Source organism: Ambystoma mexicanum, chromosome 4q (assembly GCF_040938575.1).
Source record: "Ambystoma mexicanum isolate Mex_15411 chromosome 4q, UKY_AmexF1_1, whole genome shotgun sequence".
Taxonomy (NCBI): Eukaryota; Metazoa; Chordata; class Amphibia; order Caudata; family Ambystomatidae; genus Ambystoma; species Ambystoma mexicanum.
In genome coordinates this window covers 1,044,363,249-1,044,435,337 of record NC_090928.1, presented here as the reverse complement: position 1 = coordinate 1,044,435,337, position 72,089 = coordinate 1,044,363,249, and positions in this window count along the sequence as shown.

Below are 72,089 nucleotides of genomic sequence, written 5' to 3'. Positions count from 1 at the left end.
TTAAAGAATGCCTTTTTCTCAGTACCCCTGCACCAAGACTCACAGTACCTCACAGCATTCACACATGCCGGAAAGCTCTATGAACATACTTGTTTGCCCCCAGGGTACTGCGAGAGTCCCAGTATTTAATAGACTTCTGCACGAAGACTACATTCAGGTACCCAGCACAGTAATTCAGTACGTAGATGACTTATTGGTGTGCAGTGACAGTGAACAGAACTCTTGTAGAGACTCCATTAGCCTGTTGCAACTGCTAGCATGCAAAGGGTATAAGCTGGACAAGGCAAAGCTTCAATCTGCCAACATGAAGTACTCTATCTAGGGCAGCTCATTTCAGCAGATGGCAAAAGAATTATCCCTGTCAGGGCAGCAACAGTGCATGCCACACCCAGACGAGTTACAGTGAAGGACTGTTAGTAGTTGTTGCGGTTATGTAACTTTTGCAGGTCTTGGATTCTGGATTACGCAACATGCACGAGGCCACTCTTATAGGGCCTTAAGGAAGCACAAAAAGAAAACATTAAAATAGAGTGGACCGCAACCATGGTTCATAGTTGCAATGATCTAACAGATGTGATTGCAACAGCTCTGGTTCTTGCTAACCCAGATTACATGCAGGAGTCCTACATATTTTCACACAATCAAATGGCACACTCATGACAGCGGTACTAACGCAAAAAGGCCACTGGCCTATTACAGCGGTACACTAGACTCAGTGATCCAGGGACAATTTGCATGCGAACAGGCTCTTGCTGCAGCTTCCTTTGCAATTGAGAAGAGTTCCACAATTGTGATGGGGTGCTCAGTGACACTGAATGTGGAACACTCAGTATTCGCAATCTTGGAATGGCCGAAGTCCACTCTAAGCACCCAAAGGGCATCTGCATATGAAATAATATTCTCCAGTCCACATATACACGTTGTAAGATGTAAAACAGTGAACCCTGCTATGTTCTTAACAGAACCGTGCACAGCCAAAGACTCACAGAAACATGACTGTGCCATTTATGAGGGCGAGGAGGATGATACCCCTAAAGCCAGAGACAGCCCCCTGGAAGAGAGTGAGATTGTTTTCGTTGATGGGTCAGCGATAATTGATCAGGATACAGGGCAGAGGAATGCTGGGGTGGCAGAGGTGCGCCTAGAAGCAGGAGAATATGAGACACTAGTATTTAAAAGGATACCCATGCATTACTCGGCACAAGCAGCAGAACTCATAGCACTCATGGAGGCTCTTTGGGCATCAAAGGGGTGTTACGCCACAATTTATTCAGACTCTGCATACGTCACCACAGCAGTGTATGCAGGTCTGTCATGGTGGAAAAGGAGGGGCTTCAGGTAGGCCGACAGGTCACCAGTACAGCATGCAGCATTGCTGAATATCGTAATTTCTGCCTTGGCAGAGCCATCTGTGGTGGCGGTCTTCAAATGCGCAGCCCACAACAATAACACTGATGACATTTCTCTGGGAAACACAGCCGCCGATGCGGCAGCAAAAGCAGCAGCATATCTCCCGGTGCCCACACTCGCTGAGTATGTCATCACAGCAATCCATGCAAAGCCAGACACAGACCCATACACAGCCTTGCCCATAGCACTGATAATAGAGCTTTAGTGTAGGGCACCGCAGAAAGAACAAGAAATTTTGCTCAAACGTGGGTGTGTGCATTCTACCACGGACCTCTTATGGAAGCAACAATGCACAGATAATAGAGCTTTAGTGTAGGGCACCGCAGAAAGAACGAGAAATTTTGCTGAAACGTGGGTGCGTGCATTCTACCACTGACCTCTTATGGAAGCAACAATGCACAGGGAAGGTAGTGCTGCCCATGGAACTATTACACACAGCTTTTGAGCAGTTGCACTACCCCTTTCACAGCTCTGAGCAACACATTGCAGCAGACATACAGGAGGATTGGTTTATACCAAATCTACAAGACCACCTCTCAATGATGGTCGTGCAGTGCACCACCAGTCAAGTGCTCAGCACAGGGATGACACGCCGCACATTGCGAGGCACCCTGCCGGCTCCGTCAGGCCATTCCGTGAGCTCCATATTGACTATGCAGACATGGGCGAGAGATGCAACGGAGCTCGATACCTCATTGTGGTGGTGTGCCCATTCTCACGATGGGTTGAGGCTGGTCCATGTGGCCACCCAGACGCCAGGTGTGCAGCAAAATTCCCCGTACGTAAGGTATTCCCCCGATGGGGGGTATGCGAAGTTCTGAGATCAGACAACGGGACACACTTTTTCAATGAACTCTTTAAGGAAATCACAGCACTATTGGGCATAAAACACTGCATGTGTTCCATTTATCACCCCCCAAGTGAATGATGTTGTGGAATGAATAAACGGCTTCCTCAAGAGTAGGCTCTCTAAGTTGTGTAACACCCTGATAAAGAACTGGGCACACAGCCTTCCCCTGGCCATGTTCAATTTGTGCACACAGCCCAGCAAAGACCATCACATCTCACCCCATGAGATGGTGACTGGCAGACACATGCAGACACCCATCTCCCCTGTGAGGCAGGCACCAGATGCACATAGGGCTGCAACGATACTGGGGGAAGAATTCAAAACATATCTAACAAATCTGACACGTGCGATCAAATGCGGCTCACGACAAATCGCACCACCTCACCCAGATGATGCCCCAAACCTTACGGATCCACCAGCTGACGCAGCTCCCACTGAACCACTGTTGACAGGGGAGCTGGTGTATGTCAGATGTTTTGTGAGAAAATGGAACAACCCCAGGTTCCATGGGCCCTACGAAGTGGTGTTCTCCACCCCTCTCACGGTAAAGGTGAAAGGGCTCTGAAATTGGATAAACCTCTCAGACATTCGCAGGGCCCCACCGAATGCAACACCAGAACCCTAAAATCTGATACAACCAGTCTACCTCTCAGCACTGCGAACAATATAAGTGCATGTAAAAAAAAGAGTTCAACATGCATTGCTGATAAAAGCATAAACTCAGTGAACTAAACAAGACTCTATCTTTATCCCTTTTCCAATCCCTCGCCCCCACTCATTCCCCCTTTCCTTGCCCAACCTGTTCTTGTTCCTTTTACAGGTAAAAAGAAGATGCAGAGTTCAATGTCTAATTGTTCACTGAATAGTGATAGAAATGTTATTAGTTCTAGTAGGATGTATTTGTATCAGTGTGGCCTACATTTTAGAGCCATTTTGTTTTTTGTTTACCTTCCTTATGTTTTTGTTAGGAATATATTGGGGGTCATCTTTTATCTGTGCAAGCCATCTAAAAGAGGGGGATGGGAGAATCCGACCCCGAGTCTGAACCTGAATGAAAGCACATCCTTTAATCCGACCCCGAGCCTGAACGTGAATGAAAGCACATCCTTTAATTTAATTGAACCTGTAAATACGACTTTATATATGTATAGTACAAAGAACCCGTATGACAGTATGCACAAGTAGGATGTTTGAGATAGTACTTCCAACTATTAAAAACCTCTTTTGTAGCACAAATAGTAGTGGTAACACCACGATTAGCAGGAATAAAATACCAAGACGATATATAGAACGCGCCATGACAGAATGAAAAGACAAGCGCATAGACTTAAATATGACGCATACCATGGCCTAGGCCTGGATGCAGTTGAAGATATCTGTCATCCTGAGCACTCGAACAGTTGGTACTCCGACATGAGTGCAGTGGGTAGGCAAACAACTAATAGCAGTTGCTACGTGTGCTTGTTAACACCGCACGCATCAGAGGGAACCCAAGGTTCTAGTACCAGAGGAAGTACCAATTACAGAGGCACAATGCCTGATTCATCTTGCACTATGTAGGTTCAAAGGCACTTTCCACACACACAATGTACATCTACAACTTGTCGATTCAGATGCCCACAAATGCAAAACCAGCTAGACCAACACCAACTGTCTAAAACAACCCTATTTGGTGATCGAAGGAGCAAAATATTTCAACAAGTGGCAAGAAACAACCCTCACTTGCAGAGCCGAAGGACTTCTAGGGTTTCCAAAAAATACTGTGGCCCTCGTGGAACGAACATGTGCACAAATATGGACACAGCACATTACGAAACTGACATGGATTGCAGCCATGGAGAAGCCAGTGAAAGTGCACCAATAAAAGACTTATGAACTGTGCTTTTTCAGTGAAGGAACAATCTTTGTTGGCTTGAATGAGCGATGCAACAGAACAGTGTTGATTCCAGACCTAAAGAAGGGCACAGCAGCGCTGATGGACTACTAATGGGTGTGTGGCCAACAAGCGTACTTGCGCCTCCCTCCCTCCCACCTGGAAGGGCTATTGTTCACTAGCTATGCTATACTCACCCTGTTATTAGTCCCAGAAAAACACCTGCAAGGGGGGCCACTGCCTGACGAAGCACCCACAGTGCCCCCGATGATTGCAGCACAGCACACGCTTCCACCACAAGACCTTTCCATCCTCCCTGAGAAAGAACCGTATGGCCAGCTGCAGAGAAAAAAGAGAGCCTTGAACTACCTATCAAAAGATTCATCAGAACTGCTCGAACAAATACGTGAGGAATATAAATTGTTCAACTCAACAGAGATATTTTTTGCATCCTTATTGTTACCTGGTGTGCAAGCATGAGCCAACGTCGAGCTGCACGCCCTAAGGTTGATTATAATGCAAAACAGATACGTTCTGGATATGCTGCCGGCGATGGAAGGCGGTGTGTGCAAAAAGATAGGGAGTTCATGTTGCACGATTGTACCTTCCAAAGCTGCTGAGAATGGGACTTAGTCACGCGTCATTGCTGAGGTGGATGATATGATATGATATGGCATTTATAATGCGCCTATACACAGGTGTTTCAAAGCATGATAAGGCAAGGGAGGGGGAACAGAGGGAAGACAGAGACAATGATCTTACTAGGCCAAGTGTGATTGAGATCACGCAAGTGCAGGGGAAGTGGGAAGGGGAAAAGTGCGGGTGCAGGGGCACAGTGCAGTATGTGGGATCGACAGTAAAAGAATAAATAGAATAAATAAAAGCAATAAGTAAAAAGTACGGCCAGCTGGTGGCAAGTGCAAGGGTAAGTGCATACGTCAAGTGCCAGGTGCTAGTAGGGGGCTGTAGGGATATGGAAAACAGCCCCCGAGTGCAAGGGATGCCAGGGGGGCAGTGCAGGAGTGCAGCTGGTTGGGAGGGGACATGGGCCTGAGGTCAGAGGGTAGCCAGGTGACCAGTGCAGTATCGGTTTCAGCCAGGGGTTTAGCAGGGGAGAGGAAGAAAGAATGCAGAAGCAAAGAGGAAGATTTTGAGGTGTTTCCGGAACTGGAGATGGTTCTCCTCAAGTTTCAGGGAGGCAGGGAGGCTGTTCCAGCGCGAGGCCCCAGCTGAAGAAAGAGATCTACCACCAACTTGTTGCTTGGAGAAGCGACTGACCCTGAGGGAGTAGGAGGCGGATGAGCGAAGAGCTTGGGAAGGAAGATATTTAGGAAGAGAGAGTTGAAGGTATCGAGGCCCCAGAAGGACTTGTGGACAATGCCGAGGGTTTTGAACGTAATCCTCGCAGCCACTGGGAGCCAGTGCAGAAATGTCAGTCCTGGAGAGATACAATCCCTGGGCTTGAGGCCAAGGACACATCTCGCAGTCCTTTTTTGGATGAGTTGCAGAGGGCAGAGAGTAGAGGTAGGCAGATTTAGAAAGAGGCTGTCCAGCCTAGAAAGAATCAGAGCTCTGGAGACAGTGAGCCTCTGGGGGAAGGAGAGGAAAGGAAGAATACCTCTGAGGTGCAGCTAGTAGTTTGACTTCTTAGAGAAATCAGAGATGTGAGGAGAGAAGGAGAGTGTGGAGTCGAAGATGACCCCGAGGTTTTTACCCTTACAGGTGGGAGCAGGAAAAGGGCCAAGAGAGGCCGGCCAGAGAGTGACAGGAAATGAGCGAGCAGGTATGCCGATGAGGAGAATCTCAGCCTTACTCGCATTAAGGCAGAGATCATTGGCAGCACATCACTGCTGGATAGTGGACAGACAATCAGAGATGAGAGAAGGAGAAGAGGTGGCTGAGGGGAGCCTGAAAATGAGTGTAATCCACATAGCACTGAAAGTTGGGGCAGAGAGCGGCAATACAGTGTGCAAGAAGTGCCAGGTATTGGTTGAACAGCCAGGGAGAGAGGTTCGATTTGGGGAACACCACAGGCAGAGATAGAGATAGAGGAGAGGTAGGACCCAAGTTGGACCTGGGAGGGTCGATCGGACAGGAAAGAAGTCAGCCAAGCCAGGGCCTGATCGGTGATACCCAGGTTATCACGGAGACGGTTGAGCAGGATGGTATGATTGACAGTGTTGAAGGCAGAAGAGAGATCAAGTAAGACGAGGACACAGGGAGTGTTGGAATCAAGGTTGGAGAGCAGGTCTTCAGGGATGTTCAGGAGTGCAGTTTCTGTGCTTCTGATCGGTGATACCCAGGTTATCACGGAGACGGTTGAGCAGGATGGTATGATTGACAGTGTTGAAGGCAGAAGAGAGATCAAGTAAGACGGGGACACAGGGAGTGTTGGAATCAAGGTTGGAGAGCAGGTCTTCAGGGATGTTCAGGAGTGCAGTTTCTGTGCTTCTGGCAGCTCTGAAGCTAGACCGATGGTCATGGAGACAACCAACAGATTCAGCGTGAAGATTAAGCTGGGAGATGGCCAGCTTTTCCAGGAGCTTGCCCAGGAAAGGGGTGATGGAGATTGGGCGATAGTTAGCCGGGCAGGAAGGGTCGGCCGAGGATTTCTTAAGAAGAGGGTGCACAAGGGAGTGCTTCAGGAGGAAAGGGAAGACTCCAGTGGTAAAGGAGTGGTTGCAGAAGTCAGCCAAAGCAGGAGCCAGGGTGTCAATGTGGTCTTTGAAGGTTTTGGAGGAACAGTGTGAACCTGTTTTGACAAGACTTTCAAAGATTAGACTTGTCTAGAAACCTCATCTGGGGAGAACAAGGGAAAGGCAGAGAAGGAGGGAGGAGAGGTGGCCGAAGAAGGGCCGGAGAAATAGTAGGGAGTAGAGGGATAAGGGGGAGAGGAAGAGAGAGAGGACAGGATGTCCTGAGTTTTAGAGATGAAATGAGAGGCCAAGGCCATGCAGAGGGCCTGGAGGGGGGACTGGAGAGGTAGAGACTGCAGTAGGGTTGGCCGACTCCTTGCAGATTTTAAAGAGTTCGTCCGAGTAGTTAGATGCCGCAGAGACACAGGCTTGGATGTGGACACTCTTCTTGGTGCAGACAGAGAGCCGGTATTGCCTTTGGAGCAGGCGGCAGGCCAGTTTGTCAGAGGGTGTACCGGAAGTGCACCATGTCCTCTCCGCCACCCTGCAATTGCGTTTAAGGGTGATGAGGTCTGAGTCATACCAAGAGTTGCACTTGGCTTTGGGCTTCAATCTGATCCTCATGACAGGGGCAAGAACATTGAGAGTATCAGATATAGCAGAGTGGAGCATGGAAAGGGCTGCGTCAGGGTGTGAGTCAGCCAAGGAGGAAGGAGGGGTGAGAAGGTGGAGACAGTGCTGGGGAAGGTATGTGGCACTGCTGGAGTTGGCTTGGTCTCAGGGGTGGATAGGGTGAGCTGGGAGCAAAGGAGAAAGTGATCACTCCAGTATAGAGGTGTGATGAGAGGGATCGAAAGGGGATAGTCTGAAGAGATCAGAACATCCAAAGTGTGCCCTGCAGAGTGAGTCGGGCCAGAGGGGAGAATAGAGAGTGAGAGAGAGTTGCAGAGGTCGCAAAAGAGTCCAGAGGAAGGACAGGAAGCATCCAGGTGGATGTTAAAGTCTCCAAGAAGGAGGAGTTGAGTGGTTGAGGCAAGGAGGAAAGATGAGAGGTCTGCCCACTCAGAGAGGAGGCGTAGAGAGGATCTTGTAGCCATCAGGGAGGTGAGTGACAAAGCATGTGACAGAGCTGGCCGTGGACCATGTCTCGGTGAGACAGAGGACATTGAAGTCAAGATCCTCCAGGAGGCGGCAGAAGCCAGAGTTTTGAGTGGCAATATGGAGAAGGTGCCGTCCTTGAAAGACTTCCGGGGAGGGGTACAAATCAGAGGTACGCCCTGAGGTGGTGTAGAAGAAGCCCGAGGGTGGGCAGAGGAGGAATGAGGAGAGGACAAGGTAGCCAAGGTTGAGACAGCAGGGGGGGGGGGTAAGGAAGCCATGGAGGGAAGAGAGGGGACAGCAGGAGAAGGAAGGAAATTGATGCGGCGTGGGAAGCTTCTATCAAAGAGGAGAAGGTTGGCTTGAGGGCCTTGTACCAAGACGGTACCATTCAAGTAAACATTAATGATAACCTTAGAGGAGTGGAAGGAGGCCAGGAGGGGGGAAGGGGCCTCCCACTGGGTGCCACCATTATAGGGAGAAAGGAGAGAGCAATGAGTCCATAGGTTTGGCGAGGGACCGACAAAGAGGATGTCAGTGAGGGATTGCCTGGAGGAAGCACTGGTATAGGTATCAGCGATAGGGAGGCTGGGTTGAAGACCAGGATGTCGTTTTTAAACTTTTTCCTACCAGATTTTGTGAAGAGAGCAGGATAGTCGATAGAGACGCAGTAAGAAAAGATAGGAGACACAGAGAGCACCATAGAGCAGGTAGGAAGAGGAGAGAAGGGGAAAGGTGTGGGAGGGGGTGGGGGATACCTAGAGAAGGACAGAGGGAGAGGGGAAAGCATACAAGACAGAAAGAGGAGACGATAGTGGACAGTTGGACTAGACGGGAACTTGGATAATGGTAGAAAGTTATCTAGATGAATGCTTTGCTAGGAGGCAAAGACCACAGGATGGCACTACTTCACAATACAATTTAAATACCGGAGACAAACATTCCTAAGTCTGACAATCCTGTATAGTGCGGAAAAGGCCTAGGTTTCGCAATGCAATTTTATAGACTTTCACAATGCAATTTAAAACATTTAGACACCTGAGACAAACATACCTAAGTCTGACAATCCTGTATAGTGGGGAAAAGGCCTAGGTTTCACAATGCAGTTTTAGAGACTTATGCAATTTAAATCATTTTGACACCTGAGAATAAGAAAAGCACACCTAAATCTGTGAAATTGCTATGTGGCCGGGTATTCAAGGGTAGAGTGAAGGCTCTATGTCTGATCTGACCAACTCTTAACTTACATAGTCACTGCAGGTTGACGGCAGGCTACTGGCTCTCCCTGCTGACACCTGCTGACACCTGCAGACACGAAGGAGAGCCACCTCTGGGAGAGCCGCTCTTTGCCATGAACTAGGAGCCAAGATGAAAAAGAGGCTGGTGTTCAGGAAGAAGATTGCTTCGCACTTGCTTTTAGTTGGGCCCCGTCCTGGCTCGGAACATTGGTGAAGATGCTGGTGCCCATCATCGTGTTTGTCTTGGTCATCTTCTTCATGTGCCAGTTGGGTCTCTAGTGTTGTGCCAAAGAAGTACCTAATAGCACAATAATGATGGTGTTGATTGGCATTCCAAAAGTACCTCGCAGCACAAAGGAGGTATAGATACAAAATGACCACCCCATTCCCCACATGATCCCTATCCCCTACGGAGATTAAGTTGACCGACTGTACTACACATCCATTCACTCTCCCCTAGACTCCGAACATTACAAAGAAGTATGGGTAGATTTAGCATGGGATGGGGGCTGCATTTACATGACATATATGCTTGAAGAGTATGCATGAGCAGGGGAGAGCTTAAGACATGTGTGTAGGGCATGGATGCCAATAAAGGGAACACCCCCCTATGAAGCAGCGGTGAGAAGAGAAAACAAGCACAAATATGGGGAAGAATTTGTTACTGTAGAAGTAACGAAAGGGGGGAATGTTGGGATGGAAATGAGTCTGTCCCACCCCTCTAGGCACTTTAGAGTGAGGCAAATCCCCTACACAGCCGCACAATGTGCTGTGGGAAAGAGCTGTGTTAAAGAAACCCAAAACGACAACAATATCATGGTCATTATAGATGCATCGACTTAGTGCGCGCATATAAAGAGACGCCATTTTATAGTTATGGAAGACACATGCAGCCCTGCGCTGCAAATTACCACAGAAACTTCCCCTTGTCCCCTGACTGTTGCAATTATTTAGTGTCGCAAAGAAGAATGTCCCCTGCAAGGCCATATGACAGCACCAGGCTCCTTACAATGCCCATTCATCACAACCAGGCCAATAGCAGAACGCTATCCCCCACCCAGCCCACCAGGAATAATGGCACCCACCATTGACCCAGTCCAAGAACCACTGCATTCCATGATAGTGAGTGACCCCAGCTTGCCAGCAATAAAACCAATGGTCATAAAAGATCTGGGCATGCATGACCATATAACCTTTTCCCAGAACCGGCTCCAATAGGGGGAAAGGAGTCCATGTCAGTGGTGTTCTACACCACTGGTAACCGAGGAAGTGGGGTTGGATGTCACTCTAAACATTCAGCAGCAACCTCAGAGACATCATTGTGAGAGGCTGAATTGCAGGAGGCCTGGTCAGGATTTGTTTTCTTGCCCTAGACAATGATTTATGCACCACAGCCATAAAAGTACAAATGACCAGGGAGATGGAGGGCCATTCACACCTATGTGAGGTAGCACACTTATTCAAGCAGGCTGCCTACAACTATTTTCTCAAACCTAAAATCACAATTTTGGTTTCTGTAATTATTTAAAGCATGTTTGTTTTTTGTGGGAATATAGTGGTTTTTCACATCATGCTTAATATAATGGTTAACTATATCAAACAATAAATGACAGGTAAAGTTGCTTGAACACAGATTTCATTAGAAGGTGCATCAACTGACGGGGGGCCCTTACAAATTACATTCAAGAAAAGATAAGGTTGGTAGTAACAAAAATGTAATTCTGGAGGGGAGAGTGGTACAATCAAAAAGTGATAAATGCAATGCTTTGAATTAAACATTACCACTACTGTTGCTCTGCGCAACATTCCATGCCATAATTCTGTAATATGTCTGTGTGATTAGAGAAGGGGACAAGTTATTAGCAAGTGACTTTTGGTGCTGCCATCAAAAGGTGCAGTTAAATCTTAGTTGCTAGACCATGTTCCATCTGAACTGGAACACAAGCATCCAGATGCATTTTTTGGCCCTGTGGTCTGGCAGTTTTGGAAGGGTTTCGGACATTAGTGTCAGTGCCAAGACAGATATGCAAACAATGGTATAGTAGGCTGGACACAGCAATGACGGTGGTTCTAATTGATTCAGACACTTGTTTACCCATTAGGTACAACTAGAACGCATGCTGTGGAACACAGATAGGATGGCAATACAATGTGAGGAGAAATACAAATCCTATGGGTGTGTCTGGTCATTTACCCACCTAATGACTAGCCATGGCTATGTTAATGCCTCACCACTAAAACCTAACCTTTCTAGAATTCTTTGAGCAAGCTCTATCACAAAGTAACACTAAACGTGTTGCTGTATAGGGCCTGCCAGTGTTATATCTAAGCATTCTTTAGAGTCTTTAATTACTTAATTGACTCTGTAAATGAGCTCCTGGTTCAGTAAAATTCTCTTAATGTGCGTCTTCAGCCAGTTGATTTCATAAGCAATATATTTGTCAATGCCTCTGTGACTTACACTGAGGTCCTGTCTTAAACAAGCAATCACAACGCCAGCAGTTTTGGCATGCGTATAGGTATAAGCAGACATTTGCCATGCCATCATATGCCTAGTTACTGACACCATTTCCCAGCTTTTCCCAATTTATGGCCAGGTGGTACTCTTACGGCAGTGCCTGGAAAATGCCTATCCATGCCTAATGAAAATTCTAAGCTGTTGGCTAGGCCAATGCATGTTGCCTTGAGTTTGTCTCCCTAAGTGAGCGTGTATATGCCCAGATGTGGGCATCTTGCTTGCTATGCCTAGAGAATCAAGCTGCACCTCACTGAGCTAGTCCAACAAGGCCCTATCTGAAAATGATAAGGCTAGGTTGGCAAGTATTGACCAGTTTCAGATCTTCTCATGCATACTTACCTGTGGGGCTCCGACCAAAATAGAATGGGCCTCATTACACAAGTTTGCCAGTCCGGGAACTACAGTATCGGTAAGCTTGCCGGTACCGTAGTTCCCGGCCCGGAAAACTACGAGTTGTGCTCGCAGGTGCCTTTCTGCCCGCCAGGTGGCAATTACCGCGTCTGTCCGGGTCGTAATGACCCGGTAATTGCCCATTCGCGGGTGCCGTAAAATATTGCATGTTTGGGGGCAGCCTGCCGGTTTTACCGGCATGGCTACCGCCAAACTTGTAATGAGGCCCAATGTATCTTTGTTTGGAGCCTAGCCTACTCTGCCAGAACGTTTCATGATTCAGACTGATAAGTACTGACTTGATAACCTCATTCTGTTTGAGTAACTTTAGAGGGTTTGCATGCAAACAGAATATGTCATATGTGTTGTGGGATTTGTTTGGAAAGTGGGATTTAAATACTGGGTGCTGGGTGTTTAGGCAGTGCCAGAAATGAAACATGAACAAACTTAAAATAACAAAAAAGAAGAGCGTTTTCTATAATGTTACAGGCAAAGAATTAAATGTGTACATCTTTTATAACTAAAAAGCAGTATTGAAATATTTTCTAAAGAATGCAATCAGAGGTGGATTTAACATTTGGACAAGGGACAAATCCCGTTGCCCCCTGCCCTACTCTCTCCCCTCAAATACAAATAGCAGGGCTGAACAGGCCCTACCAGTGGGATCTTATCTTTTTATTGTGTCTCAGAGGCAGATTATTTACAACAGGAAGTGATTAGAGATGAGAAAAGGTGAAAAGGTGAAAAGGTAAAAAGGCAGTGGCCATTTCTGTGGCACTTATAGGGTTTTAAGAAGCTATTTAAGTGTGATTGTTGGGTGATTAGTAATTAAGGGGATACAGAACAAGCTGGGTGAAACAACCTTCTCATGCATTTAATTTCACTTTGTGTCAGTATGAGATTTTTTCTAAGTTCTCATTAATTGCTATGCTGGAGCTTGTAGACTTCCATTCAGGATGGGGAAAATAAAGCTACATTCATAGGGGATCATTTTCCAGGTCAAACAGAGTGGAAGAAGTGGTGCTAAATGCATTTAGCTCCACTTTTTATGAGCTGCAGGATTTTGTATGATTTGACAGGCAAAGTTGGAGAGCAGATTGGATTTAACAGGGTCCCCTGCCAAATCCAATTGGTATTCCACCAGCATGTATTTTTACGTTGGCGGAAGACCAATGGAATCCTATGGGATCTGCCTGACTGTTACACCTGCAGAGTCCAAAGGAATGCATTATGGATAGCTCCCACAGTCGTTAATTGTGGAAGTGATTTACACTTTTTCAGACACGTAGTGGTAAAGTAAAGAGCAAAGGCAATTTTCATTTGTGTTTTACTCTTCTCTGTGCAATTTAAGATTCAAAATAAAAATGCCCCCCTTAATCGTTTCATCAGCATGTTTCTACAATGATGATTACCTTGTAAGGTTGGTTTATCGTGTGACCTGTGCATTTTTAAAGTTATCCGTATAACATTTAGTATTATTTTAGGTATTCAAAGCCAAACTTCGACACATATTTGTACCAACTTGAGCTTGGAAGATGTGTGATCAAGAATCTAAATTTCAGGCTAGGCTCAAATTATGGCTTTACCAAAGTGTGTGATCCTTGGCATATTTTTTTATTTCACTATACCTTACCTGTTAGAAGTGATTCAGTTTGCATTATAAGCTATTCCAAAAAGCCCCACTCATGGTTTAATAGATGGGCAGCCCAGGCATTAGGACACACACACACATCTAAAATTTGAAAATATCCAGGCCACATTTCTTGAACAAAATTGTGTCATTCAATAGTAAACACATCAAACAAAGAGTCATCATGGATAATTGCATATTATAACCAGTATGTAAACCGTATGTTCAGTATGTACCAGACAATGATATACAGGGGCACGCCCCACCCGGAGCGATACCAGGAGGCAGCAAACCCCTCAACCAGCACCGTTTGCCTCCTGATGCAGCCCTTACAGCCCTAGAACTCTCAACTTTATTAAAATATGCTGGAAAATGCAACAGAAATACGTTTTCTGTTTAATATATAATTTTGAACATGAGTCATTGATGGGAGACATTCATAATGGGACTACTGTAGGTGTTCAGTTGGAAATGAGGTGGGAAGGGGTTGTGGAATGGGTGGGTGAAGGGAGGATTGTAAACATGTGTATGTTATTGGGGGATATGTTGTGCTCGAAATATTGTTATGATCAACAAGTCTACCTGTATTGATTGGACATGGTATGTTCTGTTCTTGAAATTAAAAGAAGTTTGAAAAAACTTAATTTTGTAGGAAACAAAATCTCCTATTCCTTGCTTCAGTATTCTGGGGGGTGTTATATCTTTCACAACAAGATGGAGGGAGCACAAGCATCTCCTCCGGGTCCTGCTGGGAGTAGCCACAGTGCTCAGGAAAGTATTGTTGGGCAGACAGAATCTGAGGTGGTAGAAAGGCTGGGGGTGTCACTGCTCAGCCCTCTCAGAGGAGGAAGAGGAGGCATCATCCCCAATTCTCCCAAGCCAGGCCAGGAAAGGCAAGCTGGGTGCTGGTGTGAATAGGTGGGAGGGGAGGTAAATGGGAACTGTGGTTAGGGCAGCTAAAGGAAGGTGACTGGACGGTGAAAGGTAAAGGAGGATCAGATATAACAGAAAGGGGAGAGCAAATGGAAAGATAGGTAGATTGATGTTGCAACACTATTTTCCTTCCTTCTCTTTTGCTATGTACTGTTTTTTATAGAGGGGTGAAAATGTATTTTTAGAGATCCGGGATGATATTTTTTGCTGGTTCAGGATCTGGGAAATATGGGTCAATGTCAGCACTTTGTTTAGGGTACTCATAGACCCACATCCAATGGAATGTGTTCCCCCCCTGATCACAACCCTGGCCCACCCAGATGAAAATTCCTGGAGCTGGGCCTGCCTTTTTCCATGAATACACCCCTTTGTAGTGCGAGGTAGAGGGAGGGAAACATTATAGATCAAAGCAAGGGTGGATGCCTTGGGTGCGAGGAGTGTGATAGAGACAGAGCATAGAATATGTTGGTCAGCCTGATTGTATTTCTTCCCTTCCCCCCTGGTGCCAGTCCTCCTAGGTGCATGCCACAATGATGTAGTAGTATCATTTGCTCATAATCGCAGCCTTAGTACAGCAGCGTATGAATCTCCTGACCTTCAGACCATGGAGCGATGAGCCCAGCTGACCCACGTGGAGACAGACAGATGGTGGAGACGAGAACCAATCATAGCCTGGCATCCTCTATGGAGCAGGATCTTGTATATGTTCTTACCAATCAGTTATGCAGGTTTAGCCCCTATGTATGACGTCCTTAGTGACGCTGTGGCCTCTTATAATGTACGAATGATCATTTTTGGAGTTAGAACGTTCTTGAGCAGTAGAGTCCTCTGCTGAACCTTTTGCCTTTTATACAATTAAACCTTATTATCCTTGCAAGCAATCTCTTGGCCTTTTTCCCTAGAGGGTTGTATTCTTTCTGGCGTGAGTGTAACAGGGACTTGCCTTCAAATACATACGCATGAAATAACTAAATAAACAATATCTGTCCAACCAGAAGTGTGTGTCAGGTCTGTGGGCGCAGTGCACTATCAACATGCAACAGGCACCCAGAAATAAAGCTCTTTTGGGCAACACACAGATGGGCACGAATAAACAACACACTTCAAAATAGCACATGGACTATGTTAGTGAGGGCTTGGGGGCTAGAAAGACCCATAAGGGACCCTGGGGCAAGAAACACAAGATCAGTCGTGGAAGACTTAAAAACTACAGGTCCCAGCATCTGCAGTAGGGATTTGTAGTCCTTGTGCCTATTAAAAGCCTGCCCGTACTCAGAGCCAAACTTAGTGTTGCTTCCTGCAAATCACTCCTATTTACCTATGCTTCAGCTCCTGATCTGCTCCGGTCCACGACTCTCCGCACCTGGAAGACACAAGGAAACAAGAAGAAGAACGTTGGTACACTCACTGTTTATCTATGATCCTTACCAACCCGTGCTCGGACTCACGGCATGCCAAAACTGCTATCGTGCTATGAGGATAACAAGCAGTGACCACCCTGCATTCACATCATGGTCACCTACTTCCAATCCACACGCGATGCCAGCGCGGCCTAACAACAGTCCCAGGAAGCATAGCATGGGCACGTACCTTCCTTTCATGACGGTTGTCACCTCCACAGTCCAGGCAATCGAAAAGGAAAAACAGAAAAGAGACTATAAGGACCAAAAACCCCACCATTAACTTGGCAACATAGACATACTCTGCGCACCCATCACGTTCACACCAACGAGGGTACAGGTTCCATGTTAAGGAATAAGTAGAGTATAATGAAGTTGAAGACTGACCCATCAAAAATGGTGCAAAAAAGAAAGGTTTATTCTTCAGTCAGCACCAAGTTAAGGCTGCAGCCACTCCTTCCAGTTCTCCCTGTCAACTGACTCTCTAAACATCTCAATACGGAAGAGCAACTGAAGTCCAGATGACAAGGGTATAAAGTTCAGTTAAGTTCTTAGGTAAGTTACAAAGAAGACATAGGAGACATCCAACAATACCCTCTCTCACAAGCACTCAGCTCTCCAACTGACACTCAGGGGCACTCACACGTAAACATTCCACTCATGAACATTCCACAGGCATTCCATCAGCTAGCATCCACACAGGGCCAGGTCAGGGAAGAGTCAAGACACAACACACATCCAAACCACCCCTTTGAATATGTTGACAAGAGGCTTGTGGTCAGTCCTCACCTGATAATTGCAGTTAACTGTTGTTTGGAGTATAGCAAACATTCCTGGCCCAGCCTTGTTCTTATCCCAACCTGGTGATCCACTGATAAAGTGGAAGGATGGGAAGGAGTACTTTCTCAAGTTTGTTTTGGCAGTATAAGGTACAGATTATGCGGTTGAGAGGAAGGTTGCCTTGCTTTATGACTGTCTTGGTAATGCAGGTCAGGAGGTATTCATGAAGATTCCGACCCACTCAGCCCTCAGATGCCATGACGTGGAACAGTTAGGGAGAACAAGATATTGGCAAGATACCATTTTTAAACTCGGGAGCAGAAGAGCGGTGAAACTATAGAAGATTTTGTCACCGCTCTTCGAGGCCTAGCCATCAAATGTTGATTTGGTCATTGTCATGATGAACATATTCAAGACCAGCTAATGATTCAGTGCTCTGACCACAGGATAAGGGAGGAACTGTAGAAGGAGAGGGATCTTAATTTCGAAGGACGATTGAGATCGTCAAACAAGTCAAGCACACTGCACAGTGCATTAAGCAACTCAGGCTTGAGATGGAAAAAAACACTGCAGAGAAGCTTGCTGCAGGGGTTAGCATTTTCTCCAGAGTGAGGAGTCACCGTCAGGGGGGGCAAGAAAACTAGTGAGATAAAGAGCAGTAATGGCAGGAGGGGTCAGGAACATTGGGAGCAGAAAAGAGAATTTGGATTCTCCCAGACAAAGGGGGAGATAGTGCAATTACCCTTGTGATTCGTAGCCGAAGAGATGTTTTAGATGTGGAAGTCTCCAGCATTTTGCTAATTCAAGAGAAGAATGTACTGCATTGTATGTTGAATGCCGGCTGTGTGGTATGATGGGTATCTGGCCAAATGTTGCAGGATGTCTGTCAAGTCTGGGAGTATGCAGGAGAATGATTGCGGAGAGGAGGATTCAGATTTGGAAATCTTAGGGGGTGTGAGAATTATCCAAGTGGTGAATGCAGTATCAGGGATGAAACTGAAGAAACACAAATCGTTGGTCACGATCAACGGAGTTGAGGCGTTAATGTTGATTGGCAGCGGCGCTGATTACAACTTAATTGCCAAAGAGAAGTGAAATCTGTTTGCTGTCTTCTGAAAGAGGCTAATGTCAAGGCCAATGCCTATGGAGAAAATCCCATCCTCGTCACCAGCAGAATGAATTTGAAGACTGACACATCAAAGGTAGTGCCTTAAAGGTAAGGTTTATCCTTCAGTCAGCACCAAGTGACAGTCTGCAGCCACTCCTTCTAGTTCACCCTATCAACTGACTCTCTAAAACATTCTCAATAGTCACACCATATTCACACCTAAGGAAGGGCAGTCAGCCAATCAGGTGGCTGGAACAGCGAGTGAGAATACACCATCCCTGCTCCCTGTTCCAGTCACCTGAAGCCCTTACCAGGTTGGTGCTTTTTTTCCTTTTCCTTTTTTCTACTGTGGGGAGGCAACATGGAATTAGTTTATGTCTGCACAGTAATGTATATTGACGACCTCCTCATATTTCATGAGTAATGCCGGAACACATCAATCATGTATGGGCATGATTGATGTGTTCCGGCATATGTGTTTCAATCATGTATTGCGAAATAACCACCTTTTTGCTAAGCTAGAAAAATACTATTTTCATGTGCAATTCATGTACGACGTGTCGAGTTTCTGGGCTTCATTATAACACCTGAAGGAATCATTATGGATAATCGCACGGCTGAAGCCATAATGCAGTGGCCCTTTCCAATCACGGTTAAGGGTTTCTGTGTTTTTTTTATGGATTCACACATTTTTTAAAGGCCATTTACCCCAGAATTCTCCAAAGTGGTACACCCCATTACCAATATCTTGGAAAAAAATAAGAAATTCAACTGGACTGCAGATGCAGAGATCGCTTTTCAAAGGTTAAAGGCCTTGTACACAACAGTCCCTATCCTAGCACACCCAAACCCAAACCTGTCATTGGTCTTGGAAACTGACACATCCCACATAGCTATGGGTGCCATGCTATCACAGACAGGATCAGATGGACAACTGCATCCAGTCGCATTCTGGGCACAGCAGTTTACATCACCTGAAAGAAATGATGACATAATAGACAATAAACTATTGGCCAACCGAGTAGCCTTCAAGGAATGGTGTTACTACTTGCAGGGACTGCCCACACCACGACTGTGTATACAGATCACTGGAACCTGCAGTTCCTGACATCTGCTTGAGTGTTGTCAGCTCGACAACTTCAGTGGGCATTATTGTTTGCTGACTTCGACTCTCAAATCACTTATCGACCTGGGGCAAAGAATGGCAAAGCAGATGCCCTATCATGAACCACCATGAGTCCAGCGGAAGAGGAACTAAAACCACCAGAACCACCTCCGATTATTCCACCAAACCGTTTCATAGGAACTCTTGGTACCTTGGTAAGCATCAACTCGTTTCACAACCAGATTAGAGAGTCACTCTCTCCCAATACGAAACAGGCATTGGCAGCTCAGGAAGAAAAACCCTAGATAGTGCAAGGCCTACCATATCACAGCACAACTATATACTTACTTACATAAACATTAAGGAATCATATCCTATAGACCCATCACAACTTGCTACTGACTGGCTACCCTGGAAAAAAGACTCTACAAAAGATCCAGGAAGTGTACTGAAGGCCAGCGTTATGCAAAGACATAGAAGAATATGTAAAAACCTGCAGAATATGTGGGCAGCACAAGGCGACATGACAAAAGCCCCAAGGGTTGTTGCAACCCCTACCAATGCCAACTGCTCCCTGGCACACCTGGTTTATAGATTTCATGGTTGACGTACCTAAAAGCAAGAGCTTCGACACAATAATTGTGGTGGTAGACCATTTTACCAAGATGGCACACTTTCTCCCACACAAAGAGGTCCCTTCTGAACAGGCATTAGCATATGCACTAACAGAACAAGTGGTAAAACTCATAGTCTGCCTACAGTGATCATCTCTGATAGAGGGAGCCAATTCTGCCTAGGTCTAGGTTCTGGAAGACGTTCTGTGAGGTAGCCATATAGAAGCACAGCTATTCTCCAGTTACCATCCACAGACTGACGGGCAGATGGAAAGGGTAAACCAGGCACTAGAGCAATACTTGCAATGCACGCTTGCCCATTGGAGTGTGAATCAAATGAGGTGTTATGGGTGGCCAAATTAGCATATAATAATACACCACATTGTTCCACAGGCTTTGCTTCTTCCTACCTCTTATATGGGTGGGAACTGATGGCCTCAGGACACACCATGAATAAGCACATACGTATCTTCGGTACAAGAACATCACACAAAAATCTGACACACATTAGTACTTGCAGGACATAGTCTGGCCAGGGAAGCATAAAAGGCAAGTCGACAAGAAGCGCCAAGAGGATCCCGACTACCAGACAGGAGACCTTGTGTTGGTTTATACCAAACACTTACATCTGAGGGGACCACGCAAATTCCTCCCACGTTACCTAGGGCCATTCCCAGTGGAACTTAAAGTGGGTAAGGTTGCGATTAAAGTATGTTTGCCAACCTCAATACGAGTACACCCTGTTTTCCATGGTTCATTGCTTCAAGCAATGCACCCTGAGGTATGTCCAGGGAAAACACCCCCAGAACCCATCATACAAGATCAGGAGAAGGAATATGAAGTAAAAGCCATACTAGATGCCAAGAGAGTGGCCCTCATTACGACCCTGGCGGATTTCGCGGTGCAAAATGCACCGCGGAGCATGGCGGAAAGCCGCCGATAGCGCCTTGGGGGTTGGCGGATTTACCACCCCATGCCGACCTTGGCGGAGCGGTAAATCCCCAATCCCCATTTTACCCTTCCCCATTCCCATTCTTGCCCCATAGGGTATAATGGGAGTGGGGAAGGAGTTAATTACGCCGCCGTAAAGTACGGCGGCGTAATTAACAACGAGGTCCCTTAGCGCCATGGTTTTCTCCGCCCGGTAAAACCAGGCGGAGAAAACCTCCATGGCGCTAAGGGAACTCCTAGTACGGCGGACGGGTCCGCCGCGATTACCGCTGGCGGTATCCCACTCCGCCAGGGTCGTAATGAGGGCCAGTATGAGGACGCCTTTTCTATCTCATTGACTGGAAGGAGTATGGACCAGAGGAACGGTCATGGGAGCCTGCTAAAGGGGTTCATGCAAATCGTCCAATCTGCCAATTTCACCAATGCTATACTAACAAACCTTGCCTGGGGGGAGCCCCTTGGGAGGGGGGAAACTGTCAGGTCTGTGGGAGCAGAGTACTATCTACTATGCAAAGCCAAATATTGGAGCTCATAAAGAAAATTGCAACAGGATATAGAGCCATTTTGTCTGGAGGTTCAGGTAGACTGATACTGCAAATATAAAAAGCAACCAAAAAGTAGCAATCACCTGTGATTTGTTTTGTGTTAGAAAATCTATGGGGATTTTCACAGGTGCTCTCTCCCCTTGAGTCCATTATAATGTTAATAGCAGAGTACTATCAACATGCAGCAAACACCCAGACACAATTCTCTTTTAGGCAACACACAGCTGGGCACGCACATAACACACTCCAAAAGAGCGCATGAACTATGTTAGTGAGGGCTTGGAGGCTGGAAAGACACAGAAGGGACCCTGAGGCAAGATACACAAGATCAGGTTGGGAAGACTTAAAAAACTACAGGTCCCAACATTCACGGCATGTATTTGTAGTCCTCGTGCCTATTTAAACCCTGCCTGTTCTCAGAGCCACGCTTACCAGGTAGTGACGGAAAAATCAACCTGGCAATCAAGATCCTCCCGCCGACATCAATGGAACAGCGCACAGAGATCTTCAATGCATGCGTGAGACTTCAGCACTTCCTGAAATCCTGGAAGGAAGCAAAGGTCATTGTATTCCGAAAGGCCGGGAAACCACAGAGGGATCCTGCGGACTACCACCCCATCAGCCTGCTCTCTGGATTATCGAAGCTCCTGAAGAATGTCCTCCTTGCCCACCTCAGCGACTTTCCATCTGAAAGAAATCTACTAGCAAGGGAACAGTTTGGATTTCGAAAGGAGCATGCAATGACCCATCAGCTGCTGAGAGTGGTGGACACCTTCAGCCACGGATTCAACATCAACAAGTCCACGGGAATCATCTTCTTGGAATGTCACCAAAGCATTCAACCGATTCTGGCACAAGGGACTGCTGCACAAGATGATCGCCTGGGATTTACGAACTACCTGGTGAAGACGATTTGAAGCTACCTTCCATGTTGTCATGCAGCCTGAGATGTCCTCATCACGTCCCATACAAGCAGGCATGACACAGGGATCGAACCTCGGACCCATCCTGTTCAACATCTTCACCAACAAAATCCCAACAGATCTCCACAAGACCGACCTGGTACTGAATGCAGATGATGTTGCAGTCATCTCCCAGTCGTTCAGTGAAAAGGAAGTAGCGAAGAACCTGCAAACTTCATTGGCTGCCATCTCGATGATTGGTGGATAGAACTCAACACCAGCAAGACAACTGCAATGCTGTTCACCAGAAAGAAGATCAAGGAGCGCCCGTACATCAGCCTCAATGGGGAGACCATCAAGTGGAAGAACAGCAGCCACTACCTCGGTGTGACCCTGGACAGCAAAATCAACTGGCAAAGCCAGATCGAGAAGACTGAAAGATGCCGCTGTACCCACTCCTGAAGATCAAGTCCATGCCCCTGCAGACATGAGCGACCCAGGAATAGTCTTCTGATAGTCCAGAACAAAGCCCTGCAGATAGCGTCTGGAGCTCCACTCTACACAAGGATAGCTGACCTTCCCAGAGAACTGGACATCGAGATGTTGGACAAACATCTAGCAAAGCTGAGCAAGAACTTCTGCCAAGGACTGGATCAGAACCCGCACCCGCTGATCTGAAGACTTACTGTCACCACTGCAAACCCTTTCAACGGCTACCCGCTGCCCATCATGGTGAAGACCCTGTGAAACCAACCTTACTGTGACAAGTCCACACAGACCATGAAGAAACACAACCCACGACTACACACTCAACATGGAGTAATGAGGCTCAAGCCTTGGTATTCAATAATCACAGCTGATGGACAAAATCTGTCAGCAAGAAGAAGAAAGAAGAAGAGCTACGCTTAGCGCTGCTTCCTGCAGATTGCTCCTGCTTACCTTTGCTTCAGTTCCTGATCTGCTCCGGTCCACGACCCTGCATACCTCGAAAACACAAGGAAACAAGAAGAAGAACGTTAGCACACTCTGTTTCTATATGATCCTTTCCACCCGAAACTCAGACTCACACCATGCCAAATCTGCTATCATGCTCATAGTAATGAGCAACAGCAACGCTCGCCCGCATTCACAACACGGTTGCCTGCTTTCATTCCTCATGCAACGCCAGTGCAACCCAACCCCAGCCCCAGAAAGCACATAGGGTCATGTACCTGCCTTTCGTGATGGTTGTCATCACTGTGGTCCCCGCGATCGACAAGGAAAAACAGAAAGGTGAATATAAGGACCACGACCCACCATTGGCTTGGCAACATAGACAAACTCTGCACACCTATCACGTTCACACCCATGAGGATACAGGTTCCATATTAAGGGATTAGGAGAACATTGTGAATAAAGCCATTGAATGGATAGCTGGACTATGCCTCGTTCATCCAGTGAAGTCAATTGTGTGAAGCAGCTGAACACGCATCCCGATCTCTTACCAGGTACCCAGGGGCATATGTTAGGAACAAACAGGTTTTAACAGAAGGAGGGAGAGGAACTAGGCAGCACTTCTCCTCCTCAGGCCAGTAACCACATTTCCCTTTCCTTACAGTACACATTTGCAACTCTGCACACGAGACAAGCGTTGCCACACTGGGACACCAGAGAAGGGAGAATCACACCATCACCCCATTTCCCTCACTGGCCCTCTGGTGCTGTATCTATCAGATCCCGGCGGGCTGGTGGAGGAGGTGGTGGGCTTGCGATGCTCCTGTTGGTTCCGGCAGGTAAGCAGCATCACTGTGTGTGTGTTATTGCCATTTATCAAAACATAACCAAAGGAAAATAACACCTTCATAGACAGCAACTATTTGCGCCAGGGTTTACATAATGATATGAGGTATTAGTGTGCATTACAACATGGCTGGAATAGGTATCCCCTGTGGGGGCATGCCTTTAGTATGATTAATATGAATAAGGTTATTCTGCAAAGGAAAGTCTTCATCATTTCTTTTTAAATTCTTTATTTTCATTTAAAAAAAACAAACATCAACCATCAAATTTATTCCAACAATCCTCCAACCACCCCACCCCATTAATTACAATTGCTTAATCCAACCAAAGCATAAGTAAACACCATAAATGATTCTCCAACAAGACCCAAAATATTCCTCTAGCCTACCCTTCCTAAATTAATTATTCCTACATGAACCCCCCCTACCCTCATCCTCCCTCCCCAAACCTAATCACCTGAGTTAACGGAGCTAATACATATCCAGGAATTCCCCCCAAAGCTTTTCAAATAGGGATAATTTTTTGTCTCAACCAAAAATGACTCTTTCCATATCTGCCAACTTCATCATCTCCTGCGTCCAAACCTCCACCAATGGTGACAACCTCGACTTCCAACACCTCAATATCAACTTTTTGGCATCATTAGAAATACCATTTGAGCGTGCAAGCCTCATGTGACCCTCTGACCATAGCTCACTACTCCATAGGAAAAACGTACACAGCTGTTAAGAATTAGTTACTTGGATGGGCACTGCATGAAATGTTAAAAACCCATTAGTATCAATAGAAAATTCCCTTTTACAATGTATTCATTAAGGACATGTTCATAACTCCACCAAGTGTTACATTCATAATCCCAAAGTATTTTCACATTCCAAAGGCATAAAGTACATTCTTTACTGTAACCGGCAACGAATGGAAAATTCCATCCTCTGCGCAACAGGCATATTGACCTTTCCGCTGTGGCGAACCAGGACCAGAGACGCCCGGTTTGATACATTACAAGAACTCATGTGGCTTCACCATAGAAACTCTGCACAAGTGCAAGTGCAGTTTTGTCCGGCATTAGCATTAGGGCAACATTGACCTATTGCTAAAAAAAAAATCTTTCAACGCCTATTTTTTCCATGGCAATTTTTGCCTTAGGTCAAGTTGGGCATGCTATTAGAATTAAAGCAAACATTTCCCTGGTGAAAAAATGCATTGAGAGAATATGTATTTGCAGTAAAGCAATGTATGGTGAGTGCTAATAATGTCCAAAATTCCACTTGCAACAGTGCACATTTTCTGTAATGAAAGGCCTGGCCTCTTCCTTATGATTCATGGAATTATTTGCGTGTGAAACGGGGATTTGCGCGCCATTCTCACCGCAAATCTGTTTGGCGAATGGGGATTTGCGGGCAGAATGGCGCGCAAATCCCCGTTTTACCTGCAAATAATTCCATGAATCAGGAGCAAGATTCAAAAAAGAGAAAAGGAGTAGCTGACAATTGGGACTGTGGGAGGTAGAGTGGCATGGAAGAGGCCGCCTTTCCAAAGGAGGCTTTGGTTCCCAAGTGCCAGCACTTGAGATGACCACCCTTGTGTGGATTCGTATCCAGGGGTGGACTGTCCTATAGGGAACTCTGGGAGTTTCCTGGTAGGCCTCTCCACCCTGGGCCTCTTTTCTGTGCTATTTTTAAATTTTCCAATAAGAAAAGGGTTCGGTTTGCTGAAAATGTGTAATACGGGCCACTTTGGAAAATTATTTCCAGGGTCTCTATTTCCAGCCCACCCCTGCTCGTACCAGTGTTTTGCCAGAGGTTGCGGCTCATGCAGATGCACGCGCCCAATTGCAGCTGTTCTACAGTATCACAGAAACCGCCAATTTAAAAATTGTCTCAGTACGCTCATTTGACCGTTGAGCACAGTGCTGATTCGATGTTGTATCTTGCTGGCAAAGTCTTGCTGGCAAAGTCTGCGTTTTCGAAACCAACCTCCAGTGCTCATCAGTGGTCTAGTTTATTTGCGTTTGCCAAACTGCCGCTTGAAAATAAACGAGTGCACGGACAAGCTCTGAAGCTTTGCAAGCAATGTCGTGCTCCATGTAAAACACCAGTAAATCATCATACGTAAGAACTGGAAAACCCGTGTTACTTCTCCTAAATGTCGTTACTGAATATCATTCTACGTTCCATCTTCCCTGTCTAATTTTGCTGCGCTGGCGCGGGGTAAATTAGAATGCAAATCGGGCCCCTTGGTAATTCCATATGGCATCTGAAGAGCTATTCAGGTTCCAAGCCCCCCGCGTGGAAGATTTGCATTTGCGTTTTGCTACTAGACCAGCTGACAAAAGACCTCTGTGCTCATGCACACATCCCCCATGCATGCCAATTTCCAAGTTACTGCTTCATTCACAACAGCATCTGGTTTCTTGGCCTTTGTTTGGGACTTTCTTGCAATCAAGAACCTGATGCAAATGCCTGTCGCACCCTGCACGTTTTTAAATATGTGTAATCTATAGCAGTACTTCCTTCAGTGCAAGGAACGTAACCGGGGCGACATCGGTTCATCTGGTCTTTAGATGACGTTTTGGCGACACATCCTGCCATTTGGCACTCTGTTTGAGAAAAATCTCAATATTCTGACACATATTTTATAATATGGTTTGGCATTTTTTGCCCCATATGCCAAGCATGAAGGTACGGCTTTGAAGCGCATTTTAAAGAAATAGTTTCTGCCTTGTCTCTTATTCAGGCACAAGGACATTGCTATATTTTTCTTGCTGTGGTCATGGGTACACAATATTAGGTAGAAACAAAAGTATCTAGTATGTGCAAGAGTTTAGCATAGGGAAAATGCTTGATTATTCCACATTGCCATGCTAGTGTAATTCACTTATGATGAATGTCTTGCCTGCCTTGTGTGCCGAATCTAGGGAAACCGCCACTGACTCTCGGGAGGGAAGCTTCTCCTACGTGGCCAGGGAAAGGCAGAAGCTACCTGACTTAGACCCTGAGGGTTGCTATCTACAGGAGGACCACATAGGGGAGGACAAACTTCAGAGAAGCAGGAAAATTCTACAACAAAATGGCACTTCAAATATACTTCTGAATGACACTCCTGTATCTTTACAACATGCCTGTATGGCTTACTGCAATGTAGATGAAGCATTACCAAGTCTGCTTGATCAACAACTTTATTTGCCAACCCTGCCCTTTTTAGAACTGAGACGAGGAAGAGGGATGGAACAATGAGGATGACTAGAAGCGGGATAGCAAACATCACCATCTAGTGTTTGGAAAGTATTCATGAAGACCGGGAAGTTAAAAACACACCCAACTGAACAAACCGATATAGAGGTGGCTGAGAGAGAGACAGAGGCTGCAAAGGAACATGGCTTGTGTGCACGCTCATTGGGACGCTGAGTGCAAGCATTCAACACAAGGCTTAATGGTGGCCGATGAGAGTGGCACGAGAAGAGAGTGGATAAAGGGAAGCGGCCCACTTTGGTGCAACCGACAGTCTGAACTGTCTGAAGCAACACAGAATAAAGCGGGAGCTGAACGATTGACAGAATGCACCCCCAGTCAGTGCAGAGAAGGAAAAGGAGGCGGAAGGACACGAACAATGCCAGAGCAGCCCGGTAAGCCCCGAGAGAGAAAGAGCAGGTTACCGGAGCACTTGAGGGCTGGTGTCCTTGACAGCACGAGAAAGAACGATTGAAAGAAGTGGAGAAACGAATGCAAACAGTGATAAAAAAAGGAGCGGCAACCAGATGTTTGGGAATAGAGTCTGATACATACACGGACATTGTTAAGATAAGGTTGATGACCCGATACTTGGGAAAAGAGGCTGATAAAACAAACATTGTGCTGGAAGGGTCAGAAACCTAGTGTTTGAAAAAGGTGATGATTAAGTTTGGGGGAACCTCGGAGCATTCACCTCCAGCTCCGAGCCAACTTTCCCCCATTTTCGATGCAATTACTGTGGCGCAATTACTGCTGCGGTATTTGCACCAAAAATTCCCTATTCAGATCTATGAACTAAAAGAAAATGGGGAGTTACCCCACCACCGCAACTTATGATCCAGTGCTAATAACATGGGACCAAATTGTGGTAACGCTAATTGTGTTGGCCGGTATCCCTGTGGATTTTAACACCAGAATACCGGCCAATTTGTAATGACCCCCATTATCTTTTGGTTGGAAAAGAGTGATTGGAGACTGGAAAAGCCCTGGCAGATTTATCAACCAGGCAAACAGTGAGTCTGGAACTCACACCAAGGAGAGAACAGAACTTGCATTTCTGAAACAATAGTGCAATATCCTGGCAACGAAGTAAGCCATGAGTGAGAAGTGAAGTAATATCCGGGCAATGAGGTAAACCAGGAATGAGAAGTACAGTGATATCCTGGCAAGGGAATAAACCAGGAGTGAGAGGTAAAGTCATATCCTGGCTAGGGAGTAAATCAGGAGTGTGAAGGCAAACAAACCTGACGTTGTGGATACAAGAGGGAAGACTCGTAGCCCTTTAAAGCATCAGAAAGAATATTCCAAATACCCTGGCAGGAGAGTACACTGTTAAGAATTTCAATCGGGCGACACACACCTTGGTCTCAGCCTAGTATGTAGCGCACAACTGAGATGCCCCTTTCTTTATTTTATGCAAATTCAATTTGAGATGGTATACAACTCGTATTACACCCTCTTTTTCAAACACCCCGGATCACAATGGACCAGGAACCAGGCCGGTTGGTGAAAATACAATATTTATTTATTTTGAAAGTTCACAAAAATCACACAAATTTTAATAGTGGGCAGCAATCACCAATGGGGCGATAATTACAATGCAAATGTAAGCAATGCACTTGGTTAACTTTCTAGTAAAACATACCCAAAGCTCAATTTAATAGGAGCACTTTTTGAATTAGGATAGATAGCACCCAAGTTAAGGTTTCCCCCTACAATGTTCCCATATCCCACAAATAGTCATATTCTGAGTGGGTAGAAAGAAGCAGCAGGTAGTTAGGAATAAGGGGGAGAAAACAGAATCAAAATCCAACCTTCCCTCACAAAATAAGAGGCGAACACTGCAATAGCATGAAATGACACCGGGAAATGGCAAATAAATCATTAATATGAGGTTAAAACTTTGAAGTAAATATGATTTCTCACTAAGGCAACAATGCACAAACACTAGCAATCACAAGGCAATGGATCAACAAGAAACATACAATTCGAAAATGAGTGGAAGTTAAAACATGCTGCAGCCAAAGGACACGTTGGAAAACTTGCAATTTACCTAATTCCCATTTAAAATGCCATAAACGGTTTCTATGAAAAACAGGTGAAATACTCTGATTTGCAATGCAGTTTTGGGCTGAGGGAGAGATGTATATCACAATATAAAGGTGAAAGGATGGTGGTAGTTGAAGATTTGGATGAGATTCTCAGGGTGGAATGAGGTTCATTTTTAGGAAATAGAGCAGTTAAAAGTGAGCAAATCGGTTTTGAAAGAAAGGCAAATTTGACTTAAACTAATTTATCGAGACTATATTGTTAAAGAGGAATGCAGTAAACTCCAAAGTTGGTTCGCGAGGTCAACCTTGGTCATCCCAGCGCTCAGCCTTAACTGGAAATTAGTTTGATTATTCAAAATATAACTAAGGGCTTATAATTTACACAAGACAAAATTAATAAAAGAGATGGCGCTAACACTTTAGAAAGTCAAGGACAGATAAACAAATTATTCTAACAGTTTCAACAAGTTACCAGGGTATAAATCTGACTCCTTAGAGAGTGGGATAAGGACAAAGGCAAGGCAAGATAAGCTATGCGTTTCTGTGGAGTGGGGATTATACTCACAGTTCACTTTTGAGTTTTTGGGATTTTTGGATAGTCAACAGGGTCTAGTCACCACACGGCGGGCAGGCCTTACAGCAAACAGCTGGGCAGTTCTGGTCACCGGATGGCAAGGACAGCTGGGCAATTCTGGTCACTGGGTACTAAAGGTCAGCTGGATGGCAGGATTGTAGCTGGCATACAGTTAGTGGGCCGCAAGCTGGCCTGATTTCAGGATGCAAAAGGTACCACCGCTTTCCCCTTTTTGCTAATGGGATATTAGTGTTTTTTTTCTGGATCAATGGCCTTGCTGGAGTAGGAATCAGCTCTGCTTGGGTTTTGCAGTGGGCTCTGGTGTAGGGTCAGCAATGCGTTGGCCTTGTAGGGAAAATCTGGAATCAGCAAGAGGAAAGGAGATCAGGAACACAGCGCAGGAATTCAGGAGCGGGTGTGTGACCAGAGTTCTGCTAGGGGCTCTTATTTATAATGCATAGTGACATCATAGACTATATGGTGGGGTAGGCCTAGTTAAGCACGCCTCTAAACAACTGGATTGGACAATCAATGTTGGTTGCCTCCTCTAGGATGTGACTCAGTTTAGGGGTTGTACTTCAGAATGCACAAAGCCTTCCCACAGTCCTTTTTGACAAACTTCAGTCATAACAGAATTTACACATTTGTACTGTTGTGGCACGGGTATAAATCCCATGGCAGATTATATATTTTATGTAGAGCATAGCAGTCCAATCCTCACAGTTGTGGGACCTTGTTTCGCCCTTCTACCAGTTTTTCGTGCTTTTCAGTGAGAATTATATTACTTAAAATTCTATAACATTATACATGTGTGTGGATTATCATTAGGCATGTAAGTATTAAAATTCGCAATGGCATCATGGATACTTTCCTTACAATACCCAATTCTCTGCCATTTCTATTCCCAAGGGGTCAGTGAATGCGACAATGTCTTAAATTATAAACCACAACACCACATTTAAACTGTGGCATTTTCACATTTTTGCAAAGTCCTGCTGCAGAGATAAACGTTTTCAACGTTTATTTATAAAATAGTCTCTGGAAACAAATGGGCTGTATTGTTCCCCATATTTGGGCATAGCTTCCCAAGCTACCCCCTCAGTCCAAGGTTGTCACGGAAATGTTCTTTGAAGCTTCTGGTGGAAATCATGAGGAGGTGTGAATTTTCACTTCGCACTTTAGTGTCCTAGAATTCTATTGTACGAGGCTGGAGCACAGACAACAGTCTGTCCAACCTAGCAATTATCTCTTGGGTGTCCTGGAAGTTGATGGTGGTTGCCTTTTGTTTCTGGTATTCTCTCATCAGAAACCTGTTTCTGGGCGGACATCCCCTCATGCAGCCACTGCAGTTTGATTTAATTTGATTTATTTTTGGCTCTGAATTGGAAGAAAACCTGCTGAATAGAACCATCTCATACATGTATTTTCACAGCACAATCCCCTTTCACATTGCTAGGCAAGGAGAAGTTTTTGTTCAACATTGTACCTTTTAAAACAGGCCTTTTTTTCTTTAGTTTGCAAAACCCATTTTGACACATGTGGAGCAAATGTTGATTGGATTTACCTTTCAAATTAATTTTTTTGCATCTGCCTTGCCAATATTGTTTTGCAGCCCTAGTTAGTTTCTGGTAGGCAGCAGTTTTGCTTGAACAAAAAGTGAAGCTTTTCCCGTGCAGCAGAAACTGAAGTTTCTTTGGCCCTTTTCCAGATTTGGCTTGACAGACCCTGTCATTCAGTGGTCATGCTTGGTTTTGCCGAAGCACAATGTGAATGTGGATAAGCATGGCAGGGTCTTATTAATAAAATATTGTGATAAGGAATCAGAGGAAAAAGAGCATCAGAGCGGCATCATTTTTAAATATGAATAATTCCTTTTTTTCCATGGAACTTTAGGCTGGCAGCAAAACAGCGCTGCTTTTTAACTCTTTTTCTTTTGTATATGTAAGAACACACTGGCAGGCTTCCTCGGTGTGCCCCCTTGTTCCATCCTGCCCAATATGTGCTTGGCAAGATGGTGCAGCCGTCTTTTTGTCGCTGCAAAATGCAGTTTTGAGGCCACGGTGCTCACAGGAGCCAGCGCAGCCATTTTGCTGGTGACTGCAGATGCGCAGCTTGGTTTTGTGGGGAAGTACTGCTGAGTGGGTAAATATATCCCACAACAACGGGTAGAAAAGTGGACAGACTGTGAGAAATTGAACGTTATAAAGAACTGCATGCTTGAAGGAAACTCAGAGGAAGACTCATGCCCTTTGGGTACAGTTGAACCATGATAAAGAGACAATCTTGAACAACCAGATGGACTCCAGGAGAAAATGGAGACCCCTTTCCTGGTGGAACTTTATTCTTTTGCTTTCTGCACTTTTTGAAACCTTTACATTTTGAAGGAAATCCCTGAGTGTATGCCTTGTTTAAATCCCATTGTGCACATTATATTTAGTTTAGATTGTAAGTGTCAGCTTAGGGTTTGGACACAGGATGGAGGACGCTCTATATCCTGTTACAGACATTCCTTAGTTTTGTTGAGGAAGGAAAACCCCTCTTAGGATTAGGGATAGATAGGAATTCTACCAACCCTCTTATTGTTTTGAAAACCAAAAGTCTATAGCCAATAACTAACATTCTACTGTGTCCGAGTCTTACTCTTGATCCCTTACACTTGGTAGAACATAAATGTATGTCTCAGTAACCAATAGAAAATTCTTTATTATTACACAGAAAATGTCTGTTAAAACTATATCCACACAAACACGCACATTCATATACAAGGGATATAGACATATTTCTTACAGGTTTTGCATAAAAAATGCAAATGCTCTATTGTGTAATGCAGCGATGATGTGAGATCGGAAGCGGCCTCTGCAACATTGCATGTGACACGTTGCTTTCCTGGGAGGTGCGGCTTGATCTACTGTCTTGCTCACATTGAGCACGTTCAGTACGCTTTGGAGGACGTTTGGAGGGGCCATCCTTTAATCCTCTACTCCCCTATCCTCGAAGCTTATAGCCCTACAGAGGAGCACGAGGAGCCGCCGGTGGAAGTGGCCGGTGGAAGCGGTGGAAGTGCGGGTAGCTGACTAGAAGCCGGTGGGGAGCTGTACGGCAGCCAGTGAGTCAGCGAGCCTGCAATCTTAACATTTCCTTGCCTGATCTCGCTTGGCCTCTCCCCTCGTGACCTTGCGAGTCAGCTCTTTTGCAGCACTTCTGCGAGCAGTTCCTCTGCAGTGTGTGTAGAGTGAATGGTGGGGGCACTGGTGTGGAGCAATGTGCTGTTTCTGTAAACTGTACCTGAAAATACACGGCTAAGGCAGGGTCCATTCTGTGTTCCTCCTATTGCCTGTAACGTGGATTAAGCAGGAGAACGGCTGGCCCATTATGGTGTGAGGGCCTGTTGGGCTGGCACTCAGGACTGGAGGCACAGTAAAATAGTGTGGTGTGAAGAGGAGCTACTGTGCTTGCGCATTGTTGTGTCCTGCACGTTTATTTGGTGCACCTCTCATTAGCTGTATTTCTTATGCTGTACCTAATAGGGCAGCTGGCGCTTTGGTATTGGGGCATTTAAGATTGGACTGGGTGCCTCTTTTTGACCACTGGTTGTGATTGTGGTTATATCCCCCCAGGAGCAACCAGGGAGTGGCAGATTCCTGCAAGTATACTTATGCCCTCAGGTTAACTGGCTTCCTGCTTGCTGGATACCTGGCGGCAATTGTGGGACTATTAATCTAGGAGCACTCATGCCTGGCACCTGGTGGTTGGTGTGGTCCCTTTGCATCTTGGTAATCCAGTGGTAAAGGTTGGTGAGTCACCCTCACTGAGCGCCTCACTTTAGTGTGTGAAAGCGCACTACCTGTAAGAAGTGGGGCCATTAGTCGCAACAGGTGGCTTGCACCCGGACTATATCTGGTATTTTTGCTGGCAACATTGTTTGAAGGGTGCAAGGCAAAGCCCGGCTGGGGGCGTGGTACTGCTCTGGCATCTCTGTGGGTGTAGTGTGTTGCAATTGTGTGCTTACTCCAAGCTTAAAACCTGATCTAGAATGCTATCGGGTAAAAAAGCGGCTCAAAGCAACTACAATTTGCGTAAGACAAGGAATCTACCAGAGGGAGATGGCCTGCAAAATAAGGGGATGGTTGTCCCTAAGGAAAAAAAGAAGAACAATGCCAAGACTACGGCCCTACCAGGACAAGGAGCAATTACGGGCTTTTTCCCCTTGATTCCCCTACCAGAAATTAATTCCACGATCATCAAGGAATCGGTCCTCCCGGATGACGGGGCAGGAGACCCTATGAGCTCGTCAAATTATGACGATATTGATAACAACTCATTGCTAGAACTATGCCTGAGCATCCAGAGAGGGATGACCCCACGGATTCCGAGGCCTCCTGGTGATAGTGGCCTGTCACAGGGAAATAACTCATCAGCCTCTCCTGTTTGTGCCCAGGTTCATCCAGTTCCGTCAAGTAGATTGTCGGCTTCGCCTAATATGGTAATGGTCTCTATGGAAGATGCACCGGACGTTGAGGAGGAAGACTTCACCTCTCCATTCCCGGGGGCAAACGAATTAGCAGAGATTCAATCTTCAGTGGCCTCATTACAATTTGCCCTAAAGATTTTACTCCAAATGACAGGGCGCATTTTAGCTAACACCAATTCGCTATCCACGGTCCAGGTGCCTGCAAATGCGGAGTTAGTGGATACAGAAGTTGATCTCTCTGATGCTATCGTCATAGCTGAGGGGATCAATAATGCTCCAGATATAGCTGAGGAACCCAATTTCATGCAAGGAAATGAAACCGCTGCTCGCATGGACCAGAGTAAGGTGGTCTATTACTCCCGTAAGCAGCGTAAGATGGCTAAGAAGACCCATAAAATCATGAATACTATTACGCTGTACAGGGATGAGGGAGAGCCTTTGAAGGTTGGCAATCGCTCCAAGAAAGCTAAAAAAGGGCGGCCAGAGCTAAGAAAAAGAATAGTGCTGGAGAAGGTTGTTTCACCAGCTGGCTGATTATCGACCCAGCGGCTTGAGGAGGTGGTTCAATCAGGGAGTAAGGAGCAGAGGCCTGAAGAGGGACAGGTACCCACAACAGAAGAAATGGAAGATCAGGTTGCAGAGTGGGAGCAATTTGAGAGAGAAGCCCACATTGAAGATGTAAGCCTAGCCTTGAGTCAGGAGAAATCTTCCCCACCATTCGTTACTACTGACGGGGCTAGTTATTCCTCAAAGAAATTGGGAAAGTCTGGGCTTGCCCCCTCTGACTCTAGGATCTGTAGGAATAAGAACCTGTATAAAGATGGCAAATGTAAATGGCTGTCCCGTTCTGAGTTTTTGACCAGACTACACTCTGTACCTGAACTACGTGTGTTGAAGTCTGATGACTTCCAGTTCGTGGAGCCACTGAAAGGTTCTAATCCCTCGGTTTCTGCTCTCCATTGCAAATTCATATTGACAGCCCAGATGATAAGGAAATTCCAAGATGAATTATGGGCAGTGGATGTGGAAATTGATGCAGATTTGGAGGAAATTGACCCCAGTTTTGAATATGAGGAGGATAATGGTCCGGCAAAAGTGGCAGATTGCCCCATTGTGCCCAAGGGGAAGAAGGTCGAATTGACCGATGTCCAACTGGTGTTAAAATAGCTGGCGGAATCCTTACCGGAGGTGCTAACTAAGCAGTGAAATCTCTCATTACTTTCTTGGAACTGCAGATGGTTTGCTCATCTTCTGTCCTCGAATGGCTCGGTTGATTTTATTGTAAATCATAGCCTCATCTGCCTACAAGAGACTTGGGCAATGGACACTTTATTACTTGATGGATATGCCAACTACCAGTCATTTGCAAAAAGGGGTGATGAAGGGAGACCTTTTGGAGGACTTTTGATAGGGGTGGCTAGCTCTTTATCCTCAAGACGAATCTGGTGCAATGAAGAGAGTAATTTGATGGCAGTAGAGGTGATATACGGTCCCAATGAGAAGGGGGAAAAATTATTGTTGGTGAATTTATATAATCCTCCACAAGCGTTGTTAAGTGACTCGTTGCAAGAAGCACTTCATGACCTATTAACTTCTTGGTCAACCATCGCTGGAAATTCCTTAGTAGTGGTTGTGGGTGATTTTAATTGTCATATGGCGGATGAGGGAGGGAGTTTTCCACAGAATCCAAAGTTAAGGGAGAAACGGTTACTGACTCATGCTAAAATTGATAAGGAGGGGCCAGGATGGCTCCACTTATTTGAAGAATGGGAATTAGAAATGTTAAATGGCTATACCTTGAGTGACCATCCTGGTAGGCATACGTGGTCCAATGGGTCCTCTTTTAGTACATTGGATTACATATTCTTGTGTCCAGATATGCTATTGGGGGTGGAGGATATGATAGTCACTCCAAATAATTGGAGTGACCATTCAGCACTTCAGTGTAAGTTTAGAGTACCTCTGGAAGTCCCTGAGAAAAGTAATCTGGGTACAGTTAGGGTTGACAAAGCAGGTACCAGTATAAGGTGGGCTGCCAAGAACATAAACCAAGCGGTGGATGCACTTGCAATTGAGAAATGGCTGTTTCTTCCAGAGTTTACAAACTGGTCTATTAATGGTATAGAAAATTGGATCACTGTGTTCTCGAGTAGGCATGCTACTGCCCCTACACGGCAGATGATCAGACCTGATGGTAAGGGACTCCCTTTTAATAAAAAAATCAGAGACGCAAAGAGAGAACTTAGAAGAGACCTGCGAGTCTGTATGAAGACGATGGGACCCGTAGAGGAACTAGGGGAAGCCATTAGGAAAATCAAAAATAAACACAGAGCGCATATCAAGAATATTCGTGCTGTGGAAAGAATACTAGCCCATCAGAAATTAGTCCAAACCATCTGCACTAAAAATACTCGTAGTATTTGGTCCCTATTAGGTGAAGCTAGTGCAACTGTCAAGGGGCAATTGGTTAATCCTATCAATGAGGTAGAATGGGAGAATTTCTTGAGAAAACGAAATGACTGTTCATTGACTGAGGAGAATCATCCTCCAATTGTTACAAGAGCAACTTCCCCTTTTGACATCTCCCATTCTGCCATAATTGGTAAAATAAAAACCTTAAAGTCTTCCAGGGCCCCAGGTCCGAACGGACTGGCTAACATAGTAATTAAAAGCCAGCCCGAGTTTTGGGCTGGATTATTGACCATATTATTTGGGAAAATGATGGCGCAGGGGAAGATCCCTAGTTCTTGGCAGACTGCAATATTGATCCCGGTGTTTAAAAAAGGTAACCGGCTTAACCCGAATAATTACAGATTATTGTTTATGTTAGACACGACAGGCAAACTATCTGCGTCCTTGTTACTTAACGAGCTCCAGATGTGGGTAGATAAGTCCAACATTCTGCCTAAATTTCAATGTGGCTTTAGAAGGGGTTATTCAACTTCTCATAACCTCATGGTCATGAATTTATTGAGATCTAGGGCCCGTAGAAGGGAGGAACCGCCATTGTATGCCCTCTACATTGATTTTAAAGCGCCTTTGACTCTGTGCCTCGTGAAAGACTATGGTCCAACTTAGACACGTTGGGCTGTCCTGAGGGTCTATTGTACTTCCTTAGACTGCTCCACTTTAACACCTCAGTTAGGTTGAAATTAGATCAAGAGGGGAACCTAACTCGAAAGGTGCAGCAGAATAGGGGGGTTAAACAAGGCTGTGTAACTGCCCCTCTGGTGTACAACTTATATGTACACGATATTCCGGTGGCTATAGATGGTGCTAACAATTGTCCTCCAAAGATTGGGGAGGCGGCCTGTTCTGTCTTAGCATATGCAGACGATCTGGTCATTTTTGACCATACTATAAGCGGTCTGCGTAGATCTGCCACAGCTCTTTGGGAATATGCCTCTTGTAATGGCCTTACCATCAATTTAGACAAAACCAAAATATTGAGATTCACCTGTAAAAGAGTGTCTCGGGTGAACCTGATGGTGGGTAATGTGTCGATCCCCTATGCGCCACTATATATCGCTATTTGGGAATTGATTTTGAGCCCTGTGGCGAATATGTGGCGTGTAGGAAATCCCGCACTACGCGCGCTGCACAAGTAACAGCTCTGATGGTCAGCTTTTCAAACAAACATGGGGGCTTCACGGTATGGGGCACGCGCCAACTCTATATGCAAGTACTAACCCCTATGATGACCTATGGCCTAGATGCCCTTTTTGATATAGACATTGGATGGCTGCAAGTCATCGAGGGGAAATTTTGGCGACGCATCCTTGGTTTGGCACCAGGAGTCTGTATGGCCATTATACGCTTGGAATTGGGTGTGCCCTCTCTTTATGCCACAATCATGAAAAAGAGATTAGGGTTTTTTCTGAAGATGTATAGTGGATCAGATAATCCTTTATTGTCTACGATATATCAAGAGCTATGTAAAAAACAGAACTCCGGTTCTCCGTATGCCAAAATGACAAAACATCTATCTGACATTGGTTGGGCCTGGCGTGGAGGGGAGTACTCATTGCTGGTTCAAAAGGCATTGAATAAACGGGTTGATATGTGGGACTGGCTAGAGAACTTTGCCCACCTCCACTCACTGAAAAGTTATCAGTTTGTACAATATAGGCTCTATACCTTTATGAAACCTCAGGCGTATCTGAATCTCTGCCCCTCCAAAAGGCTACGACGTTTTATATTACTACTTAGGATGGAGCAGCTCACGACTCTGATGGTCACGGGCAGAAGAGAACAAATTCCAAGGGACCAACGGACTTGTAGCATATGTAAAGCTGACAACAAACTAGAGACAGCTAGAAATTTATTGACCCAATGCAGTGGTTTGATAGATGTAATCCACCGGCATATAGGGTTGTTTACCCATGACCTGGGTACAATCAGTGATTTACATTTTTGGCATCACTGCATCAATTCCGAGAGTCTGCGGATGCTAACGGCCTTTTATAACATCTGGCTAAGTATTGAAGAGACTTTGGGCATTAAGATCTGAATAGCATCTGGAAATAATATGCCACGTAATATAATATTTTTTTAACTTCATGTTACATGTAGGGATATATTATGGTTTTAATTTGCCCATTGTTATGTGGTTGAAGGTAGTGCTGCTGGTAGGTGCATGGATTCATCTTTAGTACATTAATTGGTGTTGCTTTGGTGTTCAGATGAGCTGATGATGTACAGTAATAGAAACGTTATATTATTATACGGTAGTGAGACATGTGATTTTTAGGTTATTCATCCTTTCAGCCTGTAGATTAATCTACTTTTTTAGTATGTTTATATGCTGTTTTAGTCATTTGCTATTTGAGGATTTGTTTCTTGTATTATCAAATGTATATGTACACATTTTAGATTATGTGTAAAGTTTATTAGTGTAAAGTGAATCACATTAAATAAATATATATATATAAAACTGTGAAGACAGTATTCAATTGCTAAGAGACTCATTATTCCCAACAAAGAAATACATATTTTCCAATCATAACCAAAGCAACATAATTAAACTAAATTAAAGGCATACCTGCTGTTTGTATTTCAACATTGGCAACAAACAAAGTTTGAATTAAGCAGCTATCATTCCTCAATTGGCAAAACTATACAGCTGTTGCCTATGAGTAATAGACATCTACAGCTACACGTGTTTCGGCTTTGATGGGCTTCCACCATCACAGCTTTCATCAGGATGGGTCTTTATAAAAATTATCTTCATCTAGATGGCTTAGTAAGGGTTTGGACTAGAGAAGCGCTTCCACTTTACCTACATAGATTAAACAACACATGAACAATAATGCTGACCATTCCTGACAATTATCAAGGGAGCCATATCCTTTAATATGATTAGAGTAGCAAAGTTATTTATTAATATATGGGATGCAAACATGGGTCTCCATTACATGAGGGGACATGGATGTTGAAAATATTGCCCCTCACCTGCCTCCATGTAAGGAAAACCTGATCCCTTCAGGACCGACCTAAAAAGGATCCCACCCCAAGGTTTACCTACATTTTTAGAAGAAAGCAATTCGTCAATTAATTTAGTTTTGACAGCTAAAATGATCTACCTGAAGTGCATGATCCATCTGGGATCCAGTGTTGCACTGTAAGTCTTTATCTTCGCTGGGAACACTAGCCTTTATTTTATGGTGTCATCCTGTAACGATCTATTGGGAGACCTAACTCAACATAGGGAGTGCATTCCCCCCAATGAAGAGAGAGCCCACAATAGACCACTCATTTCTTTGGATTCAATAAGCACTATCTATGACTCACATAGATCCCCCCCTGTGCCAACAATGAGCCAAGAACCAGGCAGGGGTATAGACTTAATATATATTTATTTAAAGTATATGCTCAATAGATCTTAAATGGTTACACACACCACCTTCTCTGTGGCACAAACCAAAGCTTCCAGACACAATGAACTTTCTTTTTCGTAATAAACAGGCAAGTATGACTTTATAAAATTTAAAGTGAAAATAAAACACAGTTTGGATTTTAAAACACATTAAAGTTACACATTGTATATTCGGTCCTCTGTTTAATTTTCTGCACACTTGAAAATGCTAGCAGTTTTGGAATCACACTGATTTGTAAGAATACATGTGGCAAATAGAATCCTGTTCCCTTCTCACCCCAAAGCAATGCAAAATCCTTCTGCTATCAGGGCCACTTACCCACCCCCAGGAGAGAGTGTATATTGTTCAATGTAAATTATACTAGTTTCACTTTGCGAAGCACTTCACCACCAGCACCGAAAACCCATGCATATGTGATATGCAGCACCACTCTGTTTAAAGGCCAGGCTTAGGGAGTGGGGACAGTTAGGAATTTCTTTTGGGGCCAAGGGCACCTTTTTGTTTAAATACAATGTTTAAGGAGTGGTGATGATTGGGGATTTCATTTTAGGATAAGTATATCTTTTGTTTAAAAGAAAGTTTTGGGAAGGGGTATCAGTTGGGAATTTCATTTTTGGGGCCAGCACCTTTCTATTGCAAAGGCAAGGTTTGGGAAGGATGTCAGTTGGGAATTGCATTCTGTGGCTAGCACATCCCTCTGTTCATTATAGAAATCTGGGTTTGGATAGGAATAATTAAGGCACCCAATTACATTACGTGACTATAACATAAGTTCTTCTAGGAAAGAGGGTGGAAGTTTCGGACTCTTCGAAATCCCCCAATGCGTCAATCTATTTGGGTGTTAATTAAATTCATATTCAGTCAAATATGACAAGGGTCTACACAATTATCCCCTCACCGCTCACTATGAAGGTAAGATTTTAAGGCAGGCAGATCCACCACACACTCAGTTTCACATGGATCAATTCAACTTATATTGGACCTCTGTTTTGGGGCACTCTGGGTAGACAGCCAGGCTCCTCTGGGGTATCAGCTCGGGTCTGGTCACAGGCTACTGTCAACGATAGTCCCTGCATCCATCCCTCAGTTGGCTCTCCTTAAAAATCATAGCCCTGTCAGCCAATGGCTTTCCCAGTTTCTCTTTCGCAGGCACAGCTTAAGGCCTCTCAATGTTAAGGCCTCTCCACCCAAGATGGTTTTAGGCAGCTGTCTCAGGATTCATCCAGATGGATTATAGGCAAGTCATCCAAGATGTGTGACAGTTCTCCATTTTCTCCTTCACTGTCTTTCCTGTCTGTCCTAGAGCAGGTCCTTTTCAACCCTTAGTCCCTCCCGCAAAATATTAAGATCTGTAGGTGTCAACTTATTAGCCTCTAATTCTCACTGGACCTCAGCAGTTCTCTCCCCTTGCAAGGTTCCACCCCTGTTTGCCTACAAGCCCGGGGAGTTCCATGATTTAAATGACGTGGAGAGGTACACACCTTCTATCATTTACATTTATTTTGCTGTCAGCTTTTCCACTCAAAAAGTCACAACATGGCAAATGTTTACAATTTACAAATAAACATTATAGAGCCTACTTTCATTTCTGCACATTATTAGATGGCTGCGCTATGGTCTTTCACCTTTTATTCAAAAACTGAAATAGTTTGGAATATGAAACTTCATCATCAATAAAATCATTAATTTTACATGTCATTAGCACCCCAATTTTCAGATTTGTACCATTTCTGGTGAAGCTAGGAACACATTTTGGGTTGTATATAGAATTCCGCAAATCGCACTTGAATTAAATTCACATTACATCATTGCCTGACTATTAGCTTTAAAATGAGATCTACCACAACTCTAAGTATTACAATCTCAACGTTATTGGATACAATGACATTGTAATGTAAGTTAATGACCATATATTTATACAGATAGGTAGCAGTTCCATTTTTGGTTCATGGTCTCATTTCCCTGAAAACACGTGGTTCAGATCCTCTTCCATCTCTGGGCTTAATGTTGATTTAAGGCTGGGGTAAAAGCATTACCCTTTTGTTCCTTGAGAGCTGACGGGATGAGGAGATTCTTAGCTGGCAGCAGACGGCCCGCCTCTGCACTATGACATCTTGTTGCTGCTTCTGCCATTATTTTCTTGTAATCTTGAGTTAACCACAATTTGGATCTAATAGTTTGTATTTCTTTGAGCACTGCACCCACCCGCCCAGGCCAGCCCTGTTTGGATCTGGCCCTTCGTAAATAACTAGCATGCAGATTTTTCAAACAGATCACCCTTCCAGATAAGAAGCCCCACAGACATGCCATGGGGGAAGACACTTGCAAATCCTTCCCAGCAACCTAAAATAAATGCATGTTTTTATTATGCTCAGAAGATATTCACATGTTGAATATGAAAGAAAATACACTTTTAAATCTGGGGCATATTTTTTCCACGTGAAGCCTTATATTCCTGCATCTTGCTACCACCGCCCAAGCCCTCCTTATTATGTGTTCATTTTGACAGCTGAAACCTTTTCTCCACATGTTCATTTACAGTTGCAAAATACACACATGTCTGGACATTGCAGTTGCAGTCCCTTGATTTGCACAGAGCATTTGTTTTTCACTGGGGAACTGAAAGTGAAGCACTGTTGTTCATTTTGTCATTTAAAATGTGCATCTTCAATTCTTTTCTGCAATCTGGATTTATTTACACATTCTAATTGTTTCACTTGCAGAAAGACACACACGATGAATTCACTAGGCCCCTTAGCTGTATGAAGGTTTTGGGCCCACCATGTATATTCCAGCGCATCTTTTCCCATTAGACCAATGTATTTCACAGTCAGGCATAACCTGGCCATACAGTTAATTTTTCCTGGGCTGAAAATATCCCACAGTCCCTCTCCCACTGCTCTTGTCCATTGATTCCCACCTGGGGCAGATCAGGGAAGAGTGGGATTTCTTTCAGTTCTTTTCCCATGGAGCCCCTCCTGCTCCTTTTCTTTCCATAGGCAGGGGGTGCTCTGACCTCCCTTCCATGTTTTAGGTTGTGGGGTATGGGATGGAATCCTTGAAAAAAACAACAGAACAATACTGTATTGATTGAAATGGCGCCTTTTTATTAAGCATACATGTTACTAATTACTGCAATAAGTGTCTTGCAGTTATGCACTTAGTTTATCACTGTAATAAATGCCTTACAGTCTGTTGGTGTGCTCATTATTTTCTCTTTGTTTAAGTCCTTTATCCTCTTGCTTTTTGCTTGTTCCTCTTGTGTCCTCTTTATACTTGTCCTCTTTTGAATTATTTGTGTCCTCTTTTCACTATAATAAATATCTTACAGTCTGTTGATGTGCTCATTATTTACACTTTGTTTAGGTCCTTTATCTGAATTGTTCTATTGCATCTGTGTTTCAAATTGCCTGTAAAAGAAAAACCTGCGTCACTGTTTAATTTGCTTTCTGTCGCTCTGTTGTTTAAACTAATACTGATCATTTAGTCCAACATGAAAACATGGCTATTATCCAATATATATGAGACAATAATTCTTTTCGGTTTCCACTGTTTCTAAAAAATGCCTTGTTTTCTGAAAAAAGCCTTTTTGTCTCTCCGATTTTCTTATTTACTTATTAAGCTTTTAAACAATTGTATATCCATTTTTAAATTCAAACTTATTATTACCTTCTTATTTCTTTCGGAATATCAAATGTTATGTTCGTCATTTATGTGCTCCTTCGCTGGATTCCAATGTTTTTACGATACGTCTAAATGGGAAATGTGAAAATAGTAATGTTTTAACCCTTAGTAGTAACTGACTTCGTAGAGATGTTTAACATCTACTTTCACATAAAGCACAATCATGCGGGGGGGCGTGGCCAACCGCCATGTAGAGCGGACGCGACTTCGGCAAGCTCCGCAAGATGAGCCATCGATAAGCTGTTTTTCCTGTATTTAAGCCGGCCTCAGCGCCTACAAATCATCCCGAGAGCCGCCGGCGGCGACGAGAACCTCCTGGACCCTTCACACGCGAGGGTGGAAGCCCGGGAGCCGAGCTGAGAGGATCGCACACCCCACGACGCGGACAGCCAAGATGGCGGCTCACATCTGCTGAGCCATCCGAGAGAGGGCCGCCCTGCGCCGCCGAGCGGAACGGCGAGGGGGTGCCCCTGCTGACCCCCCGGTGGCCACCCCTGCGGTAGGCTCGGGAGCCCCAAGCCCGAAAACGAGTGATCGACTGAGGCGGACGAGGGCGCCTGCTGGCCCCGCTGTCGGAACCGCAGGGGACGGAGGCCCGGCTGGAACCGAGGCCCAGAGATCGCGCACTACACCGAGTGCGAGTGCACCGGCCACCTCGCGCTGCCCCGGTTGGCGATACCACCGGAGCTGCGCACCCCTGCCCGAATTGCGCCACGGGGGGCGGAGTGCTGGAACCGCGGCATTCGGAACGGGCAGCTACAGAAAGGAGTTCCCCCCCCCCACCGGGCACCGAGAAAAGCAGCGCGGGCCGAAACGCGAAGACTTTCCACGAACTACCATATCAGGCCTAGCCAGGCCGTATCGCACCCCGCGGTGCCTGGAGGCCCTTGAGAACCGGCGCCGGAGCGCTTGACGCCCCGCGGGAGGGCCCGAAGCGTGGACCATAACCCTCCGAGCGCCGGAGGACATCAAGCGGGCAACTTCCACAGCGAGGTGAGGGGATGTCCTGCCCGGATAAGTCAGCGGGGAGGGGGACCAGGTCTAAACAGCGGCAGACCACCCTGGATGCCTACACAGCCCCCGAACCCCCCAGCCCTGAGTGCCCGACCATGGCGACTGCCGCAGGGGACACGAGCGCTACTCCAGCGACGCCTGAACCCACTAACTTGCAACTCTTGGAGGCCATCAAGCTAATCCAAACGACTATGGTGAATAAAATCGACGCAGTGGCCATAGATCTGGGACTCCTCCGCCAAGACGTCCGCTCCCTGGCTAATCGAACGGAGGCACTCGAGACTCAAGTACGCGAGAATTCCGAAGCGAACACCCAACTTCTCCATGACATGGAAGGCCTCCAGCAAACGGTCAAAAACCTCGAGAACAAGGTGGAAGAGGCCGAAGGGAGGGCCCGCCGGAATAACATCCGGCTGCTCGGACTGCCTGAGGGCATCGAAGGCCCAGACCCCACCAACTACGTGGAAAACCTCCTGCTGCAGGAAATCGGCGCAGAGAAACTATCGCAGGGGTTCTCCATCGAAAGGGCCCATAGGTCGCTTGCCAAGAGGCCCCCGCCAGGTGGCCCACCCAGGCCCATGATTGCTAAAGTGTTAAACTACAGAGACCGCGAGGTCGTCCTGGCGTACTCTCGGTCAGGGGGCCAGATATTGAGAAATTCGGCCAGGATCGCCATCTACCCCGACTACACTTTTCAAGTGCAGATGAGCAGGGCCCAGTTCATCTACACCAAAGCCAGGTTGAAGGCCGCTGGTTTGAAATACATGCTCCTTTACCCTGCTAGGTTGAAAGTAATACACAAGAACAGAGCCCACCTATTCGACACACCGGAACAAGCCCGGGACTGGATGGACGAGCAGCAACTACCAGACATAGACGACAAGAGGCGCAGGCCGCGCTGATACACCTACCTAAGACTACTGTATTATACCGCACCATAAGAACACTGCAATCCAACCCCAGGAGCAGCTGAAGGGATCCTACCACGCGGAACACCGAGGTTTTAGCTCCCTCAACCCCCCAGGAGCTTGTGTTTTTCTGTTTTTTCAGGGTACGTTTACCCACCCGTAGGGCACCCGAAGACCATGCCAGGTCCTAGGGAGCGGAAACGGGACAGTCACGACGAGGAGCACCTTGTTAGACCAGTTATTTGTTGGGGAAGTTCTTTCTTAGGGAAAGGGGTGCCGGATATCCGCACCCTAGTTGGGATCCCTAAAGTTGACACACCGAGACCACAGGACTCCTCCAATACCACAGCACCTCCAATGAGGCCTCGACCGGGACCTGGACTAGTGAGAGTACACCACCTTGACTATGGCTGAGAGAGTGAAAGTGATGACATGGAACGTCAGAGGCATGAATAGCTACGTGAAACAGCGAAGAATTCAAGCACACCTGCGACGATGCAAGGTAGGGATCGCCATGCTTCAGGAGACACACCTAACGGAGGCTAAACTGACTGCGCTAGCCAAAACCTGGCGGGGGACCTTGGTGGGATCCTCCTACTCCTCATATGCTAGGGGGGTCCTGGTGTGGATTAACCCGTCAGTCCCTTTTAAAGTCACGGACACAAAAACGGATAACGAGGGTAGGATGGCGCTGGTGCAGGGTACCATGGAGGGAAGAGACCTATGCCTGATTAGCACATACGCACCCAACCATGACGCCACAGCTTTTTTCCGCTCCTTGAGCCCTAGACTATGCCCCCACGCAAACAGCACCATGATCTGGGGCGGGGACCACAACTGCACTTTAGACCCCCTCAAAGATAGGTCAGACACCAAACACTCCCGCCCGTCCCCCCCCGCCAAGATACTATCCAAACTGATTTCCAATCTGTCCCTTAGCGACCTGTGGAGGGAACTGAACCCGGAGAGACGGGAATACTCCTTCTTCTCCCCGCCACATAACGTCCACACTAGGCTGGACTACATGCTAGTCAGCCTGGAGCAGCAAGCCACTTTCAGCGAGGCACAATACTTACCCAGAGTATTATCAGACCACTCACCCCTGTCGGTCACTTGGGAGGTACACCCGCCCAGACCCCCTATCCCTACGTGGAGACTGCGAGCAGAAGCATTGCTTGACGCGGCCTTCAGGGACCACGTACAAGACAGCACAGACGAATATTGGCTACACAATCTAGGCAGCGTAGATCGCATCAGCACCGCTTGGGAGGCGTATAAGGTGGTCATGAGAGGGGACATGCTGGCAGCGGTAGGGGGAACCCAAAAGGCCATCACGAACGCCCTGGCAAAAGCAGAAAGTAAGCTGGGGGAGCTGGAGAATAGAGCGAACCCGACCCCCGAGCAGGTACGGGAAATAATAGCGCAGAGACAAGCCTGTCTGTCACACTGGGAGTCCCTGGGGAAACTAAGCTACGCCAAGCACACGGAAAGGACACACGCCCTGGGAGACAAGCCCGGCAAACTCCTGGCCTGGCTGTACAAAAGGGAATCCCCTAGGACCCCCATCTGCCACATCCTCAGACCAGATGGCACTGCGGTGCACACCCAGGCTGATATTAATATGGTCTTCTCCGAATACTACCAGGACTTATATTCTCAAGCCCCGCCCCCGTTAGACACCGGGATCGAGGACGCCCTAGACTGCATAGAGTTACCCAAACTAGACCCACAGTTGGCCGCAACCCTGGAAGACCCAATCACCCCAGACGAGGTCAAGGCAACCATTAGATCTTTACCCTCTGGGAAAGCCCCAGGTATGGATGGTCTCCCGGGGGAATTCTATAAGACATATGAGGAGACCCTCGCCCCGCTGCTGGCACAAGTGTACAATGAGGCTTTCGAACGCGGCATACTCCCTGACTCCATGAGGGAAGCTGTAATCATCCCCTTGCTGAAGCCCGGCAAAGATGGAACAGATTGCGGTTCCTATAGACCTCTCTCCATGCTCAATGTCGACTGCAAAATACTTTCGGCACTCCTCGCCAACAGGCTACGCAAGGTGATCCCCCTGTTGATTCACCACGACCAAACTGGCTATGTACCTGGGCGCTCTATCACTGAAAATTTACGCAGGTTGCACCACATCATATACCGCACTGAGCATGACACCCAGAAATACGCGGTGGCATCACTAGATGCCACCAAGGCCTTTGATTCGGTTAATTGGGAATGGTTGTACGCCACCATGGCCAGGATGGGCATTGGACCCGCCTTTCTTAAATGGACCCATTTGCTTTACACACACCCCGAGGCTAGAGTGCGTACCAACAAGACGTACTCTGACAAATGGCCCCTCCACAGAGGCACACGACAGGGATGTCCCTTATCTCCCATGCTCTATATCATTGCTGCTGAGCCAGTGGCCGCGTACATCCGGCAGGAATACGGTGGGGGAGGCATTATACTTGATGGAGTGACTCACATCATCTCCATGTACGCGGACGACACCCTCCTCTACCTCAATAACCCTGAGCATCTCCTGCCCTACATCTTGGAGACTCTGGACTGCTTCCAAAAACACACAGGCATCCAGATAAACAAAGACAAGTCGTGTCTCTACCCCCTCGCAGCGCTACACAGCAATGAGGGCGGACCCCTGCCCCCACTGGCTCTCCAGTGGCAGGTAACGTCCTTTAAATACTTGGGCATTGTCATACACCGTAGCCCGTACACAGAACACATCCTCAACACAGCCAGATCAAAGGACGCACTCACCAACTCCATGGCCTTCTGGGGCAAACGTCCCCTTTCTGTGGCGGGGAGGGCGGGTCTCCTCAAAATGGTAGCGCTCCCACGCCTACTGCATTGCTTCACCAATGTCCCCTACAACATCCCCTCAGCCTTTTTCAGAGAATTGAACAAACTCTGCAGAGAATTCCTGTGGCAGGGAGGCAGGCACAGGGTGGGGCTTGACATCCTCCAGAGACCCTACGAGAGGGGCGGACTGAAAGTCCCTAATTTCGAACTATATTATCTGGCCAGCCAATTGAAACACGTAACGCACTGGATGGCGGATGAAACCACCACTGACACCAGACTTCTCCAGCCGGCCCTGCCACTACTGCTACTTAGAGACTTGTTGTGGGTCGGGAAGGGGGCTCCACAACGTCACCCATACCTGGCCATGTTGGGAACCCAGCTCTGGAAGAGGGCCTGTAAGGCTGTGGGGCTGCGAGATCCGTACTCCCCACAGATCCCCATCGCTGCAGTCATGGCGACACTCTCATGGGGGCACACCGAGGCTCGCTCGGTATGGGAGCCCCACGGAGTAGCGACGCTGGGCGACCTCATGCACGAACACGAACTTTCTACATTCTCCGACCTCTGCGAGTCGACGGGCCTGCCCATCGGGCAGTTCTTGCTCCACGGGGCAATAACTCGGGCCTTAAGGAAGAGATGGCCTGAGGCAGACAATCGATTTACAGAGAATGAAACCATCGAAACCTTGCTGGACACAGCCGAGGGAGGCCACGAAACCTCCAGAATATACGAGGCCCTGTTACAGGCAACAACAACGAATGAACTGAAATGCAAAAAGAGATGGGAGAGCGAAATGGGCCTTGTATTCGAGGACAACGCATGGGAAAAGATTACCCACTACCACAAAAAGACCTCCAGAAATGCACGCCTCCAATTAATACAGCTATACATCACGAACCGAGCCTACCTCACACCTGACGCCATATCTAAGTTCAAGGGGGCCTCGCCACAATCATGCCCCAAGTGCCATGCGCCACAAGCAGGAATGACCCATATGTTCTGGAGCTGCCCCATGGTCCTGAGGTTCTGGACCCAGGTACGAGATAGGGTGGCGCTGGCCGGGATAGAAGTCGAAATTCACGAACCAGCAGCTTGCATACTGGGGGCTTACAAGCGAAGCACCAAGAACAAGCCCCTAAATAGACTCCTGGACTTGATTTACATAACGGCGAAAAGGCGCATAGCCATGAGCTGGAAGAGCGCACGAGGACCTGGTGAGGCCCTTTGGTGGTACGATCTCAAGAGATGGGTCGCCGCGGAGACGGCGGCTTGGGAAATGGCCATCCAGGTACAAAAACTTGACTCCAGTGCAGATCTTCTCCGCTGGGTAGAACTGACTGAGCCGCTCCTCCGTTCAGCGACATCGGCCAGCACTCCAAACAGTCCTGGTAGTCCCTGCTCGACACATGAGCATATTGAATGATTGGGGACTGACCTGTGGTCTCGGGGGGGAGGGGGGCGGAACGGGTGGGGAGGGATTGTTGAGGTTGTTGGGGGTTTTTTTTTTTTTTTTTTTTTTTTTTTTGTGTGGGTGTTACACATATTACACCGCCATACCACGCACTGTTTGTTATATGTTTTGAAAAACCAATAAAAAATTTTCAAAAAAAAAAAGCACAATCATGCGGTCCTAATCTGTCTGAGTCTCTAACATCCTTGTTGCCTTACCGTTGTTTGTGTGATCTCCGTGCATCCCCCGTGTGCGATGGTCCGCCTTCGTTTCTTCTGTTTGTCGTATTCGATTCTCACGGCTGTGTTAGTTACATATTGATGCTGATGTTCCGCATCACCTGTCTCTCAAGTTTGGGATGGAATCCCCTTCTTTTCCTTTCCATGGTCCCTAGGGTCCTCCCCAGAATCCAATCATCTGGATCTCCAGGCTGGAATGGAAGGAGGTCAATCATCCAGAAATAGGAAGAAAAGAGAGGTTCAACATTTTTTACAAAACATATTTCCTCGGAAGATAGGACGTCACATTTGAAAAAACAACATTACATAGAAAGGGATATGACATTTCAGGTAATAGACAACACACATTTTTTTTTACAACTTCCTTCTTAATATTTCCGATGACTATGAATGAAACTACTCACCTGTTATAAGTCTCCACCCAGGGTTTTCATTCTCACCTCTCATTCCACAGATGGTTCATCAGCTCAACTCTCATTGGGCTTCTCAATCAGTTATAAAGCTTGTCTGGGATGATAGCTTTTCAACTGATTGATGTGGACCCATTCCTCTTCCGTCTGTTCTTCTGTTTGGATGAGAATCTTGTAGACACCAGGTGATATTTTATCTACAATTTCAAAGCTCCCAAGCCAAGACGGAAAGAATTTCCATTGTTGGTCTGATTCCTTTTAAAATTGTAAAGGTAAACTTTTTCAACTACCTTGTTCTCCTTTTTTGCGGTCTTTAGATCATAATAGGTTTTTATTCCTTCAGCCGACTTTTCCAAATTGCGCTGAGCATGAGCAAAAGCGTGCTGGAGTTGCTTCTTTAAATGTACAATGTACTCATGAGTGGTGGACGCATTTATCAGTGTCTGCTCCTGAGTTCTGTAGAGCAGATTGAGAGGTAGAACCATTTTTCGTCCCGTCATAAGCTCAAATGGAGACCTTTTTGTTGCAGAAGATGGTGTTGACCGAATTACCTTCAGGACGAGCAGCAATTGAATGTCCCAACTGGGTCCACAGTCTGCCACAAACCTCTTTGAGATGCTCACAATTGTCTTGTTGTATCTCTCTGACCCCCTGCTCGAGGTTGGGTGGAAGGCAATGTGGAGTTTTCTTGTTACCCCTAGAATCTCCCACATCTTTGCCCTAGCCTCATTGGTAAAATTACTTCCTCGATCTGACTCAAACCTTTGCGGGAGGCCGAAACTATAGAAGATGTGGTTTGTCATTAGTGTGGCAGCAGTCTCTGCCTTACAATTCAGGTCAGGAAGACATTCTACTCACTTTGTAAAGAAGCATGTTACAGTCAACATGTACTTGTTTCCTCTAGAGGAGCAAATCACTGGCACGATGAAAACGACTTTCAAATCTGACCAAGACAGTGTCATTCCCCTTTTTTGTAGGGGAGCTCTATGTGTGAGTGAACTTGGTTGGAATTGAGCACCCACAAGACACGCTTTTAGGTAAATGTCAAGGTCCTGGCCCATGTTTGGCCAGTAGGCAAACTCACGCAAGATTTTCAATGTCATATGAAACCCCCTATGACCGTCAGTGGCCACGTCATGTGCGCGGTTCAACATCAGGCTTTGGAATGAGGTAGGTACCAACCGTCTTGGAGCCGGAACATCTTGGAAAACTTCCTCAACACCCGTAGATCCTCTTCACCGGCATAATCTGATTCTGTTAGAGGAAAACTCACAGGGTATTCAATGTGTCGACTACATTTTCCAATGACCGGGTCCACTTCCTGTGGATTGATCAAATCAGGGGTATCTTTACTCCACTGGGCATTAAAGAGTTCACTGTTGGCATGTGTTTGAGACCTGGTGACAGCAGCAACCTGGATTTCCCCAGCAGGGATTCTATTTCTATGAAATACCCCTGAAGAGCTCTGGTTTCAGCCAGCTGGTCAGCCATGTCATTCCCAGTCTTATCTGCCCCTCTATTTTAGAATGACCACTTATTTTCTTCCAGTAGATGGTCATCTCATTAGAGGTCACTAGATTATCAATCGACTGGATCTGTTTGCCATGCCATGGTTTGTGGTTGGCACAAAGCATGCCTCAATTCTTCAAATTAATGAGGTGCTCCACGAGCCCATTCCTGACATAATCAGAGTCAGTGATTATGACCAGTTCTTTTAGTTGGTGGTGCACTGAAGTGAGGATGGCTTGATAAACGGCCATCAACTCTGCCACCTGACTACTTCGGTGTCCTATTTTGTAACCAGCAGAGGGCTCCAGGGAATTATTCACCCAGGCATTCCCAATGCCAGCCACCAGTTATTTGTTCCTGTTATTATCAACATGATAGAAGCCCCCATACACATAAACTGTGGGTATCGCCTGACACGTGCCTTCTTCATAGCCCTTGTGCGGGTAAGTTAGGTCTGCCTCCATATTGTTTTTGGCCATTAGACTTTCATCCTCAAGACAGTTTTCTTGAGCAAAATCATGTAAGTCCACCAACCCTTGAGCTAGGGCACTCTTCTTGTTTTAGCCATATCTGTCCTCCGCAGGAAAGCCTTGCATGGACAGAATCCAGGAAGTCCTTCTGGAATGTTCTCATGTTCCCCACCCAGATTCTGTCACTTTGTAAATATTGCAAGGGTTGGTGAGGAGTCCCAATGATGATGTGTTCCCAGTGGATAAATAGGCGGTAGTTTTTCAATGCCCACACCATTGCCAGGAGTGCCTTTTCACAGTCATCACATTTTGCCTCCACAGAGGACAACATTTTGCTCACGTATGAGATGACTTTGTTGACCTTGTTATGCTTTTGGAACAATACCACTGTTAGGCATGTATCTGAAAATCCCATCTCCAAGATGAACCGTGTCACGGAATTCCCCCTTCTCACCTGAGATCGCTCTTTGCAGGATTTCTTGGAGGAAGTCTTCTTGTGCATGGATCGGGTTTTGTACAAGCCCGTGTGAGTCTCTTCTGACTCCAGCATGCGTTCAGCGTTCCAGGATACTCGGATGCACAGGACGTCCAGGAAGCGAGGAAGTGTACACGTAGGAGGTACACGAAATCCGGGGAACAAGGTAAGAGATGAGGGAGGAAGGAATTGGGAAATTAGAGGGTCCGGGAACCAAGGACAGGAAAATAGTTCAGCGAACTACGGAGCACACGTCTAGTCACTACCAGCGATAGCTTTGAGACGCGCGGGCCGCGGTCTATTTGTAGAATATGCTACGTCCGACGTGGAAGCTGATGCAAGGCATACCATGTTAGACGGCCATGTTGGGAGTATCAAAGAGTGCAAGCCCCGTTGTGACAAGGACCAGGAAGTCCAAAAGGGGCGCGTTCTGTGGATCATGACAGCATGCCGCCTCTGAAAACTTGTTCCACCAGGTTTGCCCGGGTGTATGAGATGATACCTTCTGAGCAATCGGGGGGTATTCAGATTGGAAAGTGCTTCCCAGGTTCTTTCACTCGGAGGATATCCTTTCCACTCGACCAAATATTGAAGTTGACCCCGTTTATACCTGTAGTCGCATATTCTGGATACTTTATATTCCAGCTGATTGTCCACAACCACGGGGTTGGGTCTGCAGGATTTCCGGGAGGATCGGATGTAAGGTTTTAATAAGGAAGTGTGAAAAACTGGATGAATCTTCTTCCAGGAGTCTGGTAATTTGAGCCGGAATGAAACTTGGTTTATGATTTCCTTTATGGAAAAAGGTCCACAGTAACGGGGGGCTAGTTTGTTTGGCCGTAAATGTCGAGGCAGTAGTTTCGAGGACAGCCAGACCTGGTCACCGACGGCATAAGAAGGCCCTGGTCTTCTTTTGATATCCGCATAATGTTTAACATGAGTCCGGGCCTTGTCTAAATGTTCTTTGGCTTCCTTGTGAACATTGATGAGAGTTTCAATCCAGGAGTCAACTGTTGGTACCGGTGTGGGATGTGGGAGAATGGAAGGTAGGACTGACGGGTGGAATCCTTGGCTGCAATAAAAAGGGCTGGTCTTGATTGCCGAATGATCAGAGTTGTTGTAAGCGAATTCAGCCACGGGTATAAGAAGTGACGAGTCATCCTGTACCTTGGTGGAGAAACAACAAAGGTATTGTTCCAGGGTCTGGTTTACACGTTCCGTAGCTCCGTTAGTCTATGGGTGATAACCCGATGAGAGAGCACGTTGGATTCCCAGAATATGACATAGATGTTTCCAGAATTGAGAGATGTATTGAGGTCCTTGATCTGATATGATCTTGGAAGGGAGTCCATGAAGGTGAAATATATGTTCCAGGAAAATGCCAGCGAGTTCTGAGGAAGATGGCAATTTGTACAATGATGTAAAATGTGCAATGTGGGTGAATAGATCAATGGTGACCAGGATTGTCGTATAGCCCCTAGATGGTGGTAATTCCACGATAAAGTCCGTAGCGATGAACTCCCAGGGCCTAGAAGGTAGTGTAGGTTGAAGTAGGAGACCTGCCGGTTTCTTGTTATCATGTTTGTTTTGATTGCAGGCTGCGCAGGCTTGAATGTACCGTTGAATGTCTGTTTTCATCTTGGGCCACCAAAATTGTCTTTGTACGAGACGAAGGGTGTTAGTGACACCACGATGCCCTGAGTGAAGAGTGTCATGACAGAGGTTAATAATCCGTAGTTGCAGTCTCTGTGTGGGAATGACCAGGGCATTGTACTTGAACAAATATCCGTCTCTAGTTTTTAGACTCCATCGATTCTTTCCTGAGAATTCCTTCCAGATTTCAGAGGACTGGGTTTGCATTCGAATGTCTTCCAGGAGACTAACTGCTTGAGCTACAAAAATTGTGTGGGGAAACATCTTTGGGTAGGCCCGATCTTCAAGAGTTTCATAATCAGGACGTCGAGCATCAGCAATTATGTTCTGTGATCGGGGACATGATGGATGTGGAACTGGTACTGGGAAAAGAAGAAGGCCCAACGGACTTGACGGCTATTCCTACATTCCATAGATTGCAGAGCTTGAAGATTTCTATGGTCCGTACGGACCTGCACAGGATGCTTAGCTCCCAGAAGTAGATGTCGCCATTCGGTGAAGGCTTGACGGATGGACAACAGTTCCTTTTCTAAGATGGAGTAATGAGTCTCACTGGAAGTCAGGGTTCGTGAGAGGTAAGCAATGGGGTGCTCTAATTTATCCTCAAATTCTTGCTTTAACACTGCTCCTATGGCGTAGTTAGAGACATCCGTCTCCACTAGGAATGGTCGATTAATATCAGGTTGAGCAAGGATAGGGGCTTGAGTAAACTCTGTTTTTAAACATTGGAATGCCTGGTCCTGGGCTGGGGTCCAGAGGAAGGGGTGTCTTTTTTCAATAATGTGATGATCGGTTGAACTATTTCAGAAGAGGAAGGTATGAATTTCCGGTAGAAATTGGCAAGCCCCAGGAAGGATTGAATCTGTTTCACAGAAGTGGGAACAGGCCAAGATAGTATAGCTTTTACCTTTGAATGGTCCATTCCTATTCCTTCTGGACTAAGGACAAATCCTAGATAATGAACAGAAGTGACATGGAAAAGGCATTTCTGGGGTTTAGCTAGGAGTTTGTGTTCACGTAGCCGTTGCAAAACTGCCTTTACATGCTCTTCATGCATTTGAGGATCCTTGGAGTGAATCAAGATATCATCCAGGTAAACGATGACGAAGAGGAACAGCATGTCAGAAAACACCCTATCCATGAAGCGTTGGAAGACTGCGGGGTCATTTCCAAGTACTCAAAGTGACCAAAGGGTGTTCTAAAGGCTGTTTTTCATTCATCTCCTTCCCTGATACGGATCAGATGGTAGGCACCCCTGAGATCCAACTTCGTGAAGATTACCGCTCCTCTCACCGCTTCCAGGATATCAGAGATTAAGGGCAAGAGATAGCGGTCCTTGAGGGTGCACTGATTCAATCCACGATAATCAAGACAAGGTCTAAGCTCTTTAGTGTCTTTCTTGGGAACAAAAAACAACAAAGCTTCAGCTGGAGATTTAGATGGTCTTATGGTGCCATTTTCAAGGTTGGTATCCAAGTATTCTCTAAGGGCCTTTTTTTCCGGTTTGGATAGAATGAACATTCTCCCAAAGGGAATCACTGCTGAAGGTTCTGTATAGCGCAGTCTTTAGGTCTGTGAGGGGGTAGGGCCTGGACTATAGCAGTTGAAAACACATCAGCGTATTCCTGATAGGCCCTAGGAACCTGTATGACGTTTGAAACCATGAGTGGGCCTTGCTGGTCTGTTGGCGTGCTTTCGGAAGTTGTCAAGGAGGAATCCGGGAATAGACAGTGAGACATGCAAAACTCAGAACCAAGAAACAAAGATCCTGCTGCTTTTTGATGTAAGGATTGTGTTTCTGCAACCAGGGCATACCCAGTACCATGGGGTAATGGGCTGACTTGATGATGTCAAATTTGATCAACTCTTGGTGATGGTTTATCGAGAGTTGGATTTCTTTGGTCTGCAAGGATATAGGTCCTCAAGAGAGAGGTCTCCCGTCGATCGCCTCCACAGGTTGCATGATACTTTGTGTTTCATATGGAATGTGGTGTTTAAAGACCCAATCTTGATCAATGAATATTCCCATAGCCCCACAGTCCACCAAGGCCAAAATGGGGTAGGTCTCATTCTTGGATGACGATAGGAAGGCTTGTAGAATCAATAGATTGGTCTGTCCAGGAGATTTCAAGGATGGAATAGATGTGGAGCAAACATCTCTCTCCCGAAGACTTGCTCCATCTAGGATCGGGAGCTGGCGTTTCCCGAATGCTGTGGAGGGGCTAGAGGACATTCTCTAACTAGGTGTTTATCCGAGGCACAATACATGCATAAGCCTGTGTGGATCCTTCTCATCCTTTCTTGCGGGGATATGGGTCCACTGAAGGCCCCTATTTGCATGGGTTCTGGATCGCAACCAGAGACTGGAGTAGGGTCGGGTTTCAATGAGGTCTCAAGGGAAACCTTCTGGAAGGGCATCTTGGTCTTTTTCCTCTCTGCCTTCCTTTCCTGGATATGAAAGTCTATCGGCAAGATCCATAAGGGCCTGGAATGAACTTGGACGAGCCACTCTGGCTAATTCGCCTTTTATCTCTTCATTTAGCCCCCTTCAGAAAAGAGTAAAGCTTGCTTCTGAAGACCAATCCGGTTCCTTGGCCAATTGTTTGAATCGTGTGACATACGTAAGCATGTCCTGGGATCCTTGCCGAAAGTCAAGTAGACATTCCTGGGCACTATAGACCTGTTCTGGGTGATCAAACATGGTCTTAAGGGCCTGTATGAATCCATCGTAATCATCCAGGGGGGCATCTCCAGAATTGACTAAAGGAGTAGCCCAAGTCAGTGCATTCCCGGAGAGGTGCGAGATTATAAAGCCCCCCTTCGCCCTGGGAGTTGAAAAATAGTAGGGCTTAAAGGTTAAGTGGACTAAACAAGAGTCAAGGAATCCACAAAGGGTTTCTGCAGACCCATCGTATTTGTCTACAATGCCACCCAGTAGCACGCTTTCCTTTGTCGCAGAATCGCGAGACAAAACTAGTTGTTTCAATGCAGCGTTTTCCGCCTTTAAATTCTGCACCTCGGTCGTTAATTCTTGCATGCCGCGCATGAGATCCTGAACGGCCTGTTCATTGTTGGTTTCAGCTTCAGTCGTTTGGCGTCTCAAACTGTCACGGAATTCCCCCCTTCTAATCTGAGTTCGCTCTTTGCAGGATTTCTTGGAGGAAGTCTTCTTGCGCACGGATCAGGTTTTGTACAAGCCCACACAAGTCTCTTCTGACTCCAGCGTGCGTTCAGCGTTCCAGGATACTCGGATGCACAGGACGTCCAGGAAGCGAGGAAGTGTACACGAAGGAGGTACACGAAATCCTGGGAATAAGGTAAGAGATGAGGGAGGAAGGAATTGGGAAATTAGAGGGTCCGGGAACTAAGGACAGGAGAATAGTTCAGCGAACTACAGAGCACACGTCTAGTCACTAACAGTGATAGCGTTGAGACGCGCAGGGCCGCGGGGGCATGGTCTATTTGTAGAATGTGCTACGTCCGACGTGGAAGCTGGTGCAAGGCGTACCACGTCAGACGGCCATGTTGGCAGTATCAAAGAGTGCAAGCCCCGTTGTGACAAGGACCAGGAAGTCCAAAAGGGGCGCGTTCTGTGGATCATGACAGAACCGCTTGTTCTTGATGGGGTAAACATGGAGCCTGGGAAAGGCTTCTTTTCAGTTGTTCAGGACCTTGAAACACCATAAATGTTGAAATGTTGAAACACCATAAATGGACCAAAGGTCGAGTGATCTCTGCATATTCTTCAATGAGCTTTCGACTATAACTAGTGAGTCCAAGAAGGCTTCTTCATTCTCGCAGAGTAGTGGTATCTTTTAATTTCATTCAGGCTTCCACCTTCTTCACCTGGGGATTGAGACCTACAGGGGTGATCTCATGCCCTAAGAAGTTCACTCGGGTCTTAAATCCACTGTGCCTTCTGAAAGGATAGTTTTGCTGTGGCTTTCTGCCACTGAGTCAAAACATAGCGGATTTCTATTATACGTTCCTCCACAGTTGAGCTCTTGATCAGAACATCATCTACATAGGCCAGGTTTCCGCTTTTGCCCAAATCGGGCATGGCCTTATGCTGAAAGATATTGAACTCATTGCCAGAGTTTATGTATCCAAAGGGGGTCGGGTCAACATGTATTGCTGCCCCCGGAGGTAAAGGCCAGCTTGTATTGGTCTACCCTACTCACGGGTACTGTCCAGTAGCCATTGGTCAAATCAATGGCAGTGTACACCTTTGACCCTTGGATCTGGGACTGCCCTTAATGGATGTAGGGAAGTGGCCATCTTGACACGTGGACCCGTTTGTTTAACTCCCTCAAGTCTGCACATAGTCTCGATTGGCTGTTTGGTTTGAGTATCCCTAGTACCAGGTTGTTAAAGGTCCTGTGGATTGGAAAAATTATCCCAACGGATTCTAAGTTTTTAATAATCTCTGTGAGTGATTCTATGGGCATGAGAGGTAACCGGTATTGCTTCACAAATCCTTGAGCCATTTCGGGGTCCATAGGTATGGTGGTTAAATGAATAGATGAGTGTCCAAAATCATGTGAGTACACTGAAAAGATATCCTGGAATTGCAGGAAGACCTGTTTCAGCCTTTGTCCCGGCTCCTCTGTCTCACAGGCATCAGCAAGATTGATCTGTTCTTTGACTATCTGCTTAAAACCTAGAAAGACCTCGGCCTAGGCAATTTCAGCGGTATCCTCCAGTTGGGTAGAGAGATCTCTTTTTATGGTGTTGACCTGGATAGGAGGTTCCAGGGATTCGAGGTAGTGGTCCTTGACTCTGAATACTACCTCTTCCCTCCTGATGTCACAGGTCATCTCTTCCACCCCATAAGGGCAGGAAGAGTACACCAAGAAATTCCCACCAATGCCTGGTAAAAAGCCTTTTTGGAGGAATACCGTCGCTGATGTTGAAACAGTAATTTGGGATTGGACCAATGATTTCATTTGCTAAATCAATAGAATAATGTTGGGGATCAACCGTCATTCCAATAAAAGTGATACATTGAGGGTTGATGTTATGCACCAATATTCAAATGGTGTTGTGCTTTAGGTCTACTAGAGGTGTCGGATTTAAACACAAACCTTGTTGTTGGAGATGGGAATTCAAATTTATATAGACGTCCTGATGTTTGAGGTTCTGTCCTTACTTAATTTCCAGGGGAAAAAAGAGGACCTTGTATGAGTCTTCTATTGCCATAGATAATGACTGGTGTCAACGCATTCATGATGGTTTTGTTCAGAAAAAAACACAACATCAGCAAAATATTTTGGATCAAGTAAAATTGATACAGATTATACTCCTGTCTAGCAGCATAACTAATTCTGAGAGAGGTTATGGAGACAATACATAGGATGAAACCTACATAATGTAAGGGTGATATGTTTCCTGCCTCACTATTTAAGGACTTTTCTAGGACCACTAAATTCATTAACTACTCTTTTCAGGAAGCCTATGTTCCAGAGAATATTAAAGAGGCATAGATTAGACCTTTATTGAAAAAGAAGAATTTTGATCCAACAGTTGTGGGATAATTGATAGAATAGCATGCTCTCAATAGCAAACATTTGCAGAGCATCACGATATCCTTGTAAATGGACAATCTGGGTTTCGTGTTAATCACAGGACGGAGACCACACTCTTGGATTTAAAAACAAATATTGCAGGAATAATTGAGAAAGGTAGTGTAGCGCTGCTTCTACTTTTGGATCTTTCTTCCGCCTTTGATCTGGCAGATCACGCCTTGTTGGCAGATAGACTGGTTGAGGTGGGTAAATGTACTTCCTATGCAGTGTGTTGGTTCAAAGCCTTTCTTGGACCTAGAACGCCAAATGTGGTTAAGGGAAACGCTCAATCACAAAGAACGCGTCTTACCTGTGGTCTCTCACGACCCAACAATTATGCTCTATGCTTTTTTTGCCAATGGACATTTTTAGCATACACCTGCTATGCAGGAGATATTTGGAATTTGGGGCTTTCAGATCTTCTTCCCATTAATCAATCAATTTAAATGTGGGAATGGTCTGATCTTTTGGGAGTTTCCTGAATAATCCTTCACTGATAAAGCTTCTTTCATTATTCAGGCATAATCTGACAAGCAGAGGCTTCTCTCCTCATTTATCTGATTGGGGAAACTGTTTGCCCTTTTTATGAATGTCCATCAGACTTAAATCTGGTTCTTGATCATCTTTTTTCACGAGACTCAATGTTTCTTCTGATTTTGGACTGGTGTATAATTTCACAACATTCCCTTCCAGTGTGGAATGCCAATTAAAACTGTGAGGAAGGTTGATTTTCAAGAATGAGAAGGGTTCCCATCACAAGTTTGTTCTCCGACAGAGATGACGGTGTTGCCTGGAACCTGGTTATTATTGAAATGGAATTCTACTTTCTCTGAGACTTGGTCAATTCAATGGGAGGTACTATTCATGCTTACATAATTAGTACTCATTTTTATTTTATCGGCTGGTTAGTTTGGGTCCAGAGGACCTTGTTTACACCGTCAATCAGAGGAGATAACCTCCTCAGGAGATCGTTCCCCAGTAATCAAGGTGTGCCTTTTCGAGCACGACGATCACTGTATGTTTTAATCAAGGGGCCTCATTCCGAGGCTGGCGCAGAGGGATTACGGGCACCGGTAAGGACACTGGTGCCGGTAATCCCTTCGCGCCCTATTCCGAGGTCCCTTTGCGGGTCCCTATGGGGGCTCAAATGGGAATGGGGAATGGTATTTTCAATGGGGATTTACCGTCCTGCAAAGGTCCGAATAGACCGGTAAGTCCCCATTGAATGAGGGTGGACTCTGTACCGTTATTGGAGGCAGCCATGGTGCTATTAGCGCCATGGCTGCCTCCAATGTCGGAATGAGGCCCAATGTCAGCCAATTTCTATTTCCAGATCTGCAGTCCTTTCGATGGAAATCACATTACTGTCACAATTTTGGAGGTATCTGGGAAGTGGTGTGAGGGGAATTTGCTGCCTCACCCACCTTCCTGAGTTGAGTTGGTCAAAGGAAATTTTAAATTTAAATTTTTGGTCAACAAACTTTTACAACATCAACAATATATTGTACAAAAAAATTAAAAACACAATCTCCTTAGAAACCCATTCACATATTAACCCTTCTCATTGGTTACATCATGTTCGTTTTCGTATATGCTATGAAGCATGAGCTCTCTATATTTGTAGATCCCAGTCTTCATTCTACATAGTGACAAACAACTCAATATAGTATATTTCATACCTGACTAACTTTTAACAGAGCATTCACTATGGAGCTACTGTGATTATGGCCTTCTTTGTAGATTTCAACATCAAAATACTTTTAAAACCACCTTATTATAGTGGCTGTGTAGTTATGGTTAAGTTGCTAATCCCACAGGAAGAGCACTTTTTGGGCGGCTTATAACTTCACTCCCCCTGGACGAATCCTCACCAAACTTTGCAAAAAAAGTATACGGCCCACTCTAAATTGTTTTGCACATTTTAGTGAGGTTTTTTCCCATGGATATAATGGGAGAAAACTTTGCGCACGCCTACAGCTCAAACCGCTGGACGGATTTCCACCAAATTTGCAGCAGGAGCAGCGGCTTAGTTCCGAAGGCGTGCTTTTGTTAATTTGGTGTAAATTCGTCCAAAACTTAAGGCAAAAAAATTAGTGATATCTATGTCCGCTCCGCGGACACACTTCCCTGTTCACTCCGCGGACAGGACACTGATTGGCTAGTCGGCTTGCGTCATGTCCGCAGACAGGCAACATGTTCTCTGATTGGCTGGGGTGAGGCGCGTCACATTGTTTCGATGCGCCCGCCATCTTGGATCTGCCGAAAGCGTGGTGGCGAAGACAGGCAAAATGCAATTTTCGGGAGTGTGTTGGTGTGCAGAATTGCTTGGGAAGGTTGGGGAGTAAGAGATGGGTCAAATACTGTATTTGTTTAGGTGGCAGGTGCCCCTGATGTGTTCGCCATGTCCACAGTCGTAGCGGTTGTCCGCGGATATAATCAATGCACTCCTGGCTATTTCACTTTAGTATGATATTGGTTTTGGGTTGTTAGTAGAGGATTGATTGATATGATATGATATGGCATTTGTAACGCGCCTATACACAAGTGTTTCAAGGCGCGACGAGGCAGGGAGGGGGGACAAGGGGAGACAGACAACGATCCTACTAGGCCAGGTGTCATTCAGATCGCGCAAGTGCATGGGTAGGGGGAACGGAAAAAGTGCAGGGGGAAAGGGAGAGGGGAAAGTGCAGTACAGGGTTAGTAATGAACAAGATAAATAATAAGGGCCAGCTGGTGGCAAGTGCAAGATAAGTGCAGACAAGTGCTGGGAAGGGGGGCTGTAGGGATACCGAGACAGTGCCGCAGGGGTTGCCAGGAAGGCAGTGCAGGGGAGAGTGGCTGGGCCAAGGACCAAGATTGGTGAGTGGCCCAGTTGCTGATTCAGTACAGTTTCAGTGATTTAGCAGGGGAGAGGGAGAGAGAAAGCAGAAGCAAAGAGGAAGGTTTTGAGGTGCTCCCGGAACCGGAGATGGTTCTCCTCAAGTTTCAGGGAGGCAGGAAGGCTGTTCCAGAGGGAGGCACCTGCTGCGGAGAGAGATCTCCCCCCAACTCGTTGCTTGGAGAAGCGGCTGACCCTGAGGGAGTTGGAGGCGGAAGAGCGAAGTGCTCGAGAAGGAAGATATTTAGGAAGGGAGAGTTGAAGGTAATATGGCCTCAGGCCCCAGAAGGCCTTGTGGACAATGCAGAGGGTTTTGAACTTAATCCTCGCAGCCACAGGGAGCCAGTGTAGCGATTTCAGTCCTGGAGAGATACGGTCCCTGGGCTTGAGGCCAAGGACAAGTCTTGCAGTCCTGTTCTGGATGAGTTGCAGAGGGCAGAGAGTAGAGGCAAGCAGATTTAGATAGAGGCTGTTACAGTAGTCCAGCTTCGAGAGAACAAGGGCTCTGGAGACAGTGAGCTTCTGGGGGAAGGAGAGGAAAGGAAGGATACCTCTGAGGAGGTGCAGCTGGTAATGTGACTTCTTAGAAACATCAAAAATGTGAGGAGAGAAGGAAAGTGTGGAGTCGAAGATGACCCCGAGGTTTTTTGCCTTGCAGGTAGGAGCAGGAAGAGGGCCAAGAGAGGCCGGCCAGAGAGCTTCAGGGAAGGAGGGAGTGGGTGTGCCGATGAGTAGAATCTCAGTCTTACTGGCATTAAGGCAGAGGTTGTTGGGGGCACACCATTCCTGGATAGCAGAAAGACAGTCAGAGATGAGGGACAGAGAAGAGGAGGCCGAGGGTAGCCTGAGAATGAGCTGGGTATCATCCGCATAGCACTGAAAGTTGGGGCAGAGAGCAGCGATGCGGTGGGCGAGAAGTGCCAGATACTGGTTGAACAGCCAGGGAGAGAGGTTAGCACCCTGGGGGACACCACAGGTAGAGAAAAAGATGTCAGACAGGAATGACCCCAGTTGGACCTGGGAGGGGCGATTTGAGAGGAAAGAGGTCAGCCAAGCCAGAGCCTGACCAGTGATACCCAGGTTCTCACGGAGACGGTTGAGCAGGATGGTATGGTTGACAGTATCAAAGGCAGAAGAGAGATCAAGCAAAATGAGAACACATGGAATGTTAGAGTCAAGGTTCGAGAGCAGGTCCTCACGGATGTTCAGGAGAGCAGTTTCCGTGCTTCTGGCAGCTCTGAAGCCAGACTGATGGTCATGAAGGCTACCAACAGATTCAGCATGGAGATTAAGCTGGGAGATGGCAAGTTTCCCCAGGAGCTTACCCAGGAAAGGAGTGATAGAGATAGGGCGATAGTTAGCTGGGCAGGACGGGTCGGAAGAGGGTTTCCTAAGAAGGGGGTGCACAAGGGAGTGCTTGAGAGGGGATGGGAAGACTCCAGAGGCGAAGGAGTGATTGCAGAAGTCAGCAAGGGCAGGAGCCAAGGAGTCGATGTGGTCCTTAATAGTTTTGGAGGAGCAGGGGTGGACCTGTGTTTATGAGACTTTCATAGATCTGACTTGTCTCGAAACCTCATCAGCAGAAAAAAAGGGAAAGGCAGAGAAGGAGAGAGGAGGGGTGGCTGCAGAAGGGCCAGAGCCGGTATTGCCTTTGGAGCAGACGACAGGCCAGTTTGTCAGAGGATGAACATGAAGCACGCCATTTCCTCTCTGCCACCCTGCACAAGCGTTTAAGGGTGACGAGATCCGAGTCATACCAGGAGTTACATTTGGCTTTGGGCTTCAGGCGAATTCTCATAACAGGGGCAAGGATATCAAGAGTATCAGATATAGCAGAGTAGAGAGTGGAGAGGGCTGTGTCAGGGTGGGAGTCAGCCGAGGCGGGAAGAGGGGGCGAGAAGATGGCAGCGAAAGCCTCAACTGACACACACTTCATGGGTCGGATGACCGAGAAGGAAGATGGCAGTGATGAGGGTGGCTTTGCCTGTGCGGTAGGAAGGGTGAGGTGGGAGGAGAGGAGAAAGTGATCACTCCAGGAGAGAGGAGTGGAGAAAGGGACAGAGAGGGGAAGGTCAGAAGAGATCAGGGCATCAAGAGTGTGCCCAGCAGAATGGGTTGGCCCAGACGGGAGAATAGAGAGTGAGAGAGAGTCGCAGAGGTCGCGAAAGAGTCCAGAGGGGGGACAGGAGGCATCCAGGTGGATGTTGAATTCTCCAAGAAAGAGGAGTTAAGTGGTAGAGGACAGGAGTGAGGAGGAGAGGTCCGCCCACTCGGAGAGGAAGGAGGAAATTTTACCAGGTGGCCGATAGATAGTAGCCACGGTAAGGGAATGGCTAGGAGAGAGAGAGAGTAGGCAGACAAGACATTCAAAAGAGGAGTAGGTCTGCGTGGGAATAGCAGTGGCAGGAATCCACTCAGTGAAGATAAGGGCCATAACCCCCCCAGCACGGTTGGGCCTGGGCATGGAGAGGATCTTGTAGCCGTCAGGTAGGAGTGTGTCAAAGCTGGTGACAGAGCTGGCTGTGAACCATGTCTCAGTGAGACCGAGTACGTCAAGGTCCAGTTCCTCAAGAAGGCGGCAGATATCAGAGGAATGTTTGACAGCAGAGCGAGAGTTAAGAGTGGCAATGTGGAGAAGGTTGCCATCTTTGAAGGACTTCCGGGGAGGGGTACAGATCAGAGGTACGCCCTGCGGAGGAGAAGAAGGAGCACAGGAGGGGGCAGGGAGGGAGGGTAGAGGCAAGGTAGCCGAGGACAGAGGAGGGGGGACAGCAGGAGAGGAAAGGAAGTTGATGAGGCGCGGGAAGCGTCTATCAAAGAGGTGAAGGTTGGCCTGAGGGCCTTGGACCAAGACGGTCCCATTAGCGTAGACATTAATGATGGCCCTAGAGGAGTGGAAGGAGGCCAAGTGGACGTCCCAGCGGGTGCCACCATTAATGGGAGAAGAGGAGAAAGGAGAGAGCACAGAGACCATATGAAGGGTCCATAGGTCAGGTGAAGGCATGAAAAAGAGGATGTCAGTGAGAGTTTCCTTAGAGGAGGCACTGGTGTAGGTGTCAGTGATAGGGAGGCCTAGGTTGGAGACCAGGATGTCCTTTTTAAACTTTTTCCTACCAGATTTAGTGAGGAGAGCAGGATAGTCAATGGAGAAGCAGTTAGAAAAGATAGGTGAGATAGAGAGCACCATGGGATAGGATGGAGGGGGGGGATAGGACAAGCACGAGCGGGCAGGAAGAGAGCAGCAAGCCCTAGTTTACCACAAATTCAGAACACAGTGAGCACAGTAATGCATATCAGGTACCCAGTGGAGAGGCCACCTAAGTTTGAAAATCCTGCGGGGGGAGAAAAACCCTAATTTACCACAGATTCAGAACACAGTGAACACAGTAATGCATATCAGGTACCCAGTGGGGAGGCCACCTAAGTTGAAAATCCTGCGAGGGGAGAAAAAACCCTAGTTTACCACAGATTCAGAAAACAGTGAACACAGTAATGCATATCAGGTACCCAGTGGAGAGGCCACCTAAGTTTGAAAATCCTGCGAGGGAAGAAGAACCCTAGTTTACCACATTTTGCAAGGCAAAGTGAAGACAGGGCACAATGCGAAGGAGGTAACAGGTCTAAATGCGGTGGGCAGAGGGAAGCAGGTGGAGCTAACCAAGGTGGACCGGCACCAAGCATCCCCTGCGGACACCTGCAGACACACAGGGAGCCGCAGCTGTAGGAGTCGCCCTTGGCCTTGGGGCCCTTAGCCACAGGGGGCTGCCAGGCAGAGGGCTGCCCAGGAGGGGGTGGTTATAGGCAGAGGGAGGAGAGGAAGGGTAGGGGGGTGTGGACGGGCAGGGAGGCGGGAAGGGAGAGGAGGACCAGGAAATGGGAGGGGGGAGCAGGCACAACAACGCGCTCAGAGCGCGAATCAAATATTCAATTTAAAAACACACAAATCCACTCACGGAGGCCCGCAAGGGCCAGGCAGGGCTTCCTTGGCCTGCAGTTCCCTCAGGGCTACCGGCGACCGCTCTTCCATGCTCCGCTGAACAAAGAAGCGAGCAGGGGGAGCGGCCGTCGAGTAGGCCAGAAGGGAACCAGCCAGACAGCCAATCAGAGGGGGTGGTGGGCGTTTAGGGAGGCGGGAAGGGAGAGGAGGACTAGGAAATGGGAGGGGGGAGCAGGCACAACAACGCGCTCAGAGTGCAAATCAAATATTCAATTTAAAAACACACAAATCCACTCACGGAGGCCCGCAAGGGCCAGGCAGGGCTTCCTTGGCCTGCAGTTCCCTCAGGGCTACCGGCGACCGCTCTCCCGTAATTAATATCCCCTATAAGCAGCCCGCAGTCAAAATGTTTGGTATTATAGGTGTGTTATGATATGGCATTTATAACACGCCTATACACAACTGTTTCAAGGCCGTAGGCCATGCACCCAAAACCGTACGCCCTGGACAAAACCACCGCAGCATAACACACCCATAGAATCAAACACCCATCAAATATCCAGAACGCAAAAGTTTGTGTACTGTTTAATTTGTAGAGTTTGTATGTGAAGTTTTGGCTAGGCTATGCAGTTAAGATTGTAGAGTTTGTAATAGGACTGCGTTATAAGATACCTTTGGAAGTAAATATTTTGGATTGTGGTGTATGATTGTGTACATTTTCTTTGAGATCTAATGGTAAATAAACTACTTTGCTACAAATGCCTTTCACTAATTTAGAGGGAGGTAATTTTGCTGTTTTTGTTGAAGGCGTACTGACAGCACGGCGGCGAACAGAGGCAAAATGCAATTATGAGGAGTGTGTTGGTGTGCAGAAGTGCTTGGAGAGGGTTGGGGAGTAAGAAATAGGTCAAATACTGTATTTGTTTAGGTGGCAGATGCCCCTGATGTGTTCGCCATGTCTGCGGTCATAGTGGTTGTCCGTGGATATAATCAATGTACTACTGGCTATTTCACTTTAGTATGATGTTGGTTTTGGGTTGTTAGTAGAGGAATGATTGTAATTAATATCCCCTATAAGGACCCTACATGCCATAGTCAAAACGTTTGGTATTATAGGTGTGTTATACAACACACACACATGGTTTGGTACTTCAGCGGAGGTACTTTTAAACTTTAGTATTTCTTTTTTTGTATGTGTTTAATAGAAGGTTGCTATTTGTACAGTAGTTGGTAGTTTGTGGTAAAGCTAATGCATTTTGTATTTTCTCTGGATATGCTCTATTTCTTCGAGTAGTTGTTTGACTGTACCATGTAGAAGATTGTTATTTAAATTGACCAGTGCTGAAGCAGGACTTTTAGCCTAGTAGAGTTTATGGACCAGATTTTTATAGTTGCATGATGTGTTGATATCATTTTGTTATGATGGAAGGTGGTTTTGCAAATAGGTCCTGAAATGCAGGCTAATGAATGTGTTTGTAGTCCTGTGTATTTGCGCATTGGACAGGTATCCATATTCTGTAGTAGTTTCATTTTGATTTTGTCTTTGCTTTTTAGATACTGATTGAGGAAGTGGCGTAAAGATTTGAAAGATTTTTTGCCACTGTTACACATTGATGTGCACGGCCATTTGTAGACTGGACATTTTGGTTTATTACAATGGAGAGGTGATACTGAGTTTTTTGGGGATATTTCTGTGAGCAGAGTTTCTTGTTTCATAATGGTGTTATTATGTTTTTTATACCCTCGTCCACTGCTATGTATGACAATTGGGTTTGTTTGCTTTTGTTTATATGCTTCTTCATGAAAATATGGTTCTGTGGTCGTGGTGTGACTTCATTCACCTCCACAGATGTTTAAGGAGTTATTTTTGTTGATATTTAGTTTATTGAGAAGTGTTTTTTGCAATTTAGTAGTTAGTTTTGTTAGTGGTTTCATTCTGTTTTAAATAAAATAAATAAATTCCTTTTCAGAAGGATTGCACTGTTTATGAGAGCTTTTAGGATTACTTTTCTATGGTAGGTTTTAAGGGTTGTCCATGATTTCTCTCTTGTTTTTATAAGGTTCTGAAGGAGTCTGTGGCAGAACATTTTTTGTAAAATATTTTTTTTTGGTATGGTTAGTTGCTACTATATCAAGATTTATAGGTGCAGCGTTAGTAGTAGTGGTAAGTGAATTCTTGTTAATCACTTTTTGTTTCATTTTACATTTTGATAGAGGAGGGAAAGTTTCTGTAGTGGAAGTTTCTTTTGTTTCGTATAATGACTCTATTAGCTGTTTTGTTTGACTTTTTGTACAAAATCTGGTAGAGATGGATGATTATTTTGGACACTTTTATTTTGATTTGCTCTACTTCTGCGTTGCATTGTACTGAGTTGCTTTTTGGTAGGCATTCTTTGGGGTTTGTTGGAGAAAAGAAAACGTGTGGGTTGGGTTGTTTTGCAGTGTATGCATGCTTTGTGCATGAGTGTCTGAGTATGATGGTAAGGGTGATTGTGGAGGTGTATGAACGTACAATGGGCAGCTGTATTAAGTTGGGAAGGTTATTCTTGTATTTGTGTGTTAGTATACTGGGCGTGAGATGACAATATAAAGTATGCAACTGGTAAGGGGAAGCAGTAATAATACATCTAATGGGAAAAGGTTACTACACTTCTTTGTTGTAGAACAGTAAAATGCTAGTGTGTTTGAGTAACAGTTAGAAAATTATGTAAGTATTGTACTTACTTTTCTGTATGGAAAGAGTAGGTTTCTTCGAAGTCATTGTTCGTACTTTAGATGCTTCTGCTTTTCAGGAGAGTAGTCTTCACTGCAATTGAAAAAGAAAGAAGTTAGTGAATATGTGTATATAAAAATATATGTGAATAACTTTTGTTAATGTAGACATTGTTTTTTGTTTGTTTTTGTAGTAGTAGTGTTTTCTTACAACTGAGCATAGTATGCATATGCACTTTCCTTTGACTATGTTCATCTTGTATATTTTATTTAGAATCTGTTAGTTGAATATGTTTTACAAATGAGTATAATAGTGAACGTATAGAGCAGACTTGTTTTTTTAATGTTATGTTATTGGATGGTAAGAGGTGGAAGAAATATTCATATGCATTTTTTGCTATTTTTACAGGGTAAATTGCAGAGATTGTACAGAGAAGCATGCGATGTATGCATTTGTGAAGGTGTGGGAAATAAAGGAGCTGGATTTCATATAGAGGGAGGGGTGTTGTTTGAGCGGGGAGCCTTTGTAATTATATTCTGTGTGTGTGTTCTTGAATGAACATGCATGTACTCATCCTGGCTTCGTGTAATTTTATAACACACTGGACAGTCTTTTTCATAATTATACTGTTATTTCTTCCATCTTTAGCTGTGCGAGTAAACAAATATTTGGAGAGGAGACAGGTTTCCAATTGATACTTAATCATACCAGATGGGATAAATGAAGAAAGGTTATTTTACAGTTTATACAGAGTAAGTGGAAGTTACTCTGTTTATATGTATTCTTAGAAGAGCTGTACATGTACTGTGTAGAAAATATTCATGCCTGTAGTCTGTGTTCATGCATGTAGATGTGCATGAATCTGCAAGTAGAAATATTGGCTAGGTTTATTGTAGTTGTTGCTGAAGGTCTGTTGCAGTGACAGCAGAATTGTACTGAGAGTGATAAATAGTAAATCTAAAGTGCTGATGTGTGATGATAAAGTTAGATGTAGAGTTCTTGGATGTGATTGGTGGATTATTGTGTGGTTGTTTAGCAGTAGCCAATGAGGAAATGGTTCAGAGAGTGAAGTGGAAAGGGTAGAAGGGCTGCCCCAGTGTTACACGCTCCTCGAACATCGTGGGTGTCCGCGGGCAGAGTGTGCTACATCTGGGGTTTCTCAGAAAATGCAGCATGTAAAGGGGACTGTAGGGATGATCCTTTCAGATGTTGAGGTTGTGGTTTGTGTTAAAAGAGGCTGTGTGTAGTGAAGATGGTAGAGGTGGAGAAAATCAGGGTGTTCATGGTTGGAGATATGTTTGTGCATGGTTTGGAGTGGTGTTCTAAATGTAGGAATGTGGCAAAAAATGTTGATGTTAAAGGAGTGGAGGTGGTGTGGAGCACTATGCCTGGTTCTAATGTGCAGGGAATTGGTCAAGTTTGTGGAGATATGGGCAGGGTAAACATTGTACATGTAGTTGTTTTGCACTGTGGTGATTTGTATTTGGGGTATGTCAGTGCCCCTACTTTGTTGGCAGATTTTGAATATTTGGTTCAGGCAGTAATGAAAATAATTCCAAATGTCAAGGTTATTTTTTCTGGTTTAGTACCTAGGGCAATATGGGACAATAGTTTTGTTTTTTGTGCTCAGCAGGTGGAAAGAAGAAGATGTAGGGTGCAGTTTATTGAGGTAGGTGGCAGAACTTCTCATTCTCTATTTTACAGTAATGTTGGTATCATTATATTTGACCCATCTTTTCTATATATGCAGTCTAGTGATGTGTATTGGTTGTGGCTGCTGCGTGGTAGAATATACCTGATGGTGTGAAGTTTTATTTTACCAAGTGATAGTTTACTATTTGTAAATCCAGTTAGCTTGCAGTTGATTTTGGTACCATTTGCATTCTAATGTGAAAGCATTACTATTATGTATTTACTATTTGTCTGTATTTGTAAGGTGGTAAGACGCCCACACCGTTCATTTAGCTAGTGACCGAAAGTGGGATAGTACAAACACACGTGTGCAAATTATAGGCCATTAATATATAAGTGCGGTCTTTGGGGTCAGGGTCGGCGGCGTAGCGGAGGGGGTTGTAGCAGGGTTTGTTCGGACATTCTCATACAACCACTTTTTATCAGGGCTCGAGACATGCTCCTTTCAAAAATGTTTACGTGAGTTGCCTTGTGAAGAGGAGATGCGATGAGGTAACAGGTGGTGTGGCCTGACTGTGGGAGTCACTGGAAAAGTGCAAAGTTCTCCAGAGGATCAAAATAAATCCGTGCAAATGTCGTCCACATTGGTGAATTGATATGTTTTTCAAAAATATTTGTAATGCCACTGTGGTGTGAAGCGCTATCGGCTCCCATTCTGAGTGAAGGTAAGTGCAGTTGAATTTTTGTTTCCTAGTTGAGCAAACCCACGCA